The sequence below is a fragment of the Citrus clementina genome, unplaced genomic scaffold (genome assembly GCF_000493195.1).
Source record: "Citrus clementina cultivar Clemenules unplaced genomic scaffold, Citrus_clementina_v1.0 scaffold_9, whole genome shotgun sequence".
NCBI classification, from domain to species: Eukaryota; Viridiplantae; Streptophyta; class Magnoliopsida; order Sapindales; family Rutaceae; genus Citrus; species Citrus x clementina.
Window position 1 is genome coordinate 29595095 of NW_006261964.1, and position 56719 is coordinate 29651813.

At 34.0% G+C, this 56719-nt stretch overlaps 8 protein-coding genes across 8 annotated transcripts; all 8 read left to right on the forward strand.

Annotated features, from left to right (window-relative positions):
* The first annotated feature begins 1151 nt into the window (after window positions 1-1151).
* On the forward strand, window positions 1152-2964 carry LOC18031489 (probable WRKY transcription factor 27). Its single transcript, XM_006421995.2, has 3 exons — window positions 1152-1922; window positions 2053-2166; window positions 2257-2964. Exons 1-3 carry the CDS (start codon window positions 1351-1353, stop codon window positions 2780-2782), a joined length of 1212 nt encoding a protein of 403 aa, XP_006422058.1. The 5' UTR covers window positions 1152-1350; the 3' UTR covers window positions 2783-2964.
* Window positions 2965-10334: 7370 nt separating this feature from the next.
* LOC18031450 (probable NADH dehydrogenase [ubiquinone] 1 alpha subcomplex subunit 5, mitochondrial) lies at window positions 10335-12181 on the forward strand. The gene is made up of 2 exons (XM_006421996.2): window positions 10335-10758; window positions 11800-12181. Exons 1-2 carry the CDS (start codon window positions 10446-10448, stop codon window positions 11991-11993), a joined length of 507 nt encoding a protein of 168 aa, XP_006422059.1. The 5' UTR covers window positions 10335-10445; the 3' UTR covers window positions 11994-12181.
* A 1172-nt stretch (window positions 12182-13353) lies between these two features.
* Window positions 13354-17388, forward strand: LOC18031926 (protein SGT1 homolog B). Its single transcript, XM_006421998.2, has 10 exons — window positions 13354-13653; window positions 13734-13803; window positions 14412-14536; window positions 14731-14899; window positions 15061-15157; window positions 15276-15341; window positions 15577-15715; window positions 16560-16645; window positions 16753-16857; window positions 17004-17388. The coding sequence occupies exons 1-10, from the start codon at window positions 13494-13496 to the stop codon at window positions 17109-17111; spliced, it is 1125 nt and encodes a 374-aa protein (XP_006422061.1). The 5' UTR covers window positions 13354-13493; the 3' UTR covers window positions 17112-17388.
* Window positions 17389-18283: 895 nt separating this feature from the next.
* On the forward strand, window positions 18284-22275 carry LOC18032904 (trafficking protein particle complex subunit 1). The gene is made up of 6 exons (XM_006422000.2): window positions 18284-18524; window positions 18899-19132; window positions 19829-19943; window positions 21326-21444; window positions 21893-21953; window positions 22053-22275. Exons 2-5 carry the CDS (start codon window positions 18909-18911, stop codon window positions 21942-21944), a joined length of 510 nt encoding a protein of 169 aa, XP_006422063.1. The 5' UTR covers window positions 18284-18524; window positions 18899-18908; the 3' UTR covers window positions 21945-21953; window positions 22053-22275.
* An 11860-nt stretch (window positions 22276-34135) lies between these two features.
* On the forward strand, window positions 34136-35440 carry LOC18031630 (BAHD acyltransferase At5g47980). The gene has a single exon (XM_006422001.1). It carries the CDS (start codon window positions 34136-34138, stop codon window positions 35438-35440), a length of 1305 nt encoding a protein of 434 aa, XP_006422064.1.
* A 2519-nt stretch (window positions 35441-37959) lies between these two features.
* Window positions 37960-39576, forward strand: LOC18031786 (tetrahydrocannabinolic acid synthase). Its single transcript, XM_024188768.1, has one exon. The coding sequence runs from the start codon at window positions 37960-37962 to the stop codon at window positions 39574-39576; it is 1617 nt and encodes a 538-aa protein (XP_024044536.1).
* An 8164-nt stretch (window positions 39577-47740) lies between these two features.
* Window positions 47741-48765, forward strand: LOC18031870 (BAHD acyltransferase At5g47980). Its single transcript, XM_024188773.1, has 2 exons — window positions 47741-48383; window positions 48608-48765. Exons 1-2 carry the CDS (start codon window positions 47741-47743, stop codon window positions 48763-48765), a joined length of 801 nt encoding a protein of 266 aa, XP_024044541.1.
* Window positions 48766-52344: 3579 nt separating this feature from the next.
* On the forward strand, window positions 52345-53655 carry LOC18031255 (BAHD acyltransferase BIA1). The gene has a single exon (XM_006422004.2). It carries the CDS (start codon window positions 52345-52347, stop codon window positions 53653-53655), a length of 1311 nt encoding a protein of 436 aa, XP_006422067.1.
* The last annotated feature ends 3064 nt before the right edge of the window (window positions 53656-56719 follow it).

Sequence of the window (56719 nt, forward strand, 5' to 3'; positions counted from 1 at the left end):
ATTGAATGAAAAAATTAATTTTTTTACTATATTGATATAAATAGAAGAATGAATTAAGATTCGTAAATTAATTAATTGAATAAATCAGATTTTTTCGATCAATTATAAATGTAATACTTTTACTTTTAAATGAATTCGAAATTTACTCCTCTCTATATTAGAAGATTTAAATGAAACAGTCTCAATAAAGTGCATAGTCCAACAAAATTATGTCACATATATTAAATTCTTCGTATCATAGTTATTTTCAGTGGCGGTGCCACTTTGGAGCTAGCAAGGGCTTCATAGTTATTTTCAGCCCTTGCTTGATTTTAAAAAAAATAAAATTAATTTTGACATTTTAAACTATTTTTCCATGAAACCTTGCTAAATTTTAAAAATAATTAAAATATCAATGTTTTTATACAGTATTTTGAAATTAATGGTTGAATTATAGTGTTGTTGTATATTAGTATACATACAAAAAGATTTATTTTGTAGTTTTAACAATGAAATTGTTCTTCAATATTTTCAATATACGATAAGGACTGTTACTAGTGCATTAAATTAAATATTTTAATGAATTTTTATTTTGAGTATATGTTAATTTGTTGATTATTTTTTAAAATTAAATTAATGTTTGAACTTAACCCATGCTTCGTAGAATTCCTAGCACCGTCGCTGCTTATTTTCATATTTTCGATGGGTCAATATCAAAATTATGTGATACATTTTCCCATCGGCATATTCCCAAGCCAATTTCTTTAGTCGGGCAACTAGCCCACTCTCACACAAGCTGTTTGAAGACCCTCCATAGTGAATGCAACCCAATCGTCAAAAATGACCAAGTGCACGTCCACAAGTCAGTGATTACACAATCCCACAGAGCGAGTGGCGTCACATTCAGCCACAAACTCACGTACAATTTCCAATCAAATATCGAGTACAATCATTTCAAGGAGCAGCGTTTCTGGTCCTTATTAAAGCATAAGAACCATCTATGCTCGATTGCCCATATTGCTCTATTGGCCCCCCCCCCTTTGACATTTTCATAAGTCAACGGAAAAGGACAATTGGGCTTCTCTTCTCTGTCTTTTGGCTGCCTCGTTTTTCTTGTATAAATAATTAACAAGCACCAAGTCATTGCATCACAAATATCTCTCTCTCTTTTTCTTCCCCTCTCTCTCTCTTCTTACTTTGGGGGCATAATCTCCTAAAAAAATCAAATAAAATAAGAGAGTCAGCGCCGTCCTTTGTGGCTTCTGTCTCTCTCTGTTTACTTTGCCCAATTGCTCAACAGCAACCAGCAAATACATAAAGTGCTGGCTAGATTAGTTCTGATGATAATCACTAGGTAGATTGTCTGCTAAAATGGGTGAGAAATTTCCTGCAAAAGCAGCTGACAATTGGGATCTCCAAGCCGTGGTGAGGTGCTTCTCCTCCGCCAATAATACAACCGCAAATTATACCCCACAAATCGATACAACCACCAGCGGTACCGCCGCCGCCGCCGATGAAAGCAGTCTAGAAGACCCTTTGGCTTTCTTGGCTACTATGAAGTTTGACGAAGATGATGATCCATTTTCTTTTCCCAATCTTTTTGAAAACAAAAACATTGGTTTTCAAGAATTGGAAGATTCGTACAAGCCATTTTATTCAACTCCAAGCTCTGTTCCTGAAGGATTAATCAACCATCAACAACAGCAGCAGCAGCAGCAGCAGCAACTGAACTCTAGCATAGTGTCCCCCATGAGCTCATCATCATTTCCTCCGTTTGTTATTGGAGAGCAAAATAACCAACAGACTCACTATGTACAGCAACCTTTGCAACAACAAGACCCTCAAATTCATCAACAAAAACAGCAGCAGCTGCCTATAAGATTGAGTTCTGCAATTCCTTTACGGCCCGCGATGCCATCACATGCCCATCGATCTAGAAAAAGGTAAACAAATAAATGTCTTTCGTTCTTTCTTTTTCCTTTTTCCTTTTTTGGGTCATGATTCTGTTAGTCGTTGGCTGTATATACATGCACATGACGACGCTGTACATGATTGTTGTCTGATGAGCAACAGGAAGAGCCCGATAAAGAAGATGGTATGCCAAGTCACGGAAGAGAAGCTTTCAGCTGATTTGTGGGCTTGGCGTAAATACGGGCAGAAACCCATCAAAGGGTCCCCATATCCAAGGTCTGTTAATTATTCTAGGCTCTCTTCACAGATCTTTTTATATCATAGCTAGCTCTTTAATATTAATGATGGCTTTTGGTTTTGGTACAGGAACTACTATAGATGCAGCAGCTCAAAGGGCTGTGCAGCGAGGAAGCAAGTGGAGCGAAGCAACACAGATCCGAATATTTACATCGTCAGCTACACAGGAGACCACACACACCCTCGTCCAACTCACAGGAACTCGCTTGCTGGCAGCACCCGAAACAAATTCTCCGGAACTCAAAACCACCCCGTCAGCACCACGCCTCCTCCTCCACCTCTGCCGCCTCCTACCTCCAGCTCCTCTCCCCTTTCAGCCACATGTCAGTCCCCGTCGGCCCCAACAACTCCCGCAGTGGATGAAGAAATGAGCAGTATTGAGAATATTCTAGCAAATGCAGCTGATCATGACAAAGACACCAGTAAAACTTTGATGGAAGAAGAAGAAGAAGATGATGACGATGATGATGATGATTTATTTGAAGATCTTCTGATTCCAAACTTAGCCGCGCGGGGGATTGATGAAGATTTCTTTAAAGGGTTGAAACAGTTTGGCAGCACTGCTGCTTCCGGCAGCGGCGACAACCACGGCTGATGGTCTCCTGAGCTGCGTTTAGAAATTAGGGTTTTGTTTTTGCATTTTTAAATATGAAATTGTAGTATGTTACTATGTTTATACAATCTTTTTTTTTTTTTAAATCATAGATGGGAAGCAGTTTTTTTTGTCTTTTTTTTTAAACTTAAACTTACCTTGATCAGATTGTACATCAAGATCGATATAAAAAAGAAGGTGGAAAGAATCTTTTCCCTACGCAACAATTGTGTTTCTTAATTTTTATTTTATTTTTTCATTTTTGATTAAGCTTCTTTTTACTGAATATTATATGGTTATTATGCTGTTTCTCTGATAATGATATATATGGTATCCTATTCCTTTACATCATGATGAGATGACAATGACGACAGTAGCTTAATTAAACTAATTTTTAGGTTGCCCGATTGTTAATTAAATCTTCTTTGTTTAACATGGTGATGATTATGATGATGATGATGGTGATTGATGATATTACCATCGTGCATCGATCAAAATGGCGGTTCACATCATCCTTACATTTTGGCTTTTGAATTTTGATTTTGGTTGTTACTCGGTTAATGGCTACTAGCTAGTGATGATCATGATCTTCGCCATAATAAAGGAACCTTGTTATTGCGTGCTTTTACACGATCATAATTAGAAAAACCAACAGTAGTAATTATTAATAATAATTGTAAAGCTAATTGCAGTATCTGGGATAGGCAATTTTTGGCTCTAGATTATTCGATCATTTTAGCTACAGATATGCTTTTTAATATTAGTATCCTATGCGACTGATGTGAATTGAAACTACTAAAGTACATGTGTATCTCATTTTTTGTCTATGAGAAAATAAAAGAGCAAATTATTGATTTATATTGTATAAAACTTCTTATGCAAATCCTTAAGAAGTCTTGATTTTTTGTCACTTTTTAATCAAGCACATCGTTGTACCTCAAAGTGAACAAACTTGAGATATTTCTTATTTTATTATTAAAAAGACTAAAATAATTACAACAATTATCCAGAAGACAGTAGTGAATATTTTAGATTTAGAAGGATATTTTCTTGAAATTAACAGTTGTCGGTAACCTTATCTGGAGTCGGAATTTGTTAATTGACTCTGATAGCGTCGGCTATATCACGGGACAAAACTAGATCCCTCATTTTGTCTCAGTTCAGACAATCACTAGTTTAAACAATAAAAAGAACTCATCAAGTGGGTTCACAGTTCACACACACTCAGGTCAAGTACTTGTCATTCTTATATATATATAGACACACACACCTATTAACTAGAGAACTGGTCAAACTTAATTATCTAATTATATCTTTTTATTTATTTTTACTTATTTTCTGCAAAACTATTAGTATCTTATTGCCATGAGGAAAATAAAATATCCATATCAAACGAAAAATAATAATAATAATAATTTGAGCACCCTTAAAGGGTGAAATCACCTGATACAACTTGTTTATTTTATTTAGGCATTTAATGAGACAATGTGTGACCCATGCTTTCTTCATCCTTGTAGCATCTCTAAAGTTATTAACTAGCTAGGTTGATAGCAAAATACAATACTATAGCCTGTCGATTTTATTGATACTAACGTGATGAGTATAGGGTGTGTGTATATGTATAGTATTTTTTTAATACGAGCTAGGGATGGCAAAAATCCCCACGGGGATGGGTACCCTCGGGGATTTTCCCCATTCGGGGAGGGTACGGGGATAATTTTATACCCAATTTTTTTTTCGGGGAGGGGACGGGGAAAATTTTTTACCCAACTTTTTATTCGGGGAGGGGACGGGGATGAGGTGGAATCCCCATCCCCTACCCATTTCCCCATTTTAATTTTTAATTTTATTTTTATTTTTAAAATTACTAATAAATAAATAACAAAATTATAAATATTGTTAAAAATAATAAATATCAAAATAGTTGTATGTTGGGAAAGTGGTCACCCTTTGCCGGGAATTAGTTGAAGAGTATTAATTGAAGTTTTCACCAACTGTTTATTGCTTTGATTATACTGGTAGTAGTTCTTCTACTAGATCTACAGGGGATTCTTATAAGAAAGCAACCAAATGGATGACAGGTTTTAATGATTATGTAAACAATGGAGATTGTGCAGTTGTTGCAGATGAATTAGATTCATATTTGGATGAGAAAGTTATATCTCGGATGGAAGATTTTAATATTTTGAGTTGGTGGAAGACAAATGCTAATAGGTATCCTACATTAGCTCGAATTGCTAGAGATATTTTGGCAATTCCAATTACAACAGTTGCTTCTGAATCAGCTTTTAACACTAGTGGTAGAGTTGTGAGCTCATACCATAACAAACTTCATCCAAGCACATTGGAGGCCTTAATGTGCTGTCAAAGTTGGTTACGAGCTTACAATAGCGGTATGAGTTTATTTTAATATGATTAATTTAAAATCGAAAATAAAAAATGTATTAGACTATTAATTATTCGGGGACCGGGGACCCTCGGGGATCCCCTGTTATTATTCGGGGAGGGGATGGGGATTCTCTCAAGCAATTTTGACGGGGACGGGGAGGGGACGGGGACATATGCAAAACATCGGGGATGGGTATGGGGAGATTGGTCCCCTCCCCTCCCCTCCCCATTGCCATCCCTAATACGAGCGTCTTCATTTTTTTTTAATATATGGATATGTTTTTAAATTATAAGATTTAAAATTTAAATTTTTTAATTTTCTTAAACCGCACGATTTAAGAATACGCTTGTATTAAAAATAATGTAGGACATCCAGATCTAAGAATTATTTAATATAAATTTCATTCCATTGGAGATTGATATATTTCGAAAAAACACAAGCCCAGAAACATAGATCAATTTACAATCCATTTGAGCAGCGTGGACCCAATAATCTACTTAGATAGGCTTAGCACAAACGAGTAATTGAAGAACTGGCCTATTGGCACCCCTCTAAATCTCCTTATAGCCCCTCTTCTTTAATCATCCCATTAAAATAATTAAAAATAATATAATTTCTCACAATACCTCCATTAATGACAAAATTAACTTTAATCAAGCCTGTTCCTCATTAAACCCAATTTAAAATTTTATTTTTAGTGTTTCATTTTTCTCATCGTTACAATTGAACATAAAAAAAATTTGTTCAAAAATAATAATGAAATTTTTTAAAACTTGCTTTTTTTTTATCCTCTCCTTTTAGTTGCATTATAAATTTTTCCTCAGTTTACATTTTTTTATAAACAATAAATAATGTTAAGCTATGGTTTAAGCCAAAAAAAGGATCTATAATATGAGGGTGTAAAAACTTGCAAGGAATAAAATAAATATAACACATTGGTGCAGAGAATTTTAGCAAAATAAGTTTATTTGTGTTTACTATGTTTGTTTTTTGCTGAAAAAAAGTGTGAGTTTTACTTAGGTATCATTTGTTTTTTATTTTGAAATCTAAATAGATCTGAATTTTTCTAAAGTGTAGATTATTTGAATACGAATATCTGAATGACTTTTTTTAAAAAAAATATTTGAATATAAGTGGCATATAGTATGTTTTAATAAATAAAAGTATCTTAAACATGCTTATTTAACATTTATGTTCTTGCAAATCAAAACAAAAAGGGATTTGATTTTATAACTAAGAAATAAATATATTTTATAGAGATATATTTGGAATATAATATTTATTTTTCATTCAGTTCTTTTTTTCCTATTCAAATAAAAGTAAAAAAAATTACTTTTTTTTAATTTTGATGCAAATGTTTGAAAATCAGACATAAGTTATAAAAAACAAATAAATAAATTTTAGGCTTCAAACATCTAACAAACAACCGCTTATATTTAATCATTTCTATAGTTTTAAGGAATGTTAAAGTTGTGAAATATCTAAAAGAGTTTTAAAAACTTTTGGAAAGGTGCCAATAGTCTAAATCTCAAAAACAAAATAATAACAATACAATTATAGACGTTTCAACAAAAAAAAGATATGTGCACAAAAATATCGTTGTTTTTTTTATAATTAAGGTGTATTTATTTTATTAAAATTAAAATAATAAATTGGTAATAAATGTTGGAAAATTTTCAAAATAAATGTGTCTTATGGTAAAGACATGTCCTATTAATTGTGCCTTATAGAAAAGGTACCTTTCACTAAAGACTTATCTAATAAAATGATTTCTTGTTGTAAGGACATGTCTATTTAATTGTGTCTTGTAGAAAATGTATCTTTTTACTAAATGATATAACTTTTCATGGCAACATTTCACTTAGAGATGCATCATTTCATAGTGACATTTCATTTGAAATGGTGATGGTTCAATTTGGACCATTGATTAAAATCAAATCTAGATCCAATGGCCATGAATGAAGGGGTATCATGAAAAATGATAACCCAAATAAGGGGGCACAAGTATATCTATAAATAGGGGTCATGTTTAAGCCATTTAGACATGAAATGAATGATCCTACACCACTCTTTTCTTAGCATTCCTTTCTAGTACGAATTTCAACACAAAACACCCATTTCTTTTGTGCATTCACATTCCAATATATTGTTTTCTGCATGAACAATATATTGTTTCTTGGCAGGCTTGCAACATTCAAAAGTATTCTGGTTTGCTTTCGTCGATGCACAACTCAAGCAAACAAACAAGTGCTTCATTGTATTCTGGAGGCGTATTTGTTTAATCCATGTGCATCACTCAATTGGTGGGGGCAAATAACGTCTTAAGGAAAGCGACATTTGTAACGTGCCTTGAAGCACACAAAATTTCTGCAGTTTCTTCTTACATACAGAGTTAGTTGTAAGCACATTACTTTACATAATAAAGTTCCACTATTATTGTCGTATTTCTCTACATTTGCCATTCCCCATAATTTTACCACTAACAATAAATAATAGAGGAAAAGAAAAATTAACTACCACGAATATAAGAACCCTAACTTTTTCTGTTTATTTTATTAGTTCCAGTTGTGAGAACGGAGCGAATGGATAAGGGTCGCGGGGACGCCAAAACGTTGGTTGAGAAAGAAGGCCAAAATTGTGAGTCTTGGCACATAATGGTAATTTGCCTTCATTTCTTAAACATGAATTGGACTTCGATTAAATACCATTTCAAATGCCCAAATGGAACTTCTATATATTTGTTTTGAAAAAAAATAAATTAAATGGGCCAAATATATAACGTGTTTTTCGAAAAATTTCAAAACATGCCCCTCGTAAACTCGTATTCGGTGATTCCATTACAATAAAAGACCCTAAACCATAAAACTTAGAGATCAATTGGGAAGTAAATTTAATTATAAGACACATCCACCAATGCACTAACTTGCTATAACAAAGAGCTCCATCACGGGGGTTTCGTTCAAAATTTTTATTTTAATTTGAGAAAATTGGTTATAAAATTGTGTTGTTGTATAAATTTGAATTAAGGTTTTCAAAGTTACAAGTAGAACTCTTGTTCTTTGATACTTACTGATTTTTTTTAATGATCATTTTCAATGTACTAAATATATTGACACACTCTGCCCAGAGAATTCTATAATCAAATGCCGAAAACTCATTAAGAGATGTGTTGTACAAATTCTATATTGTTAATCTATAATTACAATACTCATAATTGCTCCCACCAAGATACCGGGTAATCTTGACTACAAATATGTGTCATGTGTATTGGTAACTCAAATGGAATAATAATTACAATCACGAAATTATAACTAACTCACGATTAAGATTACAGTAAAATCAATGCCTATGAGTTTTAATAAGTCTGACAGTTATTACAAAGTTAATTAAATCTCATATGTGATCATGTTTAATATAGTCGTTTAATTAAATCTCATATGTGATCATGTTTAATATAGTCGTACTACATCAATAACTTCATACATGATTAAGACAAATTATTTAATGAATTTATTACAGTCTAAACATAAATAGAGCGCCCAACTCTTTTTATCAACTTCGAACTTAATTTATTCAATCATAAGATAACTTGTATTTATGTCTTCTGTGAATCCATATGATGATCACATAAATACATATAATATGATTAAACGGACCTTATTCAAAATGTTTATACAATTGAAAATATCTCAAATATTTTATTAATTAGAAAATAAATAAATTAATATGCTTTAAAGAGCATATAATCCCAATAAATTTACCCATGTTTATAATAATTAAAAAAATCCCTATAAACAGTTTAAATCAACTATATTATGATGGACTCTTCAGACTTGCCCAACCAAACTTTATAATGATGTAGCTTAGACGTATGGTCTTAAAATGAATTGGATTTATTTTTAAATATTCTAAAAAAAATATTTCTCACTAATGCTCACAATAATTAACCTTTCTCATAACCCCAATGAAATAATATTATTCGTAAAATATTTTCACAATCATCACATATTTGATTAATAATCTCCAAATAAAGATGGAATAGCATGCGATCATGATTTTCTTAAATTTAATTTATGCTTTAAAAAAAATCCTAATAATGAACTTTCCATCTAAATGTAATACAAAAAGTTTTCTCCTTTCATTGTTAAATTCTCTCTCTAATCTTTGATTTATTTGATTCTTCAATATTTGACATTATTTGAATATTGGAAGCGAAAGACTTAAAATTTTGGTTTATCAACATAGGATTAGCAGTCAGTGTTGAGCTAAGTTTTTGTTATATACTGAATCAATAGTTAGAATTATTTTAATTTTTTTTTTATTTTCTCTAATAACTATTGATTTAGTGGTTAGCAAAAACTCAATTCAACGCTGAATTCTTATCTGTCAATATATTGAGACACTTATAACAGCAAGTAAACAACAATTATGTTTTTAATACAAATGAAAACTTCAAACAACAATGCAAGAGTGATTGGTTGCAATTCAATATTAGGGTTAAAATTATAAATACAAGTAAATGGTGTTATAGAAAGAGCATGGAGAATTGGAGAGTGCCAATAGGCAATAGCTCCACTCAAATTTTAATGAGCACGACTATTGGCACCCCTCCAAATACATTTTAAAATCCCTTTAATTGTTTTATAATTTTAACCTTTTATTACATTACAAAATATGACAATTTATAATTAAACCCCTACTCAAAAGTTAAATAACTTTTTTTTATTAAAAAAATTTAATATTTTAGAAATTAAAAAGTTGTTTTTTCTTCTAATTTTCGGGTGAGAAATTTACCGTCGGTGGCTACAATAGAGAGAAGAAATCCATTGTTTTTTTTTTAATAGAAGAATCCCCATTGTTGAAATGTGGTTTAATAATAAAAATAATTAAAAATTAAAAATATAATTTACACCAATAAATTTCTGATTAAGCATATTTTTTTCATTAATGGAGGAATTAAAAGAAATTTATAATTTTTAAAATATTTTCATAATAAACAGAAGGGGTGCTAATAGTCCCACCCAATTTTAATTCACGAGTTCGATAAATGAGTTGTTAATATTGATAATCTATTTGGAAGTCAATTGGGCCAACGAAGGCTGCGGACTCTGTAACCCAAAGGTGAGCCCACTGCATTAATTAAACACCATTAAGCGACACCGTTTCCATGAAATCGTCGCTTGTTTTCTTACTGGCAAAAATCCACCAGAATAATCACACTCGATTAGAGAGCACCTGAGAATCAAAGTTGAATCAAAGCGAACCATCAAATCGAAGATGTTCCTGCGCGTGATCGGACGGCCATTGATGGCCAAGGTGAAACAAACGACTGGGATCACGGGACTGGATGTAGTCCCCAACGCGAGGGAAGTTCTGATCAATCTTTACAACAAAACGCTAAAGGAGATCCAAGCCGTTCCTCCGGACGAAGGGTACCGCAAGGCCGTCGAAAGCTTCACACGGCAACGTTTGAAGGTCTGTCAAGAGGAAGAGGACTGGGAACAGATCGAGAAACGACTCGGTTGTGGCCAGGTCGAGGAGCTCATCGAGGAGGCTCAGGATGAGCTCACGCTCATCGGGAAAATGATCGGTCCGTACATTCAATTCTATGTGGATTATTATTATTATTATTATTATTATTTAATATATTAGAATGTGAATATTTTAGCTCGTATTGAATTAAAAAATCGATTTTGAAGATGGGTTTAGGGGAAATTTAACAATTTTTTTGGGGGTTCAAATAGGTTTTGGGTTATTTTGTAAGAAATGTAATGTAATTTTTCGGTACAGTGTACACTGGAGAACAGTGTAATTTGAGCAACGAATTTATTTTTATTTTTTGATAGGAGCAACGAAGAATTTGGTCTTGAAAATCTTAGTAAACATTTTAGACACTTGTGCATGAACATTGTAGGCATAGCCTGCCTTCCCACTCATGTTGGTTTGGCTGATATTGTCAATATATTCTTGGTTGTTGTGCTTATGGTATTGAGGAAGAATTGAGCTCATGTTAGCTTATTTTAGTCTTTTTGAGCCTAATCCGAGCTTCCATTGGATGTTAGCTAACGTCGATTGGTGTTGACATGATTGTAAGATGTTCGTTTGAGTTTTACAGTTTTTAATGTTGGATTTGAGTCGGTCGACAGTGTAAAAACTAAGAAAGTCTTTACCTCTTTGTTGAACTTATCAACATTTCGTCCCAATGATTCTGTAAGTTTTTTTTTTTAAAATCAAGCACTGCAAATGGTTCAGGTGTTCAATTTGACTATACTTAAGTGAATACGATACTTTCTGTTAGAAAAGTCTCTCACTTTCTTTACATTTGTCACGATAGAAAGCTGCGGGAATAAATTTCCGCATTTGACTTGGTTGCTTCAACATCAGAGATCTTAGTACTCCCATTTTTAAGCATGGGGCTAGTGTCTTCTATTGCCTTTTAGTTCTTATCAAGTGACTCATCCAAATAGAACTAATCAGGGATATACCACATTATTTTAAATGCTTACCCCGAGCACTTATCAGTTAGCTCTGCCTGTATGCTGGAATGATAATGTTTTGTATCATTTTATGCATAAAAGAGATCATATTTCCTTAGTAGTGACGTGTTTGAAATTGCTATGCTAAATTGCAGAGTGGGATCCTTGGGGTGTTCCTGATGACTACGAATGTGAAGTTATTGAGAATGATGCTCCGGTTCCCAAGCATGTTCCCCTGCATCGACCTGGACCTCTGCCTGAGGAATTCCATAAGACGCTGGAAGCTGTTACCAAAAAGGATCCTACTGCAGTCACCTCTAGTGAGTCACAATCACGGCTGAAGGAGTAGTATGCTGCTCCTGTCTGGAAGAATGTTGAGTTTCATAGTCAAAGCTGTCTCTTTGCCTGCATATTTTCTCTTGTTCTTGCTCTTTATCTTGTATCTTGCCTGTTTCCTTAGATTGCATAGAGTTTTGATTTATGAGACAAAAGGCTTGAACCATTGGGTTAATAATATATGAACAGGTGTTACAAGAACATTGCTATTTTTCCAAATTTTCATTTGTGCCTTCCCTGCAGAAATGTTGATAGCGAATAAGGGAAGTATGGGGCATCATTATCATTTGCCTTCTGAAAGCTAATATGTGGGTAGATAAGAAGTTTCTTCTTGTTTATGCTTGACTAATAAAACCTTCATGTACCCAGAAACTTCAAAACAGTTCTCAGATGTTATTATCACATCACTTTTTGTTCAATGCAGAATCAAAAGTAAGGTAAAAAATTTTTGGAACTTGGCGGAAAGCAGATTCATAGCTTAGGCAAAAGTCAAAACTAGTCTGGTTGAGCTTAATATCATGGAAGGTGTGTTTGCCAGCTTAGGAGGAATCCTCGAACTTGTCTACTATAATACTACGCAAAAAATTGTTGGAGTGATTTTATCATACGGTTTTGTCATTGACTTCCAAAATTTTGATTGATGCAGTCAATTTAATCGAATTTTCCTGGATGTTGAGTCCGTATTTCGTTGCAATTCACACATACAACTTCTCATTGCGACTATCTTGGAAATGTGGTCGTGCCCATTTTCATCGTGTATATTTCTTGCATAATCATGTAAATTTTCTAGAAGCATCCTTCACGAATATGAAATGAAACGAAACGAAAAAGAAACAAATGATTTAAATCTAACGATTCTTAACTTGTCAGTTTATACCAAAGAAACGAATTAAACTTTATCGGCATTGGTATGATTCCCGTCCAACTGAAGAACAAAAAGATAAAGAAATAACAACACACTGACACCCTTATTTATAAATTATTACTATTTTGTTTAACAGTAAATAAACACTAATATAGACAAGATAAAATTAAGAAATTAAATTCAAAATTTTAAAAATTTCGAAAGTACTAAAACTCATGGTGTTTTTTTTTTTAATTACATAAGATTAATATTTAGATTACAATTCATATTATATAAAATTATTATTGATCTAATTATAATCAAGACAATTATTAAAATTAATCTTATATTAGATTTTATATAACACTATCCAAATTTTTAAACACCCCGTGCTTTACTAAAAGAAAACAAAAAAAAAAGACAAACGGAAGCTATTAGGAAGCTTACTTTCCCAGGGATAAAACAGTAAAATCAACAATATGTATATAAATTTTTATAAATAAAGATAATAATAATTGGGACGATAATCTGGTAATCGAGCTTGTTTATTTAAGATTAGGAGGAGGGTCAAGTCAATATTATATCTTTCTCACCGGAAGTTCATAGACTCTCACTCGCAAGTTGTTCTCTTTCTTTCTGGACTCTTCGATTAGCCAACTGTAGTCTCTAATGGCAACCGATCTGGAGAAGAAAGCCAAAGAGGCGTTCATCGACGACTACTTCGAGCTCGCCTACGATCTCTACTCGCAAGCCATTGAGATTAGCCCTAATAGCGCTGAGCTCTTCGCCGACCGCGCTCAAGCCAGCATCAAACTCCAAAATTTCACTGGTACTTGTAGTTTAATTTCTATTTTCCGAAGCATGTTTTGGTGTAAAATTGTTTCCTACTTTGTTAATTTTTATGTGCAGAGGCTGTTGCGGATGCGAACCGAGCAATTGAGTTGGAGCCTTCAATGTCTAAAGCCTATTGGCGTAAAGCGTGGGTGACTTATATTTCGTTTCTTTGTAATTTGTAATGCAGTAGATATATAATTTAGCGAAAAGCATGTCTAGAACTGTTCAATTTTTGTTTAAAAGATGCATTTTTTTTAATATAAGTTAATCCAAATTATATTCAGTTATGTTTAGGTGTAGCAATTGACTGATATTATAGCACTATCTGCGAGAAACTGAGAAATTTTGAATTACTTTGGTAACGTGAGGACATCATTCCATGAATAGCCAGCCAATATTATGGGCATAAGTTGATTGCCTATCTTCGAATGTGACAAGTTAAATTTCAGGATCACATAAGATATGTTGTTGGGGGGGGGGGGGGGGGTTATCTAGGAAATGAATATTTTTGATGGGCTAAGTGTAGATGTTTTGGTTTTTGTGAAACACCTTAATCTACATCTACCTTAACCAAATTCATTGTTTAATGGTATAATTTTGTTTGTTCTGTATGTTTTCAAATGCCCCTGTTGCTTATTTATTGATGTGCGTGGACTTGAGTATGTTATGCTTGTTATGTAATTTCTTACAGAGGAATCTTGTCGATTGAATTTCCTTCGCCCATTGATTTTTCTCTGCTGTTTCTATTTACAGCACCGCTTGCATGAAGCTTGAAGAATATGAAACGGCTAAGGTGGCACTAGAAAAAGGTGCTTCTCTAGCTCCAGGAGATTCGAGATTTACCAACTTAATCAAAGAATGTGAGGAGCGCATAGCAGGTATGCATTTGACTTCTATTTGGTGATCTCATTCTCTTTTTATTTTTTATGTGAAGTTGTTGGCCTTCTGATGCAAAATGCTGTATATCTCTGTTGGAACTATGAGCTTCTGAGGAGAGTTGGAAATAAAAATATATGCCTTAACATCCGTTCACTTGATATTTTTAGTGAAGGATTTTGCCTTTTCATTTCAGAGGAAACTGGTGAGTTACAAAAGCAGCCTTTGGAAACAGGCCCAACAAATGTTGTGTCAACTAACAACGTCCAGCCTGCGACGAACATTTCCTCAACTGAGGATGTTGAGACAGTGATGGATGTTTCCAATGAGGCTGCGATGGCTGCACCAGCCAGACCAAAATACAGGTTCCAAATATTAATGCACGTTCAGACTATGTTAGATTTACAACATGCCTGTTTTGTTATGCATTGACCATAGCATATAGCAGCTACTAAGCACAGCATAAAATGATTATGCTTCTACCCCAGTAGATTTCATTGTTAATCTGGTGAGAGACATCGTGCAGGCATGAATTTTACCAGAAGCCTGAGGAAGTAGTTGTGACTGTGTTTGCAAAGGGCATACCTGCCAAAAATGTTACAGTTGACTTTGGGGAACAAATAGTATGATGCACATCCTTTCTTTGTTCCTTTTGCTTTTCTGATTCACAATTGTCACTAGTTCTAGGCACTAAAAGATAAGACGAGAAAAATGCTAACTTTTAATTTATTGCTTTACCAGCTAAGTGTTAGTATTGATGTTCCTGGTGAAGAGGCATATCATTTTCAACCTCGCTTATTTGGAAAGGTATACATGGCTTATATTCTTCTTGTCTAAATAGTTGGTTGTGACAATAATGCAAGTTTTTGTACTCTGGGAATGTTGGAGGATTAGGAAAATATTTTCAAGACCAATCTATTGATTACCTTGTGTTGGGAAAACAAACTGTTGATCCTTTTCTTTTTTCTTTTTTTGCTTCAAATTTATTCCACTCGTTTCTAGTCCTGATTTTACCTTTTGGTGCTTGGTATTCTGCAAACAGATAATACCTGCCAAATGCAGATATGAAGTCCTCTCAACCAAAGTTGAAATCCGCCTTGCTAAAGCTGAACCAATACAATGGTCGTCTCTTGAATTCAGCAAGGGAGCTGTAGTTCCTCAAAGGGTTAATACACCATCCGGTATGTTGATCTTTTTGTAGTATTAAGCTGCTCTCAGACCTCAACTAGATAGATGTTAAGGTTTTCTTTTGTTTTAGTCACATTTTTCTACCCCTTAACACATATATGGATGCATGCATGTATGGACACGCGCGCCAACATGCCCATGCATACTGCTAGGTTTATTTGCGTGCTTCCTAATAACATTACTTTCTAAAAGAACTTGAAGGCTGTGTAGTAGGGTTTCTTCATGTGAATTCATATAGGGATCTAAAAGTTAAACTAACAGCCCGCTACCAGAAGTTAGAATGAGCACTTGTTGAAAAATTATTCCTGTTGTCTCGTTGAATTTTAAATATTGGATTCCCACTGAGCCTCTGATATTTATCGGTTCATGTGATTTGAATTTCCTTTGATTGTTGTATATTTCTACTTTGCTTAATGTACTTAATCGTTGGTAGTTTTGGTTGATTGATTCATATTGAACTTTGAAGGGGCTTGTTACCTAGGAACTGTGTCTTGGTTGTTGTACTGGATTGTCTTGGTTGTCATGCAGTCTTAATGATGAGATGCTTTTTAAGCCATACAGGATATCTGTGCTTGATTTTGGAAAAGAATTGCTATTTGTGATGCTTTATATACTAGTCTGGTTCAGGGTTATGAGACAGCGGACCTAGGATTTTTTTTTTAGTTTGGATGCACTAATTAAATGGCCTGGTCTTGGGATGAGCTGTTACTGATAAGTGATTGGATGAAAATGTATGTGACGGCTTGTGTGTTGCTTCTTCTGAATCAATTGAGTCACATCGGCATTCTTCATTTCTCCCCTGTTTGATAAGTTTAATAATTGCAACTAAATTTACAGTTTCTGGATCACCAAGACCCACCTACCCTTCCTCAAAACCGACAAGAGTAGATTGGGACAAGCTTGAAGCTCAAGTGAAGAAGGAGGTGGGCCTCAAATTATGTTGCTTTTAAATTGGCGTTTATATTTATGCGAGAACTTTTCTTGCTGACTTATGTTCCTGTCAAGGCTTGACCATTCATCTGTCTTTCAGGAAAAAGAAGAAAAGCTAGATGGTGATGCAGCATTGAACAAATTTTTCCAGGAGATTTATGCTGATGCAGATGAGGACACAAGACGAGCCATGAAAAAGTCTTTTGTAAGACTTCTAACTTAAGATGTTTGTTAATTCTGACCCATAATATGTAGCATACCAAATTCAATTTCTTTCAAAGGATTCGCGGACGATTTCCTGCTATATTTGCCTGTATGCTGCATACTAATGTTTGTGGTCTTATTTTACAGGTCGAGTCAAACGGGACGGTGCTCTCCACAAATTGGAAAGAAGTTGGTTCAAAGAAGGTGGAAGGAAGTCCACCTGATGGCATGGAAATGAAGAAATGGGAATACTAAACTCTCCTTCTCTCCTTTAATTGGAGAAATTGTAATTTAGACTTTTTGAGTTTTGGTCTCTGAAACTTTTCATTTTCATCTCTTCTTCAGGATCTTAAGTATTCTTTGTTGCTCGTTTGTGCTTGAGTGTCTAAGCTTTAGTGCTTAAATACATTCTCTTTTCTGTCTCGAATGTTCAATGTGCTTTAATTGTGCTCGAAGCTGGTCCTGAATTTTCTTTGCTGAATATCGCTACTCTAATGAAAATGCAGTTCTTAGGTTCTGGGTTTTGTTGAAATCTTTCATTTGGTCATTGCTGGTCCATATCTGCATACCTCCGACTCCGAGCAGTTAACTCATGACTTGAAATGGGGCAACGCGTCACCCTCTTAACCAATTATTGTAGTTGCGTAATAACTGAAGCAAAAAATCTGTAGCTTCTGCTCATGTTTATGATGAAGTACAGGTAGCAGTCGAAATGTAGAATTTCACTTGAAATTCTAAATATTCTCAAGAGCCGAGGAATTGGCGGCCCCCCCCTGCAACTCTCAATCAACCCCTTTTAAATACACTCATTAAAGTATTAATTAAATTCTATTTGCTGCTTATAACACTCATTTTAATTTCACGTAGTCCTTGGACCCTTCTTTCTCAGTAACTTTCGTATAAGAGAGAGAAAAAAGAACAAAAGAAATATTTTTTTCATGTAAGCAAAGGCTGATAGCTGTTTAATCCTTTTTTTTTTTTTTTTTTTTACCACTTTGAATGTGATAATTCTAGATACTTCTGTACAAAAACAAAAATCAATAATAAACTCAAGAGAACATATCATTATACGAAAATAAGAAAGCAAGCCTCCCATAAGGTGGGCTCAAGGAATAGATTAGAGTCTATAGAGATGAATTGTTAATTTAATTAAGGTTAAAAATATAAATTCAAGGTACAGGGGTTTTACAAGAACTTTTGAAGGGTACTGATAGCTCCACCTCAATTCTTGAAAAAGCCTGTTTTAAAATGTTGTAAAATTGGTTTAAAGTTTTCTTTATAAACAGAGTTTATTACTGAAACACTATACTAAAACTAGGACTTGACCCAATCACCCTGAACATAATTCATAAAAGTTCCAATGTCTTGCAAACTACAAAAAGAAAAGTTTCGAAAAGCAAATACTAAATAAATAAAAAAAGTGCCAACCGGGAAAAAAAAATACTAAAACTACTGTGAAATGATTGTTTTGGTGATAATTTTTTGGGTCCTAAGAGTTTTGATATGAACAGAAATTATTAATCCATATTTTATTTTATTAGATTATCACTAACTTATTAAAAACGACGCTGTTTGGGAACATTATAAATTTACAAGACGATCTAACTTCCACTTGATTTCGAGCCCTCCTCTCAATTCTTCGTTTCAAATTCAATCTACTCTTCGCAGGTATGTCTCTCTGTTCTTGCTTAGTAATTGACGCTATAATCTGTTTGGTTGTAGAGAATTCTCAGGAAAACAAAAGAAAATGGACGAACTTTCGTTTATTTACCTCATTTTTTTTTAATTTAAAAAAATTCTCCCAATGAACTCCCTCAGCTTAGCACTCTTACTAGCTATATTATTAGTGGTTTCTGATTCTCAGATCCTAAACAATTACCATAAGTTCTAAATTAGCTAAAATAGATACGAACGGAGCTTTTATTTTTTAAAAAAAATTATGATAGTACACACAGAGATTTCTTTTTTTTTTTTTTTTTTCTCTGTGTATTTCTCGACTTGCGGCGTGATCACTCAAAATTTGATTTGAATTAATTGAATAGGAAAAAGAAAATGCAGTTCTTTGGAGGGTCAGAGATCAGTCCATCACCGCCGGTGCCAACGGCGTCCGGTAACAATGCCCACATGATGTACGTGTTCAATAGGAATGGCGTTTGTTTGCTTTACAGGGAATGGAATCGCCTTCTTCACACTCTCAACGCTCAACAAGACCACAAGCTCATGTTTGGTCTTCTCTTCTCCCTCAAGTCCTTGACTGCCAAAATGGATCCCACTAAGTATATGCTTCATTTTCATTTTCACATTTATCAATTTCAATATGAAGTTTCGAGAGCCAAAGTGTATTGGTTCATAGCAGGCTTAGTTTTGAAATTCGATTTGGAATTTGAATTGGATGGTTTTGGAGGTCTTTGTTTTGAAAAATTAGAGATTGAATACTTAGTTCTGCTAAATTTTTATTTTCGGAATACGAAGAAATATTTTGTTAGAATTGTAGAGCTATGATTGCTGAAAGTTGGTTTTATTGTGCTCAAGGGACTTGGTTCAGATGAAACGAACAACATTGTGAATTTACTATCTATTCCACATGATGCACAAACGAATGCAATTTTCATGATAGTATATGTTGTTTGGATATTCTTTTGTTCATCAATTCATGATATTTTGCTTCTGAAGGTATAATTTCACTTCTAGATTGATAGAATGGTGTTTTGTTGAGGTTCGTTAGATGATTCCCATGTATGTTGTAACTCATGGGGGTTCTTATTGATGTCTTTTGGAGTGAATTATGATAAATCTTGGTAAACAGTTGACTTAGCTGATGAATTCTCTAAGAGGTGAACAATAGGTTTGGGAATTAAGAGACTTCTGCATTTTAATTATACAAGATTTGAGATCAAGTCTTGGCTATCAACTTTTATGTAATGTTTATATGGTTTCATTGCAGTAATCATTTGATTATTTTATTTGTGCAGTGCAGAGAAAGGAAACTTGGGGGTGCCCCAATTATCAGGCCAAGGTTGTTCATTTCACAGTTTTCGTACTAATACATACAAACTTAGTTTCATGGAAAGTCCATCTGGAATCAAGGTTAGTCGGAATGTGTAGAGTATTTATCATTATACCATAGAGACATGCTTAGTTGTTGATTTGAAAGAAAGCTTCCATTGATATGTTTGTTGTTTTTCAACTGAAATATCTCAGTTATGATTCACCTATACACTAAATATTAAGTTGCATTTTGAGGCTTGAAATTAGTTAGAGATAGAGGGTGTATCAGATGTTAATTTTTCAGTTGGCTTAAAATTGATAAATGGTGAATGTTTTTAAAGGGGTGTTGCAATAGGCACCAATTTTCTCGAACCCAAGACCAAGTGGAATGATACAATCAGTGCCACTCCAACTGATCCATAGAGAAGACTGGTCCGTTGATTAGAGGAAGCATTCGCAAGATCACTGGTGTTAGCAACCTGCTAGCAGATAACAGTTATTTGATATAAGATCCCTTGTACTGGCTTATGCACATATCACAATCTGTTATACGTTTCGTAATATTCTCTTTCAAACAAGCAATGCTTCTCTTTGACTCTTGGCTAAACTTCATCCTGTATCAAATAGCATAGGGACCATGACCACAATAATAATTATCATGTTTAAACAAACTTCAAACTTCTGACAGACTAAAAACCTGAACAGATCAATATTTTCTTTGAAATCAGCGAGGCATCCAAATTAGGTATCAGACTTGACTGTGAAATTTTGCAATTATTGATCATTCTTTGACTTCTAGAATTTCAATGGAGGAATTGATATGAGAACCTTGGTAGCCAAACAATCCATTAATATGATTGAGATGATAATTGCTAGGATACTAATGCTTAGGTGGTTCAGTGGAATTTCCTTGATCTTGGGCATGCTTTGCCTAGTACTTCTGGAATTGTTGATTTAGCTTGTAAGTTTCACATCCTGGGGTTTTAACAATCAAGGAGATGATTCCTATATTTACTCTATTTAGTGAAGCTTCTTCTTTTTATATTGTCTAGAAGAAGAAATTGTGTGCACTTTTATAGATGGGGGAATCACTTACATGGAAATGATATTCGTTTCAAATGAACAAGCTGTCCTCACACAACATCGAAAAGAGCGTATATTTGTTGATTTAGGCAGTGATTTTATTCTTCAATTTATTGTTGTGGTTTGGTTAGTAGATCTGATTGAAGAGTTTGACCATGTATGGATTTAGTTAGTTTGCATGGCCGATTTTATTAGAATATTATCATAGATTGCCAATTGACAATGTAGTGGTGCCACGGATAACACCTTACTGTCATATACTTTTGTCACATTATTTTCTTGAATTTGCACCCTTTTTACCTCCTTCCTGAACTTGTTCAACAAGAAAAATGTTATATTACTGTTTGCCGCATGCTACAAGTAGACATTTTCATTCCACATGCTTTCCTTTTGTGTAGATTATCTTGGTCACTCATCCCAGGACTGGTGATCTACGTGAGTCCCTAAAGTACATATACAACTTGTATGTTGAATATGTTGTCAAGAATCCATTATATGCTCCAGGAACTCCTATCAGGTAACTAGTAGCATTGATTTAAATTGACAATGACTGGTGTCTACCTGGTTCTTTTCTTTTTGCATCATGGATCTATCATCTTGATCAATGTTGCATGTATGAATATTATTGAGCACAAGTAGGTGGTCTATACCGTCAACATGAATAATTACAAAGATAAGCAAACCCACATAAACAAATGCGTGCCCACACCCACATACTCATGGATACTATATTGAATGCGATGCATAGGACAGAGTGCTGCTAATAACAACTTAGGCTTTCACGGTTTATTCATCAGTAAGAATTAATAGCCATTGCAGCTGGACATCTAACTCATGTTCTTGTTGGTAGCAGATTAATTCACTCTATATTCAGACATGCTTTAAGAACAAGTAATGCAGTTTATTAATTCTTATAACTTCCAGGCTTTCAATAGAGGACTGATATGCTTGTAATTGTTGTGCAGGAGTGAGCTATTTAATACATCACTTGATCAGTATGTAAGAACAATTGCATAGATGTTCAAGGTAGTGTTCTTTCTCAAATAACTATTTCATACTGTTAATGCTAGGGTTCATCAGCAAGACTTTTCTCATTTATGGCATAAATGTGGCATTTTCTGGCAGTCTATACTCATTCTTGGCCACAAAAGTACAATCTCTTCAGATGGAGGCTTGTTCATCTTCCTCCTTAGCAGGCATCCAGCTCCAATTAAGAATGTCTTGTGCAGATACGTTCTGTTAATCAGTGAACTTTGTGCACATTACTTTTGGTAGGGCTTTGTTAGAAAGAAATGATCTTCGTGTTAGTGGCTTTGATCAATTACATGCTTGCATCTTTTTAAAAGTACGCACTTCCATTTGTGGTGATTTTGTGTGCATTGCAACTAATCTGTTCCGGTGATGAACTTTGGTGCCTCGAAAGTGCCCTGAAATAGTACTGAAAGTGGGAATGACCTGGAATCATTTCATTGATGTGTAATTCCGTAAAATTTCCATTTGAGTTGGACTAATCTTTCTCTGCGTTGGAATGTAGCATGCAATTTGCTTAAATTGTAATTGTGAAAGCACAGAAGTAGGCCTCAATTGACCACCTGCGCAACCTGGGGCTCCCATAGCTAAAATAACAGTAGGGTTTGCTCCAAGTACATCCAACATGATGCAAATTTAATTTAACAAATCACTTTCCATTTAAAAAGTCGGCCACCCCTTATTATTATTATTATTTTAAATAGGTACTGCTATCAACCAGCCTATAATTAAAAGAGTGATGATATAGCCACAAACTTTTGTACAAACTGATGTGTCATTAATTCATTAGTTGAATCAAAATATAAAATAATAGAAATAAATTATATGGGCCAAGTGATATTTAATTCAACCAATGAATTAATGCCACATCAGTTTGTACAAAATAAGTTTGTACAAGAGTTTGTGACTATATCATTACTCATATTTTAATTAGAATAATGATATAGTCATAAACTCTTGTACAAATTTATTTTGTACAAATTGATATGGCATGATAAGATTGGTTGAATTAAATATCACTTGGCCCACATGATTTGTTTTTATTATTTTATATTTTTATTCAATCAATGAATTAATACTACGTTAGTTTGTACAAAATAAATTTGTACAAGAGTATGTGACTGTATCATAAAATATAAATAGAGGAGTGGAAGACAAAATAAAAATTAACGTGAAAGGAATTATTATGGCCCATGAATCCTGCGAGTTCTCAAGCCATATCAATTATTTAATGACCCAGTCTGATAAGTTTTTCTTCCCTGGCGGTGAGTTCTGAGTCTAATGGGGTATCTTTTGACCAGCGGCAAGCGACAGATATTCAAGGCAGCTGTTACATTAGAGCAGCACTAACGTAGAGCAACCTCTAGAACCGTTGGTTGCATGTGGCTGAATTTAAAATAATTGTAATAATGTGCATCTATTGATTCTGAAAACTGCTCTATATTAGTAATGCTCCAACATTGTTGAACCCAATATTCAATTATTATGCGATAAAATGGGTTGGGCATTTGATTGAAGAATGATTTGTTCCCAGGGATTTGAAAATTTTCTTTAATTATTACCCACAGTTGCGACATTCGAGGTCTATCGAAATTCCAGCTACTTTTTAAAATTGATACCCGGCTTTATAACACAAGACAAATCCTTACTCATTGAATAAAATTGCATTTAAGATGTTCTATATTTAGAGAGTCTTGCATGTTATCACTTCCAAATTTGATTTTTGGATCGTTTTTGTTTTTTCACTTGACAGTTGATGCAGCGTAAGAAATCGAAGAATTCACTGAAATTTTATAATATTTAGAAATAATTTAATTAATTTGTATTTTATTTTAATTTGATTTTTTATTTAGAGTTTTATCATTTCTTATTTGAGTTATACTCCTAATTTAGATATAAGCCTTGTTAAAATAACTTTTCTACTCAAATTAGGATAAGTCATAGAGATCATAAATAAGTGTCTTTTGTAGCTTTACAAGTAAGTCTTTGATTATTTGTTAGAATAAACTATAGATTTAAGTTCAATAATATTCTCAGTTTCTAAAGCTCTGTGTGAGTTTTTGAATTTAATTGGTTATCGGTATTCTGCGGAATCAACAGAATCTTATGGTGCGTTTGATATTGTTTTTTAATTGGTGTTTTTTATCCTTATTTGGAGAAGGAAAATGATATTTTTGATGTGATGTTTTTAAAAGTTAAAATGCATTTGGTAGTTTATTTTAAAATAGTAGATAAAAAATGAAAACAATAAAAACGTGTTTGGTTGTTTGTTTGAAAAAGTGAGGACAGTGAGAGAGAGTAAATAATTATTTATTATTTAATAAATTTTAATAGTTGTACTATAGTTTTTGTGGGAGTTATTATCATTAAGTGTAATTATTTTATTTAAAAATGTCTTCTATTATTCTAAATGTCATTTTAAAGAATAAAATATGAAATTAAATCGTCTAAAATAGCATAATGCAATATAGCAAAGCGAAAAAATATATTATGCTATAAATTTTTTAATTAAAAATCATGATTAATTGTATTTTATTTTTTATTTTAAAATTTCCTTTTGTGTGTTTTAAAATAATATTGCATTATAATGATGTAAATAAATTTTATTTATAACATAATAATATTTGAACAATATAAAATTACTTTCTTATTTTTATATATTTGTTAATATTGGTTAGGAGGATGTAAATTTTTTATTAATATATTTTCAACAATATTTAGAAAAGTGTTATCATTTTTCATTTTAAAATAATATATTAAAAAAATAAAATGGATGATTCAGTTGAGATACTAAATAAACATAATTTTCTTTTGTTGATATATTTCTGGTTGGACCCACGTATGCATTGCGAAAAGTGGTCATAAAGTCAAATAGTGGGCCCATTCACACTCTCAATAGAGAATGAAAATTGAAGAACACCAAAATGGCGTTCTCTAATTTTCTTTGTAAAGTTTAAAGAACAAAAATTATTTGTTTTTCAATACTGTAGCGTTTTCTTAAAGAATGAGCCCACCAAACAAATTTTATATAGTTTCTTTTTCAAAAAACAGAAAATAACATATAAAAAATGTTACCAAACGCACCCTTAACTTCTAGGAGTTTCTGATATTCTCTTAAATCAACATAAATTAACATAGTTCCTTTATTTTGGTATTTTCAAAAGTCAAACGGAGTATTTGAACGTTAAATTTATGCTACTGTGCTGCATCAACAGTAAAAAAAAGTACAAAATTTATGAAAATCTATAAATATTGTTGTTTCTTTTTTAATATCAATCGTATGGGACAATTTATGGTATATATTATCAATCTTCAAAAAGAAACAACAATATATAAGTAAATAAATAAAAATATATTAATAATGCTACATTAATATAAAAAAAAGTTAGGTTACAAAAGTTTGATAAAGACATAAAAAGATTAAATATCAAGTCGATCAACTTATTTTTTGTCAAAATATTTTCATTTCTTTCATTTTTTTTGTATTAAACTTTGATTGTATTGTATATAATACTACAAAAATAAAAGCACAATCAGTAATTTCAAACTTCATATATTTTTTCTTCTCTGGTGGTGAGTTCGATGGGGGTATCTTTTGACCAGCGGCGAGCGGCAGATATTCAAGACAGCTGCCACGTTGGAGCAGTTATAACGTAGGTAGCCTCCAGAATCGTCGGATACACGTGGCTGAATTTAAAATAACTGTAAAAACCTACATTCAATGGTCCTAGAAACTGCTCTATATTGGTGATGCTCCATCATTATCGAACCCAATATTCAATTATTATCCGATAAAATGCGTTGGACATTTGATTGAAGAATGATTTGTTCCCTGGGATTTGAAAAATTTCACCTACAGTCGCGACATTGGAGGTCCTATCGAAATTCCAGCTACTTTTTAGAATTGATACCGGGCTATATAACATAAGACAAATCCTGACCCAAATCATCCTGTTGCCATCTCTACTCATTGAATAAAATTGCATATAAGGTGTGCTATATTTAGAGAGTCTTGCATGTTATCACTTCCAAAATTGATTTTTGGATGGTTTTTGTTTTTTCACTTGACAGTTGATGCAGCCTAAGAAATTGAAGAATTCACTGAAATTTATAATATTTAGAAATAGTTTAATTAATTTGTATTCTATTTTAATTTGATTTTCTATTTAGAGTTTTTTCGTTTATTCATTGCGTATTTGAGTTATACTCCTAATTTAGGTATAAATCTTGTTAAAATAAATTTTCTACTCAAATTAGGATAAGTCTTAGAGATCATAAATAAGTGTCTTTTGTAACTTTACAAGTAAGTCTTGATTATTTGTTAGAATAAATTATAAATTTAAGTTCAATAATATTCTCAATTTCTAAAGCTCCATGTGAATTTTTTAATTTAATTAGTTCTTGTTATTCTGTGGAATCAACGAAGCCTTAACTAGTGGCGAAGCTAGCAACATATTTTGGGGTGAGCTATTAATTTTTTTATAAGTATTAATGAAGACAAATTCATAAATTATAGTTAATTGTTTTTTTTTTCCAAAAAGCTAACCCGGGTTGTAGCTCGAGTTAGCCAACTCTTAGCTTCGCCACTGGCCTTAACTTCTAAGAATTCCCGATATTCTCTTAAATCAACGTGAATTAACATAGTTCTTTTATTTTAGTATTCTCAAGAGTCAAACGGAATATTTGAACGTTAAATTTATGCTACTGTGCTGCATCAACAGTAAAAAAAAGTACAAAATTTATGAAAATCTATAAATATTGTTGTTTCTTTTTTAATATCAATCGTATGGGACAATTTATGGTATATATTATCAATCTTCAAAAAGAAACAACAATATATTAATAAATAAATAAATAAAAATATATTAATAATGCTACATTAATATAAAAAAAAGTTAGGTTACAAAATTTTGATAAAGACATAAAAATATTAAATATCAAGTCGATCAACTTATTTTTTGTCAAAATATTTCAATTTCTTTCATTTTTTTTTGGGTCAAAATTTTGTAAATTAATTTTTTTGTCAACATACTTTTCCAATATCTAAATAGTTGCGTTTTGTACTCAATTATAAGAAGGGTTCCTCTATGATGCTGTAATTTTTTTACAGCATTAATAATGTTTTTAATTGTGCACCATTGGATTTAATCAATGGTACACAATATTTGTAGGCAAAATAATAATAATAATAATAATAATGGTAAACGGTTAACAAACGTGTAAGGGGTGGAGAAGTTTGTAAAATAACTATGACCACCCTTAGAGTTTGAAACAATTTCACTTAAATAGCATATTTCCCCCTTTAAATTTGAAATGTGGTAATCTTTTTTAAATAAATCTTCCAAAATCTATTTTCATTAAGTATAAAATATAATGGTAGGTTATTTAACACAAATTAAATAAATAAGTTGCAATTACAAAATTTATATATGATATAACACTAATAAATAACACAACTAAGTACATATATTTAAGTAAATGTCATAGTTACATCAATAAACTCATTGTTGAGATTGCTTGCAACATAAAAATTACTTGATCACACATGTTTTAATAAAATTTAATATCGTATATTAAAATACTCATTATTTTATATAATACTAAGGGTCATTATATAATTGATCATGAAGTATGTATTATTTTTAATACCCATTTAACATACTTATTTTCTTAACTTTATATTTATCTTATAGTTAATATCCTTACATGGTAGGAGTTTTAAGTTTTATAAGCTTATATATTTTCATTTTTTTTTCAAATATCACTTTGTTAATTTCATAAAAGTTAAATTGAATATATATTCCTAATGAGCTTTAGTTTATGAATCGTGAAAGATTATTTTATTGATATCATTTTATTGTAATTATAAAATTTTATGTTATGACGAGTCATTACTTTTGTTATGATAGTTAATAGTGACAATAAATAAAATATTGCCTTCAATAATATTTACGTGGGAACAAAAGTGAAAGAAAATCATTTATATTTTTAGATTTTTATTGACATGGTAGGAAATTATCTCAGCCTTATAAAATTTAACTTTCACAAGCTTGTTTTCATTTTATTTTCAAATGTCACTTTGTTAATTTCATAAAAGTTAAATATAACACATATTTCTAATTAACTTTAGTTTATGAATCATGAAAGATTATTTTATTGTTATTCTTTGATAGTAATTATAAAATTTATATGCTACGAAGAGTCATTACTTTTATTATGATAATTAATAGTGACAATAAATAAATATTACATCAAATAATATTTAATGGACAAAATGAGGAAAAAAATCATTGTATGTTTTTATATTTCCATTATAAAGATATGGTTTGTGATACTTTAACTTAAAATTTTGGTACAATATTTGAGCCACTAATATCTTATAGTCTAATGGTTGATATTGAAAGTCAAAGCACCATTTCATAATGTTATATCCTCCACCATTGAATTGCATGAAATAAATAGTTTAATTTTTTGATAAAAATTTAAATAAAAATATTTCTCACTCTATAGTTATATAGAAATATATATATTTTTCAATAATAATTGGTGAATAAAATATTTCTCATTTGTTGTGACTCATATAGTGTTATTAATAAAACACATATAAAATCGTTTATTGCAATGCTTTCTATTATCATTATTGTTTAGGTATTAGTGGTTTGTAATTAAATTCATACAATACAAATTATTACAAGACTTTGTGTTAAATAACCTACTTGATATTATATTTTATACTTAATGGTAACTGATTTTGGAAGATTTATTTAAAAGAAATTATCATATTACAAATTTAAAGGAGGGCTGAAAAGTAATTTTAAATAAAATATACTATTTAAGTGAAATTGTTTCAAACTCTAAGGGTGGTTACAATTATTTTACAAAAATTATCTATCCACTTGAACGGTTACCATTATTTTTAAATTATTTTTTTAGTACAAATATTGTATACCATTGATTAGATCTAATGGTTCAGAATTAATACATTATTGATGCTGTAAAAAAATTTACAGCATCATAGAGGAACCCAAAGAAATGTTTCGGGAGTTCCTGAGACCCAGCTGAATGCGCCAGCCATCTGCCTCCTGTTCATAGGAGACGAAATACAGAGAAGAAAATAAAGTAAACATCTCAATCATCGTTCATTGCCTCCTTAGTATTATAATTAGATAAAAATTAAAAATACCCAACAACATGTCAAAACTTACATGAATTAAAAAATTATATCACATCTAGATTCTTCTATTACACACATATATGACGTTAATGTAGTCACATTTTCAAAGAGTATTTTTTGGCCTGCCCTTTTGAGTTTGCTATTTTCTTACTGGATTTTAGGATGCTTTCAGAGTTGTTGCTTTTTCTTTTTCAAAAATAAAAAAAGAAAAAGAATGCGGCTCGTTGTCCTCGATGTGGTCTTTCTTTCAATTTTTAAAAAACGAAAATGACATCTTACTACATACAAATTAAAATATTATTGTAACAGATTTGACGTCATTGTAGTACGAGGAATATCTTATTTTATGGTATCTAAACATGAGTACTCTTTAATAAACCACACCTAGCTTCTATGGAAGTCTGCCAAAAACAATGCAGTCAATTGTTATTGATATCATATTGCGTAGCCGAATTTTGCTCCAGACACAAGCACCCAGCTCAGTGGAGGCAATAGTTTTGTACCCCCCGATTAGCTTTCTGGCACCGCCACAGCAAGGGATTGTTTCTGACACTTTAGTAACACATTCGTCGGTGGAGACTGCGTTGTGCGGTGGGGTGAAGATGATTATGTGGATAGAAAGTGAAGGTTGGTGAGTGGGTGTGAGCTTGCCTTAGTTCGACCATGGAGATCAACTGGCCAATGGCACCTATTGGAAATATTTTATAAAGTTTTGGATCATATTATAATTTCAAAAAGTTTTAGAAATCAGTAAGTATTGTTTTCAAACTCTGAAAATGGATCTATTTTTAAAGTTTTTATGAAGATTTGAGATATAGTATAATTATATAAAGTTTTAAGGTAAAATTATAATTTTAAAAAATAATTTTACTGTAGCAATCACTGTAGCAAATAACTAACTGTTTGGGATATAACGGCTAACTGACATCGAATAGAATTGGAGTTTAATTCCTGGAAACTAGCGGCGATCTGATTTCTGGAAAACGGCGATTTGACAATTTGAATTTTGGCACAACAATCACTTGCTCAAGTCAAAACGGTAATCCGATAAGATTTAGCGGCGATCCGACTTTGTGCAGAAAGTCATAATTGATAGTTTTTAACTCCAACTATAAAAAAGGCAGCATTAGATTCAAATCAAAGTGAATCCAACGAATACCAGAGAGCATATTATTGAGAATACAATATTTCTTGAGCTTTAATTTGTTCATTCATTCTTTAAATCACACGTTGGGCATATATTTGTAAACATATAGATTGTGTGTGAGAAAAATCTTGTATTTGAGAAAGTGTGAGTGTGGGAAACACTAGAGTTAAGAGATTTGGGATAATCTCTTATTGTAAAGGTTGATTGACACATGTGAAGTCAATTGTAAAAATTCTTGAATCCATGGAGGTTTGAATAGTGGAATCTTTAAGTCCGGTGAGCTTGGAGGCGTGGACGTAGGCGGGGTTGGCCGAACCACTTAAAAATCTTTATATTTGAATCTCTCTTCTCTTATCTCTTTACATTTTGATTGGTTTATTTATTATTGTTTTGAATTTGTTTAAGATTTGTATTAATTTTATGATTTTTCTATTTAAAAATAAAAGTAATTGAGTAAGGGCAAAAATATATTTTGTAACTAATTGCAGGAATAGAAATGTCATTTTGTAGCTATTATAGGGGCAAAAACATCATTTTATAATTAATTCTAGGGGCAAAAATATTATTTTATAATTAATTTACTGTTTATATTAAAGTTAACGGTAAAGTTAACCGTTTGTCACCCGCATAATATTTTAAAAATATATGTCACCTTTTTAAAATTTGTTAAAACATGCGTCACCCAAAGTTAATTAACCCTTTAAAAAGTGAAGCACAGGTTGCACAGTGAAGGCGGTTCATCTCGTATAGCAGTTGCCGAGTTGGTTAAGTCATGGAAGTAGAATTTAATTGGTCAGGCATAAGCATGTGCGTTTTTAATTTTAGTCATTGCATGTTTTTAATTTTCTTAAATAAGCTACAAAATTTAATAAATAAGTACTTATATCCCTATTATTGAATCAAATTGTATTAATAGCGTGTTATATTTAGAGTCTTGCACATGATTAGCTCCTTTCAGGGGTGCGGCTTCACTGCTGCCTGCTGGACATTTTGAGAGCCCAATCGTGGCAGCCAGACACTTGTTGAAAACCGCTTGTCTTTTTTTAATAATATTAAATATTAAATTAAAAATTATATATATTAATTAACAAATTGTGAAAAAATAAATAAATAGAAAATGTAAGAAAAATGAAATGTTATCAAAATTAAGAGAAAAAATTAAAAGTTTATAAAATAAAAGATAAAAATTTACTTATATATTTTTAAATGCGATGTCTCATATTAAACGTCAAAATTTTTATGTATATTATTACTTATTTCAATTTTATTATTTAATATCTTAAATAAATCCAAAACATGATTATTTTCCCCTTATTTCATGTTTGATGTCCATGTTGCATGTTTAACATCATTGGTCACATGTTTCACGTACTCTATTGCATGTTTACATCGCACTCGAGTTTAATATATGGTATTACATGTTTAACTTCACTTGTCGCATGTTTGACGTAACTTTTTTACATGTAAATTTTATGTTTCATGTTTACATCACATGCTGCATTTTTTATTTCAATTATTGTATGTCCTTAGATAAAGCCAAAAAATGAAGGGTTTCCCACTCATTTTATATTTGACGTCTATATATCATGTTTGACATCATCATTCACATGTTTCATAAACTCTATTGCATGTTTACATTGCACTCATTTTTAATGTATGCCATTGTATGTTTAACTTCACTTGTTCCATGTTTGATGTAACTTTTTTATATGTAAATTTCATGTTGCATGAAAGTGGGAAGAAATTTTAGGGATTTCTCTTTTGAGAGAGAGAAGAAAGTTGATTGGTGAGAGAGAGGGAGGGAAAAAAAAGAAAGAATGAGAGAAATTTAGGGGTTTTCCTTTGAGAACCGGCATCTCAAGTTTCCTTTCTTTTTCTATTTTCATTTAATATAAAATATCAACCGTTAGATTCATTCTAGTTAAATCCAACGGTTTGATTTAAATTTTCGGTATGCCGGCGGGGCTTAGTGCCCAACATTATATATCTATAGACACACACACACACACGTATCATGCTATTGGACATTCTATTCTAACTATAAATACTAATCAGGGGGCAATGAACAATGATCGAGGTCTTTACTTTATTTTCTTCTCTTTATTTCGTTTCTCTATGATCAGGTTGCCAATGGCTAGCCGGTGCATATATTCAGCTGGGTGCCTGTGTCTACTTGTGTTTATGTTCGAGAGAGAGAAATTTTGCTCCATAAAATAATAGCATTAGCTAATATACATATACATATAGTTGGGTACAAAATAAAAGAAAAATAATTCCAAAATAGACATTAATTTCTCTCTTTCTCTACTACGCTATTAATTTCAGAATTTGGATTCTGAACAAATTCTGCTGTTTAGGCCTTTAAAATTTAATTTTCTTTTTATTTATATCAAATTTCGTTGTAGGAAATTTCTATGATGCTGCGGCATCAATAAAATAGCTGCCCAAAAGATAACAGTATATTTGGTTGTTTATTTTGTGAAAGTTTGAATAATTTTGTAGGAAATTTAGCCCTTTGTTGTTATGAGGCTAAAATAATCTTGTTAATGTTTTGTTAAGGCAACCTTATAACGTGCAAGCATGGTCAAGGAACCTAGCGACACAAATTTTTTTTCGAATAAAATTGACAATTAAAAATAAAAGGAAAAAATAATTAACTGTTTGTAAAAACTACTAATGTATTTGAATTTTTTAAAAGAGCAATGACATTTGAACAAAAGTGAAGCAACAATCTTTCCAAAGACAATAAAAGGCTTTTTCTTTTTTCTAATTAAATAAAAAAATTTATTATAAGAAAATTTTTGTGTTTTTTTCTAGCTATATATGGTTTGGAAAATATGAGTAATGATATATTTATAAAGTTGAATATTCTTGTATCCCACGTAATATGCACTCACCAATATTTAATTCTTGTTGTATATGTGATTGGTTGTAGTACTTTATTTATATTATCATTTATGAGATAAGTTCACAAAAGTAAAAAGCCATATCATTTAGAATATATATAGAAACTTCATTTCCCCACTTTGTAAACATAAACGTAGCATTACTCTAAAAATATATACATCATTTTAAGCTTGCATTTATCGACAACCACTCAACGACATAATTATGTTTTTAGTCATAAAATTAATTCTTTATGTTCTTTTAATGGTTATTGGCTATAATAGGCACAAGTACTTGTCCTTTTGCTTAGGCCGGCAGCAAAACTTACTTGATCTTAAATACCGAGGAAGCTACCTGCACCATGCATATCAGTCGACTAGAAGTCTCGCCAAGCAATTGATAGCTAATAGCCGTATACAGCGAGTATTAAGTAAGTATTAATATTGCCTCTATTTTTTTTTCTTTCCCTTTATTGATCAGATTTTCTTTTCCCTTCTTTTTCAATGATTTCTATACTATTTTTTCGGAAAGCTTTCTGATTGATTTGTTAATACAGGTTTATTTGTTATTTTACTTTGATTTGTTACTAGAGGTTTATTTGTTATTTTACTGTAGTTCACTGTCTATAGGATACTACTCATGCAGGTCAAACTTTGATAATCGATCATCTCTACACTCTTGAACGGATTAAATCGAATAAAAATTATTGCATCTAATTTTATTTAAAATTACAGTGAGGAAATGTACATTTGTTATTGAGGCTTCATATTTTGTAAGCTTTCTGATTGTTGTACAAACGATAATACACAATGGAGGTGCTATAGTTTCCGAATAACATTGAATTTTCCTAAATCAGATTAGATTATATATGTTGTTTGAAGTGAATAGTGAGTTTCAAATTACACCAGACATTAAATTTTCCGAATAAACCTCATTTGGCATTTAAATTTTGATGCTCTATTGGACAGGAAAATGAGTGGGGCAGTAGAAGTCGAGATACTGTCAAAAGAAACCATCAAACCTTCTTTCCCAACTCCTCATCAGCTAAGAAATTTTCAACTCTCCATTCTCGACCAGATCGCTCTTCCGGTGTACATAAGCAATATTTTCCTCTACAAAGCAAATGATGAAGACGACGGTGATCTCGATGCTAAAACTGAAAGAATATCCCAACGTCTCAAGTCATCCTTATCCGAGACTCTCGCACAATTCTACCCATTTGCTGGAAAAATCAAAGACGAGGTCTCAATTGAATGTAATGACGACGGGGTTGAATATATCGAAGCTCGAGCAAATCGTCTTTTGTCCGAATATCTACAAAAACCTGATCAGAATATACTCAAGGAATTCCATCCGTTTGACACAGAAAACCCAATAGGAAGCACGGGTCCGATACTAATTGTTCAAGTTACATTCTTCAAATGCGGGGGCGTGGCACTCGAAATTAGCTCTTCACACAAGCTCATCGATGGAATGTCGCTAGCCACATTCATTAACATCTGGGCAGCCACAGCTCGTGCTCAGTCAAGCAAGGCAATAATGGTTCCCGAATTTGTCACAGCATCTATTTTTCCACCAAGTGAATTTTTCGTGGCCTTCCCCGTACATCTTTCAAGATGTGAACAGATCAGGTTTGTATTCGATCCCTCAAAAATAAATGAACTTAAGGCTAAAGTCGCCAGTGCAAGCGTGCCAAAACCATCACGTGTGGAAGCTTTGACTGCACTCATTTGGAAATGTGCGAGGGATGTGTCAGGATCAACCCGTGGCTCTACAAGAGCCTCTTTGTTAGTACACGCGGTGAACTTGCGTACGCTGGTGGTGCCACCCTTACCCAATAACTCTGTGGGCAACAATGTTGGGTATCTTTCTGCCCAAACGAGTGACAAGGAGATAGAATTACATGAGTTGGTTTGTATTCTAAGGAAAGCAAAGGCAGAATTTAGCAAAAACGGTTTACAAAATTTGCTTGAAACCAAGAGTATCTTCAATATTCCAGAGTCAATTAAGGACAAATTGGAAAGGGACGAGATCGATTTTTTCACTTTCTCGAGCGTTCTTAGATTTCCATTTTATGAAGCAGCTGAATTCGGATGGGGAAAGCCATTGCATGTGACTTTCCCAAATTATGTGTTTCCGAATTTATTTCTCCTTATCGACACAAAAGATGGTGAAGGAATTGAAGCATTGGTGACTTTGAGGACAGAAGACATGGCTTTATTTGAACGTAACCAAGAGCTGCTTGAATTTGCTACTGTTAATCCACCTATCAACTGATGGCGAAGACGCATCAGACCGTGAAGACGTTAAGTGTTGTCTGTTTTGATTGTCATGTACTAATAATTGAAATTTGCCTACTTTGGGTAAAAACCCCATCGTGACCTTTATCATCAATTAAATTCATTCCTTTTACGAATGTTTTTAATGAATTTTTTTTTTCTGGTTATAAGTAATTGAATTGCCGTTAGCTAATAATTCTTCGGTTCTGATTAGCTTTTAACCAAAAGATGATTTGAAGTTTGTGGTGTTGTTTTTAAAGATAGGTTTGATGTTAGCTTACTTAAATGGTTATGGTATGTACCCAAGGAATAATATCAGAGACTATGGTTGCTATTATAGCTATTGAGATGAACCTCAAAATTAAAAGGGATTTTTTTTTAAAATAATAATTTGTATGATGTTGAGTTGTATCCTACATTAACTAATAAATAAGATATATTTGAGTTTATAAGGTGGATAGGTTACTCCACCCAAAAGGCTAAATTTTTGGGTTGGATGCATGAAAATCCTAGACTAAGCCCCCCTAATAATTGGTATCAAAGCCATTAGTTGTATTTTTTAGAGCCCAGATATTGTTCACATATACAGTATTGTTCATATATACGATACTATTCACTTATACAATATTGTTCACATATAAAAATCTATTATCATTGGGACAAATAGATAGTCTTTGCTGTAAAACTCATGTGGAAAATGTGATCATGAAGATTGTCAGAAGTGTACTTATGTTAATGAAGAGGGAAAAGATCAGTGCCTATCTATTCATGATTAAAAGGAAAACATTATAGGAAATTGATACATGTGTTTCATTAAATGGAGAAGAGTTGGCAATTATGTGGCATCTTAAACTTGGCCAAATATCGGAACTAGGTTTGAAGATTCTCTCTGAACAAAAGTTGCTTCTAGGACTCAAATAAATGAACTTACCATTTTGCAAGTATTGTGTTACAAGTAAGCAACATAGATTGAAGTTCAACAAATCAGACACAAGAAGTAAATGCATTTTAGACTTGGTTCATTCTGATGTTTGGGAATCGACAGACATGTCTCTGGGAGGTACAAATTATTTGGTGACTTTTATTGGTGATTATTCTAGGAGATGTTAGGTTTAACCAATCAAGAAAAAGTCAGATGTATTTCCACTATTCAAGGAATACAAAGCGCGGATAGAACTTGAATTCAGGAAAGGGATTAAGTGTTTAGGGACAGATAATGATGGAAAGTATATAGACAACGAGTTTTTTGCATACTGTAAGCAAGAAGATATTCAGAGACAGTTCATGGTAGCATATAATCCTCAACAAAATGGAGTGGCTGAGCGGATGAATAGAACTCTTACAGAAAAGCTAAGAGTCATGTTGAGGACTGCTAGCCTATCAAACTCATTTTAGGGAGAAGCAGCCAAAATTGTTTGTTATGTGGTAAATCAGTCGCCATCTACAATTGGTATCAAAGCTAGACCCTAATAGCTGGAATGTGGTGGTGGAATAACTCAGATGTGTCGGACAAAAGGACCGAAGTTTGGTGGTGGTTTCGTTCGGGAGGGGAGATTGTTGAGTTGTGTTCCACATTGACTAGTAAAGGAGAAATACTTAAATTTATAAGGAGGATATGTCACTTCACCCAAAATGCTAGTTTTTTAGTTTGAATACCTGAAAATCCTAGAACAAGACCCCCATCATATGAGAACATATATTTATTTGTAATCGATTTCATCTTTTACTTTTAAAATCTATGGTACATTGGAGTAATTTTACCAAAAATAATTATAAAATATTTTTAACAAACACCAAATTGGACTGTCAAAGTTTTAAAATCAGTTTGACACAGACTTCATTACAGGGAATCTTTTGGATGCATGATCATTGAAATAATTGAACCTTCTTTGTTTGTATACATGGATTTTAAATACATCTATCAGTTGCCCTTATTTACCCACTCAACCAATTCTTATGTTTTTAGTCATAAAATACGTTTATGTTTTTAAACAATAATCTACTATATATATAAGACGCAAAAGAGGCATCAAAATGCCTATCAAAACGACAAAGAATCTACCAAAATTGAAAAATACAGAAGCAAACAGACGTACACAGCGGCATTAAGTACAAATATGCAAATATTTTATTATTCGATTTTGGAATTTGCTACTTATACTAATTATTTTTAATCATTATTACGAGAATTTCATGATTCATGCTATATCATTATTAGTTTAAGCCTGTTCTGCCCTAAGCCGCCTAGTTGCCAAAAAAGGGAAAAAAAATTGCAGCAAAAAGCCCACCCAGTAAGACCGTTGAATTTGCCACTAAATTGAACTCCCATTGATGTAATCATAATTGTACTTGATCATGATTATAACATAAAACTATAAATAAGCATTATTATTCAACTATCATACACCGCACACCTCATTTCTAAAATCAGTTTAATCCAAGAGAGAGTTGTTGGATCGATAGTATAAATAAGGGATTAATTTCTTTGGCTCCTCACATCAAATTACACAAACCAAAATGAAGCCTCAAATCACTAAAGCTTTCCCATCCACTTTAGTTCTTGTACTATCATTTTTTCATGGGATAGCTCTAGCTCATGACACTAACGAAAAGTTTCTTCAGTGCCTTTCTGTACACTCTGAGAGCACCTTCATTTCTAAAGTAACTTGCACCCAAAATAACTCTTCATATATATCAATATTGAATTCTTTGAAACAAAATCTTCTGTACAAACCGCCCGAATACGGGAGACCTCAAGTCATTGTGACGCCATTTGACGTATCCCAAATTCAAGCAGTGCTTAAGTGTGCCCAAAAGCATGACTTACTAGTTAAAGTTCGAAGTGGAGGACACGATCATGAGGGTCTTTCTTATCTTTCTGAAGTTCCATTTGTGATGATTGATATGATAAATTTCAGTCAAATCGACGTTGATGCAGAAGCGAAAACAGCATGGGTTGGAGCCGGTGCCACCCTTGGGGAACTTTACTATAAAATTTCTGAGAAGAGCAAAAATCTTGCTTTTCCGGCAGGAATTTGCCCCACTGTAGCGGTTGGTGGACATTTAAGTGGTGGAGGGTTTGGTTACATAATGCGTAAGTATGGTCTTGGTGCTGACCAAGTAATTGACGCTCACTTGGTCGACGTCAATGGCAGGATTCTTGACAGAAAATCAATGGGAGAAGATCTTTTTTGGGCCATTCGAGGAGGTGGAGCAGCTAGCTTTGGAGTCCTTGTTGCATGGAAAGTAAACCTAGTCGATGTTCCATCAATTGTGACTGTATTCACTGTTCAAAAGACCTTGGAACAAAATGCATCACAGATCCATCACAAATGGCAGCAGATTGCGTATGATCTTCCGAAAGAATTAGTCATCAGTGCTGGCCTTCAATCACAGAAAGGAAAGAGGGCGTTGGTGGCAACATTCTCAGCCGTGTATCTTGGTGGGGTTGATAGGCTGCTTCCACTGATGCAGGAGAGATTCCCTGAACTTGGTTTGGTGAAAGAAGATTGCCAAGAAATGAGCTGGGTTGAATCTACCGTCTACCATTTTGCATTCGAAATAAGAGCATCCAAGAATTTGGAACTATTGCTTGATAGGGTTAATTACACCAAATACTACCTGAAAGCAAAATCTGACTATGTGAGGGAGCCTATTCCTGTTGAAGTTTTGGAAGGGATGTATGAGATTCTCTATGAAGAAGGGGGGCACAATATTTACGTGATTTCATTTCCTTATGGTGGAAGATTGAATGAGATCCCTGAGACAGAAATCGCGTTCCCGCATAGAACTAACAAATTCCACATGATGTACTTTGCGGCATGGAGTGATGGAGAAGAATCCCAAAAGGTACTTGAATTGGACAGAAAGCTCTATGAGTACATGACTCCCTATGTTACCAAAAATCCTCGAGCTACATATTTTAACTGCAAGGATATAGAAATTGGAAGAAATAATTATGGTAATAATTACACAAGCGTCAAAGAAGCCAGTATTTGGGGGAAAAAATATTTCAAGAACAATTTCTACAGGTTGGTTGATGTCAAAACTAAGGTGGATCCTGGTAATTTCTTTAGAAATGAACAAAGCATCCCATCGCGCATTTATCGTGGCATTAAAAAGAAACATCACTAATAGGATCAGGATTCTCTTTATCATTTGATCTTGTACCGACTGAAATAGACTTTATATATATATAATAATGTGAGGCAGTACAAAGCTTCCCTTTCGACATACCTTCATTATGTATCAACTGCAGCTCGTAATGCAGGTCGGATACATGTGATTGAATTGTTAAAGAATTTTTGCTTTGTATGGATTCGCGGCTTGAAATGGTAGTAATAAAAGCATCTTTATTTTTTATTGTTCTTTTAATTTTATATATATATATAGTACTCTTATATTATCGCTATGCATTGGACACCCATTATCAACATGAAGGTTAATTTTCAAAAGATTTCAAATTTCTTTGATCAATAACATTATTAGGTTCAAGTAAAAGTAATAATAACATTTTTTTTTACTCTTTTATCCTATACCCGAATTGGTGAATTGTATAGAGTAGATACCGTTAAAATTAAGAAAAGAATATTGTATCAAATTATTTGGAAAAATTTTATACCGCAGATGTAATATCTTTGATTTATAGAAGATTTTAATAAATAAAAAGAAAATATCAAAGCACAAATTTAGTATCTTAATTTGTGTCAACACCCCACCGCAAAAGCAAAAGGAAAGAAGACAAAAGAGGAAGAAGAAAAAGAAAAAGAAGGAAGAAAAAAAATGGTGCCGCGCCGTATAGGGAAGAAGAAAAAAAAATTAATAAAATAATAATAAATAATAAAATAATAGTGCACAATAGCCATTTGATTGCTATAAATAAAGGGGCGTTTCCCTCATTTTAATCATCGAATTCTTCAATTCCTTTTTCTTTATTTAGAGAGCGATTTAAGAGTCTAATGATTTGAGAGTTTGGGTGTATTGAGATTTTGGGTAATGAGATAAAATACTACAATACTTGTAACTCATTTTCACTAGTAAAATATTTTCCTTCTGTTTTCGCCCGTGGACGTAGGCTAAAAGATGAATCACGTAATTTCTAGTGTCCCTGTGTGATTATGTGTCTCATTATTTCTCAATTTCACTTTAGTTGCATATCTGCTATACCCATCAATTTACTAACAGTGGTATAAGAGCTATTGGTTGTTTTTTTTTTTTAGAGTCGGGTACTGTTCACGTATACCACACTGTTCATATATACGATACTATTCACGATAAACGATGGGAGCGATCCAAGAATTTTATGGTGCAAAGCAGGGAATAGTGGTGTGAGTAGAGCAATTGTGTGGTTTTGTACATGTCTAAGAAAGTTATGTCACAAATGCAATAAGAGCCTAAGGAGTCTGGGTTTTAAGTAGGACCATTGTGACCCCTCTAGTCTTTTCTAAGAACTTTCTTGGTGTACATTCTCACACATACTCACAACTATTCACGGTGGTACACTAGCTTGTGTGCGGTATTTATTAATAAAATGGTGGCAAAGTATGAAATTGAGAAGTTCAACGGAAATAATTTTTCATTGTGGAAAATGAAGATGAGGGCAATTTTAAGGAAAAATAATTGCTTAGCAGTAATTGGAGAAAGGCCCATGGAGATAACTGATGATGACAAGTGGAATGAGATGGACGGCAATGCAATTGCTGATCTACACTTAGCACTTGCAGACGGGATGTTATCCAGTGTAGAGGAGAAAAAGACAACGAAGGAAATATGATATACTATTACAAAATTGTACGAGGCCAAGTCACTACACAACAAAATTTTCTCGAAGAGAAAACTCTATACTCTTCAAATGGCGGAATCTACAATGGCGACGGACCATATCAACACCTTAAAAACTTTATTTTCACAACTCACAACGTTGGGTCATAAAATAGAGGAAAATGAACGTGCAGAGCTTCTACTTCAAAGTCTACCAGATTCGTATGATCAACTCATCATCAACCTGACGAACAATAATCCAGCGGACAGTCTGGTTTTCAACGATGTTGCAGCCTCCGTATTAAATTAGGAGAGCAGACGAAAAAGTAAGGAAGACCAACAAGCAAGTTCGCAGCAAGCAGAAGCACTATCAGTGACGAAAGGGAGATCAACAGAATATGGCCTCAGTGGGAGTCACAATCATGGTAAATCAAAATCTAGAAGAAAAAAAATGTTAAATGCTATAATTGTGGCAAAAAAGGGCACGTCAAGAAAAAGTGTTGGAACAACTAGAAGAGAAGAGAGGGCAAAGAACTTGAGTTATCAAATGCTCATGGGTGTATAACAAGTACCTCGGATGATGGAGAAATTCTCTACAACGAGGCAACAATTGTTTCAGAAGGCAGAAAACGACTATCTGACGTCTGGCTCATAGACTCAGGAGTTACCTGACACATGACCTCTCGAAGAGAATGGTTCCATACATATGAACCTATCTTAGGAGGATCTGTATATATGGGAGATGATTCTGCCTTAGAGATCTCTAGTATTGGTACCATCAAAATCAAAATGTTTGATAGTACAATACGCACAATTAAGGAGGTACGACATGTCAAAGGTCTGAAGAAGAATCTATTGTCTCTGGGACAAATAGACAGTCATGGGTGTAAAACTCATGTTGAAAAATGAGATTATAAAGATTGTTAAAGGTGCGCTTGTATTGATGAAGGTAGAAAAGATTGGTACTAATCTATTCATGCTTAAAGGAGAAACACTACAGGAGGCTGATGCGTGTGTCGCATCAAATGGAGAAGAGTCAACGATGGCGTGGCATCTCAAACTTGGCCACATGTCGGAACAAGGTTTGAAGATTCTCTCTGAGCGAAAATTACTTCTAGGGCTCAAATCGGTAAACTTACCATTTTGCGAGCATTATGTTACAAGTAAGCAGTATAGATTAAAGTTCAGTAGATTTATTACTAGAAATAAATGCATTCTAGAATTGGTTCATTCTGATGCTTGGGAATCACCAGACATATCCATGGGAGGTGCAAAGTAAATGGTGACTTTTATTGATGATTATTCCAAGAGATGTTGGGTGTATCCAATTAAGGAAGTCATATGTATTTTCAATGTTTAAAGAATACAAAGCACATATAGAACTTGAATCTGGTAAAAGGATCAAGTGCTTGAGGACATATAATGGTGGAGAGTATACAGATGGCGAGTTTCTTGCTTTCTGTAAGCAAGAAGGTATTCAAAGACAGTTCACGGTAGCATACATTCCTTAACAAAATTGAATGGCAGAGCGGATGAACATGACTCTTACAGAAATGATAAGAACTATGTTGAGGACCGTTGGTCTACCCAATTCATTCTGGGCAGAAGCAGCCAAAACTACCTGTTATTTAGTAAATCAGTTGCCATCCACAGCAATTGGGCTGAAGACAACGATGGAGATGTGGACTAGAAAGCCAACTGATTACTCCTACCTACATGCATTTGAATGTCACGTGTACGTGATGTACAATGCCCAAGAAAGAACAAAGTTAGATCCAAAATCTAGGAGGTGTATCTTCTTGGGATATGTTGATGGAGTAAAGGGGTATCGTTTGTGGGATCCCACTGCCCACAAGATCGCCATCAGTAGAGATGTTATCTTTATAAAGGATCAATTTCAAAGGAGAGATGAAGATGATAACACTGTAAAAGAAAAGTCAGAAACTGTACCGGTATATATGAAAAATAATCTGGAAAAAGAATATTTAGATTCTTTTGAAGCAGCACCAGAGCACGAGGAACAAGAACCAGTCGAGTCTGAGGCTTTAGAAGTTCGTCGGTCAACTCGTGAGAGACGACCGCCAGCGTGGCACTCGGAGTATGTCTCAAAGATTAATGTTGCATATTGTCTTCTAACAGAGGATAGAAAGCTATCAACTTTCCATGAAGCTTTAAACAACTCAGATGTTGCTTTATGGATGACAGCAATGCATGAAGAAATTAAAGCTCTACACAAGAATAAGACATGAGAACTTGTACCACTACCATGTGGAAGAAAAGCTATTGGAAACAAATGGGTCTATAAGATCAAACGTGATGATAATGACCAAATGGAGCGGTATCGTGCAAGATTGGTGGTGAAATGATATGCTCAAAAAGAAGGTATTGACTTCAACGAGATATTTTCTCTGGTAGTTCGACTCACGACAGTTAGAATAATCTTGGCGATATGTGCTACATTTGATCTACATCTAGAGCAGTTAGATGTAAAAACTACATTTCTTCATGGAGAACTTGAAAAAGAAATTTATATGCTCCAACCAAAATGTTTTACTAAAAAGGAAAAGGAGAACTTGGTTTGCAGGTTGAACAAATCTCTATACGGTCTCAAACAAACGTCGAAGTGTTAGTATAAGAGATTTGATTCCTTCATCATGAGCCTTGGATCCAACAGACTCAATTCAGACTATTGTGCATATTACAAGAGGTTTGAAGATAATGATTTCATCATTTTGCTGTTGTATGTGGATGACATGTTGGTAGCAAGCCCCAACAAAGATCGAGTCCAAGAATTGAAGGCATAATTGGCTAGGGAGTTTAAAATGAAGGATTTAGGACCGACAAATAAGATTCTAGGGATGTAAATTCACCGAGACATAAATAACAGGAAGATTTGGCTTTCTCAGAAGAACTACTTGAAGAAAATCTTGCGACGCTTCAACATGCACGATTGTAAACCAATTTCTATCTCACTTCCTGTTAATTTCAAATTATCCTCAAATATGTGTCCTAGCAATGAAGCAAAGAGAAATGAAATGTCTCGAGTACCGTATGCATCAGCAGTGGAAAGTTTGATGTTCGCTATGATATGTACTAGACCAGACATTGCACAAGCAATTGGAGCAGTCAGTCGATACATGGCAAATCCTAGTGGAGAGCATTAGATAGCTGTGAAGAGGATTTTGAGGTACATCAGAGGAACCTCCGATGTTGCCATTATGTTATGGAAGATCAGAGTTTTTGTCAGGGGCTATGTTGATTTAGATTTTGTAAGAGACCTTGATAAAAGGAAATCCATTACTGGCTATATGTTTACACTTGCAAGAGCAGTTGTAATCTGAGTTTCAAAACTGCAGACTGTTGTGGCTTTATCTACAACAAAAACAAAATACATGGCAGCTACACAAGTTTGCAAGGAAGCTATTTGGATACAAAGGTTATTGGAGGAGCTCGAGCACAAACAAGAGAAAATTTTTGTGTTTTGTGACAGTCAGAATGTCTTGCACATTGCAAGGAATTCAACACCGAGTCCCGCGGACGAACTTCGCCCACGCCCCCCACCAAGGCTATAGCCCACCCATTTTTTGGCCATTTTTCCGCTGGGGGGTCTTCGGACCCCGACCATCGGGGGCTGGTTTTTGGGCGCGGCTGTGCCCGTGGCCTATTTTTGGCACACGGAGGCCGCCCGCCAAGTCTGGTGCCATTCCGAGTCCCGCGGACGAACTTCGCCCACGCCCCCCACCAAGGCTATAGCCCACCCGTTTTTTGGCTATTTTTCCGCTGGGGGGTCTTCGGACCCCGACCTTCGGGGGCTGTTTTTTGGGCGCGGCTGTGCCCGTGGCCTATTTTTGGCACACGGAGGCCGCCCGCCAAGTTTGGTGCCTTTCCGAGTCCCGTGGACGAACTTCGCCCACGCCCCCCACCAAGGCTATAGCCCACCCATTTTTTGGCCATTTTTCCGCTGGGGGGTCTTCGGACCCCGACCTTCGGGGGCTGGTTTTTGGGCGCGGCTGTGCCCGTGGCCTATTTTTGGCACACGGAGGCCGCCCGCCAAGTCTGGTGCCATAACGAGTCCCGCGGACGAACTTCGCCCACGCCCCCCGCAAAGGCTATAGCCCACCCATTTTTTGGCCATTTTTCCGCTGGGGGGTCTTCGGACCCCGACCTTCGGGGGCTGTTTTTTGGGCGCGGCTGTGCCCGTGGCCTATTTTTGGCACACGAAGGCCGCCCGCCAAGTCTGGTGCCTTTCCGAGTCCCGCGGACGAACTTAGCCCACGCCCCCCACCAAGGCTATAGCCCACCCGTTTTTTGGCCATTTTTCCGCTGGGGGGTCTTCGGACCCCGACCTTCGGGGGCTGTTTTTTGGGCGCGGCTGTGCCCGTGGCCTATTTTTGGCACACGAAGGCCGCCCGCCAAGTCTGGTGCCTTTCCGAGTCCCGCGGACGAACTTAGCCCACGCCCCCCACCAAGGCTATAGCCCACCCGTTTTTTGGCCATTTTTCTGCTGGGGGGTCTTCGGACCCCGACCTTCGGGGGCTGTTTTTTGGGCGCGGCTGTGCCCGTGGCCTATTTTTGGCACACGGAGGCCGCCCGCCAAGTCTGGTGCCATTCCGAGTCCCGCGGACGAACTTCGCCCACGCCCCCCACCAAGGCTATTCCAGGACAAAGCACATAGGAGTTCAATATCACTTCGTTCGAGAAGTAGTGGAAGACAGAAATGTGGATTTACAGAAAATCCATACGAATGAGAACCTAGCAGATGTTTTGACCAAGCCAATAAATGCTGACAAGTTTGTCTAGAGTAGATTCTCTTGTGGCCTAGTAGAAACGTAGGCAATATGAATATAGGCGAAGCAGGAAGGATAGTGTGGAGATTGATTGATTTTCAATCTAATTTCCAAGTGGGAGAATGTCAATACCCCACCGCAAAAGCAAAAAAAAAAAAAAAAGGAAAGAAGACAAAAGAAGAAGAAAAAAAAATGGTGCCGCATAAGGAAGAAGAAGAAAAATAATAAAATAATAGTGCGCATTAATCATTTGATTGCTATAAATAGAGGGGCGTTTCCCTCATTTTAATCATCGAATTCTTTAGTTCTTTTTTCTTTATTTAGAGAGCGATTTAAGAGTCTAGTGATTTGAGAGTTTAGGTGTATTGGGGTTTTGGGTAGTGAGCTAAAATACTACAATACTTGTAACTTCTTTTCACTAGTAAAATATTTTTCTTCTGTCTTCGCCCGTGGACGTAGGCTAAAAGCCGAACCACATAATTTCTGGTGTCCCTGTGTGATTCTGTGTCTCATTATTTCTCAATTTCACTTTAGTTGCATATTTGCTACACCCATCAATTTACTAACAATTTAATGCATGGAAGATATTCTACAGCTAGAAAATGAAAATACCACATTATCCGCAAAAATGTAGATAATTTAAAGCTAAGCAAAGTACTCCATTTATTGTCTTGCTTTTCATTGACCCGAATTTGGAGTCGACAGAGTCGAAGACTTTTTCAGACCCAAATTAGCCAAGAAATTTGTTGCCCAATTGCCTCCTTGGAAACAAATAAGGAAGCGAAAAAAAACCAAGACACCCATCCGAAAATCACGAAAATTTTACAAGAAGTTGATGGTCCCTAGATTTTGATACAAAGATAGCTAAGTTTCCTTCAAAACACATAAAAATGAATGTTCAAATCACGGGCTAAGAATAAGCCTTTAATCCCAAGCATTCCATGTCCAAATCATTTGAATATGAAATTGAGTGCTGATACCAATACAAGCGAAGATGGTGTTAATTATACAATTTTGGTGTACTATTAAGAAGATTCAAGCATTTAGATTTTCTATGTATTAAGCAGGTCTTTTTTTTAAAAATAAGGTCACAAATTGGTCACGAATTTCAAAAGACAAGAATATAAGATGAGTAGGTCAATAGAGGTAGAGACATTAGCGAGAGAAATTATCAAGCCTTCTTCTCCTACTCCACATCACCTAAGAAATTTGAAGCTATCCCTTTTGGACCAGATCATTCCTGTGGAATATACAGCAGTAATTCTTTTCTATAGGGGTAATGATGACACTCATCACCATTCGCATATATCCCAACATCTAAAGCAATCACTATCCGAAACTCTCAAAATTTACTATCCATTTGCCGGCATAATCAAAGATCACATCTTGGTTGAATGTAAAGACAATGGGGTTGAATACGTCGAAGCTCAATCCACCTTGGAAAAAGAAGAAAAACGAAAAGGGAGGAAGGGAATGTCAAATTTCATTTCGGTGCACACGTTTTTCAAAATAATAGAGAGTGTTTTTAAAAGTTTAGTAAACTCTTGAGTGATTAAGTGATTTGAGAGTTTGAGTGTATTGAAGTTTTGAGTAATGAGTTAAAATACCATAATACTTGTAACTGTTTTTCATTAGTAAAATATTTTCTTTCTATTTTCACCGTGGACGTAGATTAAAAATCGAACTACGTAAATTCTGGTATCCCTGTGTGATTCTGTTGTCTCGTTATTTCTCAATTTCACTTTAATTGCATGTCTGCTTCACCATCAATTTTCCAACACCTATTAGCTGACATTCTTCTACGACCTATTCAAAAGTTTCTGCGGAAGTTTCTTCCAATTGAGATAGAATCCCCAAAAGCAGGCTCAGCTCCTCTACTACTTATTAAATTTATATTTTTCAAATGCGGGGGAGTGGCAATTGGAAATTGTCTTTCGCACAAGATCGGAGATGGATGCACGACAAGCACAGTCATCAACAACTGGGCTGCCACAGCTCGCGGTTCAGGCAAGACTTCGGAGAACATCCCTGAGTACAATGCAGCGTCAATTTTTCCTCCAGATGATTTCTTGAAGCCCTACATGGACGTGATCGGAACAAATTACATAACAAAGAGGTTTGTGTTTGATGCTTCAAATATTGCTGCACTTAGGACTAAAGTTGCCAGTGCAAGCGTGCCGAAGCCAACGCGTGTGGAAGCTGTCACGGCACTCATTTGGAAATGTACAATAGCTGCTTCAAGATCAATCCGAGGATTTCCAAATCTATCTTTAACAGTGCACTCAATGAATTTACGAAAGATGGTTATGCAGACGTTGCCAGATGGGTGTGCGGGCATTTTGTTGGGGACTATTATCGCAAACGAGGGAAAAGGAGATAGAATTGCAAGACCTAGTTTGTCTACTTAGAAAAAGGGAAGGATGAATTCTCTAGAAACGGAATATAGGCTATTTTGGAGAAGAAGAGTCTCGCAATCAACAGGGTGGAAGGAGATGAAATTGATTACTATATGTACTCGAACCTAAGTAGACTGCAAAAATACGAGACAGATTTCGGATGGGAAAAGCCAATATGGATGACAATTCCTAACTATATGCACAACATGTTTATGTTGTTAGGCACAAGAGATGGTAAGGGCATGGAAGCGTTGGTGAGTTTGAGCAAAGAAGATATGGCCTTGTTTGAACATGACAAAGTGCTGCTTGCGTTTGCTGCTGCTAATCCAAGTGTCTTGCCGACAACGAATCAGAGGCCAGGGTTGCTTTCGGATCTGTGAGATATACGTTTGAAATGGCGATTTTTTTTTTCCCAAACTTGAGTATCTCAATTAAGTATTCAAAATTAGTAAATATAACATTATTATCTTTTTATAATGTACAAGCACCAACATCAGGATTCTCCAATGTATATCATATCATTATGTATATATTTAGTTTCCTTATTTATCATCTTGTAAGTTTTATAGAAATGCTGATTTGTAGTATTGCCAACAAGAAGTAAAATATAAAGTTCCTTTCTTATCCTCTCTTTAACAATAATTATTGAATGAAAAAATTTGAAAGTAAATTTAAAAATAAGGAGAGCCTAAAATAGTTAAAGAGTACCAAAGGAAAAAAAATACAAGAATAATTATGAAATGATGAAAATGATAATAAAACTTAAGAGTCGTTCGAGGAGAGATTTTTCAATTAGAATTATTATTAATACAACTTTTACTAGTAGAATTTTTAAAAATAAAAAAATGAAAAATTATTGTTTGATTGTGAGTGAGAGTTTTTAATAAAAATTGAGAAATCACTTTAGTTGGCGTATTTTCAAGAAAATTATGAAAGAAATAAAATAATGGTATGTTAAGCAATTTAATTCTTCAAGAAATGCCTACAATCTCTATTAACTCTTGAAAAATTAAAATTTGAATCTCTCCCAATATTGGTGAAAAAGCTCTATGGGCCTAGATTGTGCACATCAACTACCAATGAATTGTTGATAATGAATGAATTCGCACACCTAAACTTTGATACAAGTATTTCTCTCGATATTAATTTTATAGGTGTCTTATATCACCTAAAGAGATTTTATCCGTTAAATTAAGTATTACCCATAAATTAATATGTGATAAATCTTGATCATATGAAACTTAATAGTAAATCTCCACGCGACATGCCTAAAAGAGGTACAAGAATCATTAAAAGATATAACTGAATTAGTGAATTACAACAAAATTTATATCACGAGTTGGTAAAAGACATCATAGATTCGTAATCCGTAGACAGTTCTAATTGGCAATCTTTTTTCTTTGACTTTTAGCCTTGCCGTATAAAAATAAACGAGGGAGCTCTGCTCACTTCTCAAAAGTCAAAGCAGCAAGGCATATTTCCCATCGGTGATGGTGCAACATATCTCGAGATCCTGTAACAAATTTACTCACTCTCTTGCTAAAAGAGCTCTGAAAGCTCAGATTCTGTCATATGGCTGCATAATTTTCCAGCAGATATAATGTCTTTTTCTTTTTACTATTGAATGAAAGAACCATTTTCTTACCAAAAAAAAGAGTCAGAACCTAATTTTGTTGCAATTTAAAGAAGCAGCAGTCCGGGCACCAAAGTCGTTCGTCAACTGCCTTTAGCTATATAATTAAGTAAATGGTTAATAATATTCAACCACTCCACTATCCGTACCTATGTTATAAAGTACCACCCGTCGTCCGATAATTCGGTCAATTAAAACACGTTAGTAATGGATATCATTATTTTTTTTTTCTTGTACTAAATGGGTATTTTACTTTCGGCGAACGCACGCACAGAGACAGAATTTGAGAGTCAAGACACATTAATTTGATGAATAAGTTTCTTTTTTTAATTTGTTATTAATAAATTTCTCCCATGGTCAATGCTACTAAAACAAAAATGTAAGAAGCAAATCCATGCATTTTTTAAATATTGTATTCTAAATTGTAGCTTAAATAGTGTGGCGGTGTGATGTGTTTTATCAAGTGATGATCAAATAATGTAATAAATTCACTTTGTAACTTGTGATTTGTGAATCATCTAGTTAATAAATAGACACGCTATCTTAAACATCATTTAAATAATGCAGTTCATTACTATTTCGATTCGTACAGCTCAAGTAAGCAACTTATTTTGATTCCAATTCTCTTTTTCGATTTCAGCTTATTTCAATTTTAACCCATTCTGATTTCCGTTTAGTAAATGCATCATCAGTATAGTACTATTTTTGGAAATATAATGATCTCATTGATTAACAATGATGTATTAATTCTTTGAACGCAGATCACACTCTTCAAAGAAAAGATTTATTTGCGTCTAATTATGATTCATAAGACTTATAAACATCATGAAAACAATGACATATCCGTCAACACGTGTTTGTACGTATATATAAATTAATAAATTGGCCCCACTTTAATTCGTGCGTTTGTTTTTTTTTCCTTTTTTATAATATTACATTGTAGAGTATAATACAAATATACAATTAGTGATAAATATACCCTAATATATTTATCAGTACCTGAAGTGTAATTTAATGTCTTTCTAGATGTATCAAAACTAAAGTCCAATTTAAAAATCTGAAATTAAAAAAATAAACATAAAACTTTTAGGCCTTGAAGAAGCTTGGACCATTAACCTCAAAGAGAGAAGAATAGACGCCGCGAACTTAGCTAGAAAGTCAATTAACCTTTAGCAACGTTCTAAATGAGGAGTTGCTATTTGCTAAGTACATTGGGTAATTTGTGTTTATTTCGTGGAATGGACAAATTGTGCATGGAAGTATATCAAAGTTGTAGTCCCTCTCAAACCTTATGCAAGTGACATTGAAAATCTTAAAACTTATTCCTCACTAAAAGGTTCATATCTGCAAAATGCAGAGTTGCTCGGTACTACGGCCCCATGTTTTTTAAATATTTATTTGAAAGACAGATAGATAAACAACAAATCATTTTTAAATCCTTATCTTCTCCAAAATCCGAATTCGGATGGCCAATCAAAGAAACTGTTTGAAAACTACAGTACCAAAACCTAGAAATAAAATCTTTTAGTTTTATTTTATTCTTTTTTTATCTTCAAACTATTTTTATCATTGATGGCCCAAATTTTACTATAGTATACATAACAAATCATAAATTGGAACGCAAGAACAATAACTTAGTAGTTCAAAGAAAATAAATTTTCTCTCCATTGAGAACCTTCATTTTTTATTATACCCCAGATTTACATAAGTGTAGCTAATCTATCATAAATTGAGAGACATATATAAAAACTTAGTAATAAAACAACAAATAAAAACTTGGTAATAAAACAACTTTTTATCCTTGAGGTTTCGCAAATAGAGGGAGTGGAGAGGTCACTGTATCAGACAACATTATATTGTGTGCTGACTCTAACAAATTTATGGGGACTCAGTGTCTACATTTAGCTCGCTTACGGTGAAAAGAGATTTCTATCCAAAGATGATATTTACTTTAAAACAGGAATGATAATTAATAAATCTATCCGAAACCAACTGGGGGACTTATTTTTCTGCAAGAGAGAGTGAGAAAACAACGTTGCGTGCTCCAATATTATTATCCAACCGTTGTATTAATTATTCTTAAGCCTGTCTTTATTTTTTCACAGTTTATGACTTCAAATATATCCACATAATAAGAATCAATAAATGAAGGAGTAATTTAGCGTCTTAGAGTTTCTCCAATAGGTGAGAACTAACAAAGATTTTTCCATCTGTTAACCAAACTAGCTGGTATCCACTAATTCAATCATTTAATTCCTATATATTAAGCAGGGGATTTCAGAGACAAACGCAACATCACTCACAGAGAAATTAAACGGAGCCCAAGATGGTTAGAGCACTAGAGGTTGAGATATTAGCTAGAGAAACCATCAAACCATCTTCTCCAACTCCCCATAACCTCAGAAATTTTAAGCTCTCCCTTCTCGACCAGATCATGCCTGTTGAATATACAGCAGCAATCCTTTTCTACAGCAATAATGGTCACCACGCTGATGGTGCCGAAATGTCTCAACGCCTAAAGGCAGCATTACCAGAAACTCTGAAAAACTTCTACCCATTTGCCGGGATAATCAAAGACAATGTCTTAGTTGAATGTAATGACAATGGGGCGGTATTCGTTGAAGCTAGGGCAAATTACCCTTTATCTGAAGTTCTTCAACAACACGATCATAAGTTACTGCGAGAGTTCCTTCCAATTGAGATTGAATCAACAAAAGCCGGCTCAGGTCCTCTGTTGCTCACACAAGTCACCATTTTCAAATGCGGAGGAGTGGCAGTAGGGAATTGCCTTTCGCACAAGATCGCTGATGGATGTGCGGCTAGCTTTTTGGCCAAAAGCTGGGCAGCCACCGTTCTTGATCCTGGCAATAAGGCAAAGGTTAATACTCCTGAATATGTTATTGCAGCTTCCCTGTTTCCTCCGGATGATTCCTTGGAGCCTCATGCGGATGTTACCGGACAAAATTATATTACAAAGAGGTTTGTGTTTCATGCCTCAAAAATTGCTCAACTTAAAGCTAAAGTTACCAGTGCAAGCGTGCCAAAACCAACACGAGTGGAAGCTATTGTCGCACTCATTTGGAAAAGTACTATAACTGCATCAAGATCAATCCGGGGGTTTCCACGGGTGTCTTTAACAGCACACTCAATGAATTTGCGTAGGATGGTTTCCCCGCCGTTGCCTGATAACTGTGTGGGCAATTTTGTTGGTGATTTTCCTGCCAAGGCAACCCAAAGGGAGATAGAATTACAAGACTTGGTTCATCAACTTCGGAAAGGTAAGGATGAATTTTGTAAAAATGGGATGCAAAATATTTTGGAGAAGAAGAGTTCCTTAATGCACGGGGTCGAAGGAGATGCAGTAGATTTTTATATGTATTCAGACTTATCCAGACTCCCAATGTACGATACAGATTTCGGATTGGGAAAGCCCGTATGGGTAACAATCCCTAATTATATGCACAACATGATAATGCTGTTGAGTACAAGAAACGGTGAGGGAATAGAAGCGTTGGTGAGTCTGAGTGAAGAAGATATGGCTTTGTTTGAACGAGACGAAGAGCTTCTTGCATTTGCTGACCCTAATCCAAGCGTCTTGCCAGTAGCAAATCACTCAACAAGGAAATTCGCAGCTTGATCCGTTTGCCTTCTTGATGTGGATGTTTAAAATTGAGGTATTTCCCTTTTTAAAAAAAAATAAAAATCCGGCGACTTGCTTAGTATCATTTATGTGCCGACATATTTTATGTTTCATTCCATTTACCCATGAGAAAATTGCATGTATTTTCATTTATTTTCATTGAATTGTTTGAAATAAACCCATCTCTCTCATATAATTTATGTTTATATTTGAAGTTTTGAATTACAACATTTTCTTTGTTTCTCTTGTCAAACGCAGCTATTAGCATTAACCAAATGTACCATGTATTTGATTTTGTGCTAACGAAATATTAATTTTTACGAAAAAGTAAAAGCAACAAAAAACAAAATATACGTACATAGTGAAACTGGGGATATTGTTAATTCTATACACAAATCAACAATTAACATGTCTGAATAATAAATATTGAGTTGGCTGATCATTCAATTTCACCAGCTGCTGCCTTTTCAAATTGAACATGTCAACATCTAAGTATGGACAGCTGAAAGGCTGAGTGGTAATTATCAACCAACCTGTCCCCTCATGAAGGAGGGGACGGATTGGAGTCTTGATTTAACTCCCTCAATGTTGGTAGATGGGTCTTTGAATATAATTATTTTAGACGGAAAATAAATTTGGATCGCGCACAAAATAAAAAAGCAAAACAGAAAGGTTGGTAAAATATCTCTATTAGTTTTAGCAGCTCTTTTTTTTTTTTTTTTTTTTGAAAAAGAAGATTCTATTAATTTAAGGAAGAAAAATGGTACATCAAATGTGAAGGGTATGAACTCATCCGTACAATAATTTCACATTTTTCTAAAGTTAGTTTAGTTAGAGAATGGGCAATGGCATTACAAGATCTATGGGTATACTTGATGTTAACTTGTTCAAATTATTTCATTAAGCTTTAGATTTCTAAAAGTACCCAATAAATCTCGATTCTACTACCCTGCCTGTTGTTTACTAAGTTAACCACTTCTTGTGCGTCTGATTCCACAATCAAAGCGCGTACATGTGCATCTCTAACAATCTGCATGCCCCATTCTATGGCTTCAGTTTTAGCAGCTCTTAATTACACATATCATTGTTTAAGAAAATAATAAGAGCGGCCTGAATGAATAGATCACACCGATTTGCTCATGAATTAAAGTAATTTATTATTCATCTTTTAATTGTTTTATTTTAGTTTACTTATTTAAACCCATAAATTAAATTACTCTGAACCAATAATTTATTCAATTGGTCTCTTACTGCAGAAAGAAAAAGTTAAAAACTAAAATCTAAGGAAATATTAATCGATTTTTTCCCAAAAAAAAATAGATGTAAAGGGATGGGCAAGGGCCGGATAAATTTAATTTCTATCTTAACTCACTTTTTAAAATAAAATATTATTTAGTGATCCTTAACAGCTGAAACTACTCGGTAGGTTAAGATAGTTTTAGCAGAAGCCAAATGGTGAAAACAATTAAAAAAATGAAAGTCCTTTTTTTTTTTTTCTTAACAAGGAGAATCGCTTGTTTATTTACAGTAACATAAAAAATTATAAATGCGAGTGGGCCTGCAGCCATGAATGTATAAGAAATCACATTGCGATGGCGTACATTTCACCATGTGAATATTAATATTTTGAAAAACGTACCAGCTCAAAGGCTTACCTGCCACAATCTCTCATTTATTATTCGGCAGCTATTAACAAGACTGCACCATCAATACACGCCCAAAATTTTTAGTTTAAATTTGGTGAGCATTTATTGTTCATTTGTTGTTTATTTATTCATGTATTAAATATTATAACAATTAACTAAAATACATGGAAAAGAAACAATTCTCCACCAGGAGGTCCAATACCAACACTTTTTCCAAACATTAATTAGAAGTCGAAGTTGTAGCGAGAGAAACCATTCTCCAACTAATCTATTGCACCTTCCCATTATGTATTCTTAAATTGAATCAACCGAGATTTCCCTTTCAGACAAAAATATGGAAATTAATGAGCATAGAAATCATTTCAAGATCCTTTGACATGTCTACAACGCCTAAAATATCCCAAAAGATCGAGCATGAACATTTCCAAATTCACGTTATTATGTTAATTTCGTACCTGGTGCAACTATATTAGCACTAATGCACATTGGATCCATCCAAAATAAGTTAATGAGCTTACTTGAATAAAAGTCGTTCTAAAATGGATGAACTTTAACCTTATGAATTGAATTTCAAATAATTTTATTTAATTAGTCACCTGAGTTCGAATTCTGCGAAAAGTCTGAGAACTAACAAAATTGATTTGACTTTTGTCTACTTTCCTACACTTTTTTTTTCAAATGTTATTTTCGTTCGCAAGCTATCTCCCTTTGCAGACCACCTACAGAAAATTGGTACATCATGAATTTGCATGCAGCAAATTTGGGAAAAATATAAGGTACCGGGGCTAGATATGGTAATCAGGAATTCCAATGGCGACGTTATAGCAGCTGCAGCGGTGCGATCAGAATTGAGTGTACAGGTGGAAGTTTTCTTCAACATCTAGTTTTGTTTATGATTTTGATAAACTCTGAGCCAAGGTTTGCAGATTCTAACGACGTAATAGGGTGCATTGATGAGGAGAGGGAAGCGCTTCTCACTTTCAAACGAAGCCCGATGGATGAATCTGGTGTTTCATCTTCATGGGGACAAGAAAATGAGAAAAGGTATTGTTGTAAATGGAGCGTTAACTGTAGCAACAGACCAGGCCATGTAATTGAGCTTATTCTTTCACCAACGTCCGGCTCGTCTGTCGAGGCCAGGCTTTGAAAGGGACAATCCGCCCTTTTTTGCTTCATTTGCAACATCTAAGATATATTTATATCTTCGTTTCATTGGTTCCTTCAGCATATTGAGGTACCTCATCTATTTAGTGCTTAGTATGCAGGACCAATTCCTCCTCAACTTGGGAAACTTTCATGGTCGCAATATCTTGACCTCGGCTCTAATCATCTAACCTTGAGTGGCTTTCTCATCTTTCTTCTCTAAGATATCTTAAGCTGAAGGAGAACAATCTTGTTAAATCTACTGATTGGTT

What these genes read in the sequence shown, in the direction of transcription:
- LOC18031489 (XM_006421995.2), top strand. Translation starts at nt 1,351, where the DNA reads ATGGGTGAGAAATTTCCTGCAAAAGCAGCTGACAATTGGGATCTCCAA. An exon ending in GCCCATCGATCTAGAAAAAG is followed by an intron (nt 1,923 to 2,052) that starts GTAAACAAATAA and finishes GATGAGCAACAG; the next exon opens with GAAGAGCCCGATAAAGAAGA. An exon ending in AAAGGGTCCCCATATCCAAG is followed by an intron (nt 2,167 to 2,256) that starts GTCTGTTAATTA and finishes GTTTTGGTACAG; the next exon opens with GAACTACTATAGATGCAGCA.
- LOC18031786 (XM_024188768.1), top strand. Translation starts at nt 37,960, where the DNA reads ATGAAGCCTCAAATCACTAAAGCTTTCCCATCCACTTTAGTTCTTGTA.
- LOC18031870 (XM_024188773.1), top strand. Translation starts at nt 47,741, where the DNA reads ATGTCTGCTTCACCATCAATTTTCCAACACCTATTAGCTGACATTCTT. An exon ending in AGATAGAATTGCAAGACCTA is followed by an intron (nt 48,384 to 48,607) that starts GTTTGTCTACTT and finishes TTATGTTGTTAG; the next exon opens with GCACAAGAGATGGTAAGGGC.
- LOC18032904 (XM_006422000.2), top strand. Translation starts at nt 18,909, where the DNA reads ATGCAGTTCTTTGGAGGGTCAGAGATCAGTCCATCACCGCCGGTGCCA. An exon ending in GCCAAAATGGATCCCACTAA is followed by an intron (nt 19,133 to 19,828) that starts GTATATGCTTCA and finishes TTATTTGTGCAG; the next exon opens with TGCAGAGAAAGGAAACTTGG. An exon ending in AAAGTCCATCTGGAATCAAG is followed by an intron (nt 19,944 to 21,325) that starts GTTAGTCGGAAT and finishes CCTTTTGTGTAG; the next exon opens with ATTATCTTGGTCACTCATCC.
- LOC18031630 (XM_006422001.1), top strand. Translation starts at nt 34,136, where the DNA reads ATGAGTGGGGCAGTAGAAGTCGAGATACTGTCAAAAGAAACCATCAAA.
- LOC18031450 (XM_006421996.2), top strand. Translation starts at nt 10,446, where the DNA reads ATGTTCCTGCGCGTGATCGGACGGCCATTGATGGCCAAGGTGAAACAA. An exon ending in GCTCATCGGGAAAATGATCG is followed by an intron (nt 10,759 to 11,799) that starts GTCCGTACATTC and finishes GCTAAATTGCAG; the next exon opens with AGTGGGATCCTTGGGGTGTT.
- LOC18031255 (XM_006422004.2), top strand. Translation starts at nt 52,345, where the DNA reads ATGGTTAGAGCACTAGAGGTTGAGATATTAGCTAGAGAAACCATCAAA.
- LOC18031926 (XM_006421998.2), top strand. Translation starts at nt 13,494, where the DNA reads ATGGCAACCGATCTGGAGAAGAAAGCCAAAGAGGCGTTCATCGACGAC. An exon ending in AAAGCCTATTGGCGTAAAGC is followed by an intron (nt 13,804 to 14,411) that starts GTGGGTGACTTA and finishes TTCTATTTACAG; the next exon opens with CACCGCTTGCATGAAGCTTG. An exon ending in TTGACTTTGGGGAACAAATA is followed by an intron (nt 15,158 to 15,275) that starts GTATGATGCACA and finishes TTGCTTTACCAG; the next exon opens with CTAAGTGTTAGTATTGATGT.